Genomic DNA, 71,755 nt, shown 5'->3' on the forward strand with positions numbered 1-71,755 from the left:
TACCACATATATGTATGTGTTATTTAATTAGTGCCAGTTTACTGCCGAGACCCTAACCTCCATGAAGGTAGGGACTGTGTCTGATTTGTTCACCGTTGTATCCCCAGTTCCCGGCATGTATTAGATAGATATTCAAATACCTGCTGAATAAATGACTAGTCAAAGTAATGTGATATCATGATGATGGTATATATTTGTTTTTATACTATAAGAAGGCCCACTTTTAAATTTTTTTCTTATTAAGATACTCAGGTTATAAATTTAGATTTTGTTATTTTGAGAAATCACTAATATTTATCTACAAAGACATACGATTGAACATGTTCTCTGTATTATCAAAGCCGATGTGCCACGGTTTGCCAGTGCATGGGACTGAGAGTTTCAGATAAATGGGGACCAATAAGGGCAACATGTTTACAGGGGCCCCTTGTCTTGGAGACACTTTTAAATTTTGCCTGGGGATGAAGTAGCATGAACTGTTTCTTGGTGTTACCAGGCATGGAGTTCTAGGGTATTTGCACAGTCGGTATGCTGCCCCTCCCATCTGTAAAGATGACCAGCAGAAGTGGCAGAGCGGAGTGACTGAAGTCCGAGGTCGGTGGGGACATCAGGAATTAAGACCATGAAGAATGCAGGTCACTCCCAGACAGATGTGAGTGTCTGGACCTCATGGTGTGCTCCTTGAGCGAGCCTGAGCTTCCTGAAGAACTGAGCCCCAAACTTCATGCAATCACCCTGTGCTTCTTCAACAGAAACCTGGTGACAGGGAACCTCTTTAACAGCCTTAAAACAGCTAAAAGATAACCTCTCCTTCTAGGAATAAGGCGTGTTTGGTTGTGCAGGCGTCAGCTAGAGTGGAAGGAGCCGTTTCATACATAGCCTTGAAAACAAGACCGGCATTGTCCGAAGTTTGCTGTTTCTGCTGCCAGCCCCTTCTTCCCCTCTGCCCTCAAAAGATTTTTAAAGTGGTCAGGGCCATGATGTTGCCCAGTCTTGTTACCAACTTTCCTTTTTCTTGATCTTTTGTTTCAATGTCTGCTTTCTTTCCCCTATGTGTGCTCTCTGAAGCGGGATTGTGGGGTCAAGCTATAATTAGTTTATATATGATGTTTAATTCTCTGTGGCTCTTCTGGCATTAGATTCAAATGGGCTTTGATGTCTGGCTGGAGCTTTGATCCCAGACCCTCAAATGGTGGTCATCACCCCAACTCAAAGGATTGTCCTTTATTTTTTCCCCTCCTATTCGGAGACAGCTTTTCCCAATTACATCATTTGTGTTTGTTTGGCCATAAAAGCTGCAAGGCATCATTTTGTTGCTTTGCTCTATGGCAAAACGTGCAATTGACTGCAATAGAATGTTCACTGCTGGATAAGGCATCTGAAGAATGATACTCGGACTTGGTTGGGGATGCTGTTGGGAGCTGTTCGGCCCAAAGGCAAACAGTCAGGCTGTATGATCCGAAGGTTCCTTTCCTGGGTCTGCCCAGGACATATCCTTAAGCATAAGCTACACCACTGTGATACATTCAGTCAAGACCCTTTTTCATGCTGACAACTTTATCTTACTCTCCAGATCAGTGGGGGAGAGGGCAGATCCACCCCATCCTTAGTGCTACCCCATCTGAGTGTGGATTGGCAGTTTTTCTGAGAAGACAGAGGTGGGGCAAAGGGAGGGGTGACCCAAAGAATTAACGAGGGCTGAGCCATACCAGAAAGGAGATACCAAAGTAGCTTTAAGGAAGAAGCACAGCAACTGCTTTGAAAAGAAACAGCAGGAAAAATCAAAACAGTAGAGAAAAGTGAGACCCTGTTGGCAACAGAAAGGAGCAGTGAGCAGTGAGTGGGTGATTATTTTCCTCTGCCTTCCAATACCTGCAACCCAAACAAAGACCCAGAGGAAAGAAAAGCCAGAGAACTAGGCTGGAGAGGACAAAATTTGGCTGTTGGGTTAAGAAGAGAACAGGGGCAACCCAACCAGTCACACTTAATCTGACGACATTGGGAGTTTTCCTGGAAAAACAATTAGAGCATTGAGCTCCTTGCTTCTACTTCATTTGACAGCCTGAGTTTGTTTTAATTGGCGTGTGAATGAACAGCATTATTTATTAATGTGTAATGGATACTGTGGAAAGCATAACCTTTTTTCCTATTTGTGGCCATTTTATTGGCAGAGCCATTTGAATACATTAATTTTAATATTTAAACTTGTTGGGAACACTTTTTCATGGAGATGTACAAGCTGTTATGGCAAATGGTTTGCTTTGGACTAATGAGCCAACTCAAAAGTGGCATTTGGTGAGGAGAGGGGTGGGAAGGTGGGCAGTTTTGGAGAAATAGCAACTTGTCTGCTTTAACAAGATTTATTAGTAGTGTGCAAAAACATGTTTCAGCTTCCCCCCCACCCCCCGCAACTATATAAATATAGTTGTCCATGTGTGATATAACACAGGCCACAATAATAGACTCCACCCAGCCATAAGGAATCTGACTCAGATCTAGAAAGCAAGAAGCTTGCCTAGAAATGAATAGATTGAGACAGTGAATGACAGAGGACATGGCTGAGTGGCATTTGGCCAACAGGACCAGTCATTATTTTCTAGTGCCTCACTAAAATTTGGGAGAAAAATTTAGTTCCTGTATTATCAAGTACAGTGCTTGGCATACAGCATAGAGCATAGGTGACCTGAATAAAATGGATTTTGTTTTCAAAGCTGATGAACACCTGAACATAATTCCATTTTTAGTTCTAACATACGATCTTGTTAATTATGATCACAGTTGTAATTATAGTTCCTCTTATGCCTGTGAGGGGCAGCCATAGGGAGGTGGTTGAGGAATGGCAAGGGAACTCTTGTTTTTTGGTAAATGTCAACTTGATTCTATTTATCTCAGGGATTAAAAGGGTACTACTAAGTTAGTTAGAAGTACATGAATAAAAAGACAATGTCCAGCCTGGCTGGTGTGGCTCAGTTGGTTGAGAGTGGTCCCATGCACCAAGAGGTTGCTGGTTCAATTTCCACTGAGGGCACATGCCCAGGTTGCAGGTTCAATCCCCAGTAGGGGGTGTGCAGGAGGCAACCGATAGGTATTTCTCTCTCATCAATTTCTCTCTCTCCCCCTTACCTTTCTCTCTCTCTCAAATCAATAAAAACATATTTTTCTTTAAAAAACCCTACATTTTCTTGAGTCTCTCTCTAGTAATCATCAGTTGAATGCTTGCAAGGCATTGTCCTGAGAACAGTAATATGAAAAGAGTATTAAGACAGTCCCTGCCTCCAGGGAACTTTTGTAATGCAATTGGAGAGAAGAGATACACGTAAACACCTATGTACAAAAGGATATGTGTACACACGTAGGTAAATAACCATACAAATTGCATTTGGTAAGAATCAGACATTCATGCTGTTAGTTAACTGAAGTTCAGAGGAGGGATGTGAACTGACCTTGGAGGGAAAGTTTAGCCCACACAGAGGGGAGAAATGGAGAATTTTCAGCAGGGGTAAACAGCTGGGCAAAGGGGAAGAATCTGAGATAACGATAGGGGATGCACTCCTTAACACACTTTGCCTGAGCTTCAGCAAATTGTGACGTGCTGGATTCCATTTCTGAGGCTCTTGGATGTCCTGTTTTTTTTTTTTTTTTTTATATATATATATTTCACTGATTTTTTACAGAGAGGAAGGGAGAGAGATAGTTAGAAACATCGATGAGAGAGAAACATCGATCAGCTGCCTCCTGCACATCTCCTACTGGGGAGGTGCCCGCAACCCCAGGTACATGCCCTTGACGGGAATCGAACCTGGGACCTTTCAGTCCGCAAGCCAACGCTCTATCCACTGAGCCAAACCGGCTTCGGCTGTTTTTAAAAATAGATATGGTACTTTCCACAGACAAGTGGCATTTCCAGACCCCTATCCTACTGAAATTTCCTGCGACCCTGTCTCAGGCAGAGATGACCATACCGCAAATGCTACTGGCCGGGGAGAATTTATAGTCCCTCTGGAGGGGAAAAAAAAGAAAAAGCTAGAACTCATATAATCCTTACTATGTGCCTGCCATGTTGTAAACGCACCCCACACCCCCAATGCACATTATACTATACTATATTTTATTATACTTCTTCCAACAGGCAGATTCTGTTAGTAGCTCATTTAACCGTTAGGGAAACAGAGGCACAAAGAGGTGAAGTAACTTGCCCGCCCACCTGGTTATTGGCAGGAAACAGGATTCAAATTTCGACAGTCTGGTTTCATAGTCAGAGCTCCCCTGAGCGCAGACTAAATAACAATAAAAAACTCACACCCTCAACCAGAGCGCGCAGGCGCGCGCGCAGACACCCGGAGCTTGTAAAAGAACTGATGGCACCGCTCGCTAGACAGCGGTGTCCTCCCGCCTAATGCTAAACGCCGTCCACAGGAAAACCCACACGGCCACGAAACGCAGAGCTGAACAGTTTGAGAACACGGCCCTGTGCTTGGTAGTGCTTGCCTCCACGGAGTGGAGGACAAAACCAACCCCCCGGAGAGTGACACTGAACGCACCCGGGACCTCGCCCGGGGAGGCGAAGGAGACCTGACGCGGCCGGGGAGGAGGCCGGGGCGTGCGGGGAAGGGGTTAAGATGGTGCACACGCAGCGACTCGGTGGAGTTTCGCAAACTTCTCCGGGGAGCCCAACCGCGGCGTCCCTCCGCGGACCCCGCTGCGAGGCCGGCGGGAACAGGAGGCTGGGCTCGGGGCGCTCGCCCCCGGCTTTGTAGGTGGGGAAGAGCCAATAAGGAGCGAGCGAAAACTGGGTGCAATCAACTCGAGAAGGGGGCGAAGAGACCCGCGGGGAGAGCGGGGGAGGAGAGAGGGCGGGGCGGGAGGAGGGCGGGGGCGGAGCGGGGAGGAGGCCGGCGCGGAGCGCGCGGCGCCCCTGACAGACGAGGGGGACGCCGGGGGGAGCGGGCCTCGGAGCCGAGGGGCCGGCGCGGGGAGGCGGGCGCCAGGCGGGGGTTCGCCCGGCCGCCGCGCGTGACGTAGCGCCGGGCAGGGCGTTATCAGCTGCGGGGCCGGGGCGGGCGACGCGCGGCGCAGCGGACGGCGCCGCTGGGGCCGGGACGGCTGCAGCCCGCGGGCCACGAGCGCTCCCGGCCGCCGCCCCCGCCGCTGTGTCCCGCCGCCCGGGCGGCATGAGCCCGCGCCCGCAGGTCTGAGCGCCCCGCTCCTCCGCCCGGACGTCCCGGCCGAGGTGACGGGTGCTCGCGGCGGGGCTGGGGGCCATGAAGCCGAGTCCGGCCGGAGTGGCGAGGGAGCTGGAGCCGCCGGCGCCGGCCCGGGGCGAGCAGCGCGCGGCGGAGCCCGAGGGGCGCTGGCGGGAGAAGGGCGAGGCGGACACGGAGCGGCAGCGCACCCGCGAGCGGCAGGAGGCCACGCTGGCCGGGCTGGCGGAGCTGGAGTACCTGCGCCAGCGCCAGGAGCTGCTGGTCCGGGGCGCCCTGCGCGGCCCTGGGGGTGCGGGCGCCGCGCCCCGAGCCGGGGAGCAGCCCGGGGAGGCGGCGCAACGCAGCCGCCTGGAGGAGAAGTTCTTGGAGGAGAACATTTTGCTGCTGCGGAAGCAATTGGTAGGTCGTGCCCGGCGGTGGGGGCACGGCTGTCGGGCGAGCGGGCGGGAGTCGGGCAGGTGACCTGGGGTGGCGCGGGAGTGCCTGTGGCTGGGGAAATTCTCGCGGTCCCCGGGACCCCCGCCCTCCTTGACCCCCGTGCCTGCCTGCGCCCGGCTTGGTGCCAGGTGAGGGGCTGGCGACCCCGCGCGATCTGCGGGGAAGGGGTGGCCCCTCTCCCTTCGGGGCTCTTGGAGTGGCCTGGATGTAACCTTTCCTCTCTCTGGTTAGACGAGTGAATGCACGCTCCCTCCCGGAAGGTTTGCAAAGCCCTCCTTTAAAATGCCATCTCCCCTGGAGGCCTTCTTAGCTTCAGGTCCTCCCACCGAGAGCGGACAAAAGCCGAGGAGGGGGCCTGTGGCGTGGCTGACTGTCCGAGGCTGAATTTTACGATTACACGGAAGCGCACGTAGGAGCCCGGCCCCTCCCAGGCTCTCCTCAGCATGCCAGCTTTTGCTGGGGCTGCTGCTTGATTTCAAATAGAAGCCCTTTGTACCAGGCAGCTAAAGCAGGCGCAACGGGTGGAAATTTGGCTGGGAAAAGTGCCCCTCCTCTTACATTTTATACGTACTGCGGGCCGTGACTGGTGGTGGAGGTGGGAGAAGAGAGAACCTGCTCTCAGGGAGCATTTATGTTACTGGAGTCGTGCCAGCGCCTCCGTCATTCTATGTCATCTTCATTAATGGGGAAGAAAAAGAACTTTGGCGCTTAATGTATCGGTGAACAGCTTTTGACCCCGCCTCGGAATGATGGCGGCAGCTTTGTTTCAGAGACCTCAAAAATGTAGTTTTGAAAGCAGCAGCAGGAAAAAAAAAATCCTTATCTGACCATGTGATACGATCTGAAACTAGACACATGCCAGATAATGTCCCCTCTGCAGAGAGGAACGCGGCGATGCTGTGTGGTTGTCTTGTATTATCTCTTTTCAGATAATTTCTCTCTTTCTTGAGCCTCAAAGTGCTCTTACTCCTTAGGTTCATTTTTTTTTTTTTTTTTTCCTGAAGAAACTCATCCTAGCAGACTAGCATATGGTTTATACCAACGCTTTTTAAGTCAAAGGACACACAGAAGAGTAGCAATTCATGAATCTATTTTGTAAGGACGTGTGCACATCATGGTTCGGGTAACACCTCTCTTTTGGCATTTTACTGTGTTTCGCTGGGATTAGACCAGATATTTGGGTGTCACATTGATTTGAGCCAGTGCTTGCCAGCGATGCCTGGTCGCCGACATGTCACGCATTGTCTTGTACAATAGCACCTTTTTGTCTTTATGAATCTCGGGATTGTGAGGGGCACATTCCCGTGGTCCCCGGAGGGGAGCAAGGCCGCAGCGTGTTGGGAGAATTCCAGTCCAGTCAGTGTTTGTGGCACTATTTTCATTTGTAGACTTGGCATTTGTGATTTGAACCAGATGCCTTTTGAGTGTGTTTTTTCACCCCCTTTTCCAGCATAGGAAGCGCTAGGTGGCGGTGTGAGTTAGCGCTACGGATGTGTCACCTTTGGAAACCCGAGTTGAGTTCAAATCTGGTGGACCTTCTTCCCTCGAGGGTTTTGAATTCTGCCAGCTCACATTTTACTTGGCACTGGCTATTCGTATTAGTTTCTCACTTTCAAAGGCCCTCAGACTGATTAAACTCCACAAAGCAACTAATAGAAAACAAAGCTCTGCAGGACACTTGGCCAGAAAGTCTCACCTAAGCAAGATAGGCAATCTGTTACCCTCCGACTTCAAATTAAAGCATCGACTGTGAGGTAGTTTTGTAAAATATGGGCACCACGCAGAAGATTTTATAAAACCTCAGTGCATTTTTTTCATTCTTCCCTAACTTGGTATATAGTAGTTGAAAGTAAGTAAGCAAGTATTGTTTTTATGAAGAAACTTCGTATCACCATCCAATGTGAGAACGTGGAATTAGACATAGGACTTGAAGTTTTCCTTTCTTTCAGGTCATCCAATAAAGTTTAGTTTTGGAAGATTTAGTGAACTCTCTCAATGGTCATTGGAAGGCTTAGAGCAGCAGCCTTTGGTTCTTTGTCACCAGAATGTGTTCATTTTCCCTTTCTCCATTTCTTCCTAACCAGAATTGTTTGAGGAGAAGAGATGCTGGTTTGTTGAATCAGTTGCAAGAACTTGACAAGCAGATAAGTGACCTGAGACTCGATGTAGAAAAGACATCTGAAGAGCACCTGGAGACAGACAGCCGGCCCAGCTCAGGTGAGTGTGTGAGCACAACCACAGCATCTTCACGCAGGAGTTCTACCTGGGCCCCGAGCTTACCATTCCCAGCCCTACAAATGGCAATGGAGTGTGTTTCCAGTGCAGAGAGAATAAAAAGGTCGTCTGTCTGCCTGCCATTCAGTCGTAGGAGAGGGAACTAAAACCAGACTACAACATTTTTAATAATGAGATTGATCTGACTGGAGTCCCCTGAGTTTAAAAAGAAAAGGTTCTATTCAAATTTCTGGAAGAGCGGTCCTCCTTTGAAATTTGAGAAAGTCAGAACTGGGCTAGAAAATTAGTCACACTTCAACTTCCTGAGACCACTTTGAAAGTTTTTTTTTTTTCTTTTAAACCATTTGGCTCCTTAAATAGATTTGTTTTCTCTTCAAGTTACTCTTTCTGAAACGCTCATGATAATGTTGGGGCTGTGATAGATCTAAGTCTCTTTCCTTGCACATCTTTAAAGGTTGGGTCAAGGGGGATCAGTTTGACTTGTGAGAGTAACTTTGAAATGTATCCATCGTTAGGAGCTCTTTGGTTTTTCTAGGGATTGCTTGAAATAAAACCATAAAATCAGGACACTAAGTCCAACGAGCCAAAATTGCCCCCTCCCCCCCAAGTCTCCCAATCTTACCTTTTCTCGAAGATTATCCTTTTTTCCTTTTAAGCACAAATGTGTATTATTGCATGACCTGATCCTAATTCCAAATGGTGTCTTTCTTTGTAGGGTTTTATGAGCTGAGTGATGGGGCTTCAGGATCCCTTTCCAATTCCTCTAACTCGGTCTTCAGTGAGTGTTTATCCAGTTGTCATTCCAGCACCTGCTTTTGCAGCCCCTTGGAGGCAACCTTGACTATCTCAGATAGTTGCCCCAAATCTGCAGGTAAGCCTTTTTAGAATTAATACACATTTTTTTTTAATTGGAAGGGGTCAAAGATTCCTTAAAGGTTACGTAGCTTCAGCCCCCTTTTACTGATGAAAAACAAAGACACGGAGAATTCCATCAGCTTGCTGCCTTTAGTGCCCATAGTTGCATCTAGAACCAAGAAGACCTCTATTCTGGTCCTCTTTGGGTGCCACTTGGCTTTATATTCAGCTCATCTTTGGAAATCCTGTCCCGATAGAAGTTTGGAGCTCTGTTTCTGAGCCTTTGCTTAACAGGCTTTGTTAGGCTTTAACTTGTTTTTTTCTTTTGAAAACCACTTTGGATCTGTTTTCTTCTTTCTTTAATAATTCAAAACTAAAGCTTACATTAAGTTAAATATATCTGTCAGCCTGGCCACGGGCTGCTTGGCACTTAGGGAGCAGTGGCCCTTCCCTGTTCTCCAGAATGCTTTGTCTGAGGGCAGCTCTCCTTTTAGCAGGCGGGTGGGATGAGATCCCCTTAGGCCACGTGCCATTGCTTCTCATTTTGGGCTGTCCTTGCAGTTACCTCCGCAGAGACTCATGCTATTGTTGGTACTGGAAGAGTTTCTGCATTCCTGCTATGCATCACTGTACTGAAGAGCCTGTATACTTTTACCTCCTTTGGCTCCTCCCAGTAGTTCTGCAGGATGCAGGTGTTGTTAGCTCCATTTTATGTATCAGAAAATGAGGCCTAGTGAGGTTAGATTAGGTAAGTTGTTTAAGGCTAAATAGCTAGTGAGTGGCAAAGGCAGGATGCATGCTCTGGACTAACGGCCAGGTGCATGTTTTTCCATCACATCACACCAAGGGAATTCAGAAGTTGTGTTCAGCGTTTTCATTGAAAAGGGGAGAAATCTGGAGTTAGATGCAATTTGTCAGAGGCTCCTCATCTGCTGAATGGCAGAGCTGTTGCTGAAACTCAGGACTCCTTCCTTAGTTCTGCTTTGTTTTGATTCCTCAAAAGAGCAGAGGAAATGCAGAGAGTAGAGGAGCTGTAGGTGCTGGCACAAGTTGCTGCACTCTTGGTTTGTTTGTGTTCTCCACCTGGTCTAAGGCTGAATCTTCAGCCCAGGCAATGCAAACATAACACCAACAACTGAAGCTGCTAATTGGCTGGTGTCTCTGTATTTGTACAGGGTGCGTTCAGCAGCAGTCATTTGGGGAAGCAACAGATCAGTGCTATCTAGAGTGTCTGGGCCTCAAGTTCATTGGTAATTGCTTCCCTTCACTCTGCAGATCTGGTTTCAGAGGAGAACTTTAAAACCCATTAAAGGCACTTTGGTATAGGTTTTCCTCAAAGACAGACCCTCTCCCAAATGCTACATCTTCACATAATTGAGACAGTTGGGCTGGGTCTCGGGGGCTGGGATGTCTGTCTTGTTCCTTAACTCTTAAGTAGTGAAAAGGGAGAAATGGTAAAGTGTAGATGAATGTGGCTTTAAGCAAGGCAGATACAGAGACACCAGCCAATTAGCAGCTTCAGTTGTTGATGTTATGTTTGCATTGCCTGGGCTGAAGATTCAGCCTTAGGGTAGCAGAGGAGGAGGGATGAGCAAGGATATGAGCAAGAGATGGTTCTCTTTACAATAAGCTACTTGTTGGGAGTGGAAATGGAGGGAGGGAGTGGACATGGCATTTTTATAATAATAATTTCTTTAAAAATTAACCATATTATTTCTGAATCTAGACTATATTTTTCCAGAAACTGCTAATTATCATTAAGGTTAATGGAGTTTTCCCTTAAAATTAACAGAGAATCTGGCACATAGTAGCTTTTCAACATTGAATGAATAAGTATAATGGAGGAAAAATTATATAATGATAAAAACTTTGATTTTTTTTTCTCTAATTGAAAGTCATTTAAGGGGACTTGAAAGTTATAATATTCACCGAGATGAGAGAGCAAAATCGTTTAATTAAGCAAGAAAGCTTGATTTAATTGTATTTTGACATCTATATTTTTATGATGTGAACATTTATTCGTTAATTCCACTACTCAATCTATTAAAGTGTTTTAAAAAATACTGTTTTTTATGTTAGTGTCTGGTTATTATTTAAATTTGATTAGTCTGTACTGAAATTTGATTAATTTCCCTGACCTTTCAATTGACAGTAATATTTGAACATATATCATTAAGAATTAGGTCTAAAAAATACAAAATGAGAAGAAAGTCCATAGAAAGTATAATTTATCTGAAGTATTTTAAAAAGAAACCAGGAATAGAATACAGAGGGGAAAGTAGTCTAGAGAAAAAATGACTCAAAAACACTTATTTTTGCAGTTATAATACAGTGTACATATTTATTGAAAATTTAGAGAATAGAAAACAAAGGAGAAAGTTAACAAACACCACTTGTTTTCTGACCACACTAAGATGCTACAAATTATCAGCTGGGTGTGCTTCATTTCAGACTTTTTTTGCATCTATTCAATCTTAATAAAGTTATAATCATAGTTTGGTAGTATATCATGATTCTCACTAAACTTTAAAGTGTTTCCCCGTATTACTTGATAATTTGAAAGCATTTTTGGCCTTGGCCAGATAGCTCATTTGGTTAGAGCAGTGGTCGGCAAACCGTGGCTCATGAGCCACATGCGGCTCTTTGGCCCCTCGAGTGCGGCTCTTCCATAAAATACCACGTGCGGGTGCGCACATACAGTGCGATTGAAACTTCGTGGCCCATGTACAGAAGTTGGTTTTCGAAAAGGAGATAGGCGAAACAAGTATACAAGACGAGTGTGGATGGGAGAGTTGGAAGGGGTCGACCTCAGCGAATGTACCTCAGTCAGATTGAGGACGTTTTTAGCAAAGGCCAGCTTAGGAGTACCCTAATTAAGTTAATAACAATGTACCTACCTATATAGTTTAAGTTTAAAAAATTTGGCTCTCAAAAGAAATTTCAATCGTTGTACTGTTGATATTTGGTTCTGTTGACTAATGAGTTTGCCGACCACTGGGTTAGAACATCGTCCCAATTTGCCAAAGGTTGTGGATCTCTAGTCAGAGCACATACAAGAATCAACCAATGAATGCATAATAAATAAGTAGAACAACAAATCGATTCTCTCTCTCTTTCACCCTCTCCCTTCCTCTCTCTAATATCTATCTATCTATCTATCTATCTATCTATCTGTCTATGTCTATCTATCTGAATAGATAGATATAGATAGATATAGGTAGATAAAGCATTTTTAATGGCTATTTTTCCTTCAGAGGCTACATCATATATTAAAATTTTCTTTGTTAAATATTTTCCCCCTCCTCCAGTAGTCTGCACTGTATGTAAACTAGTAGAGTAGCTCATGGAGTATTTGTTGATTCTTGGCGTTCTCTCTCTACCCATGAATTTGTCTTCCTGGGAGTTGGCCAGGGTCAAGATGGTGCTGGCCAGTTCATCTCTTCAGAGTGTATCTTTAAATGTCTTTCAGATCTCATAGGATGGTTGGACTATACAGAAGGCCGCTGTGAAGACCAGGCCTCAGAGGCAGTTTGCTGTTTCCCCTCCACATCACAATTTAATCCCCTTGGTGTCATTGCAGATGTGAATCCCAAGTACCAGTGTGATCTGGTGTCTAAAAACGGGAATGATGTCTATCGCTATCCCAGCCCACTTCATGCTGTGGCCGTGCAGAGCCCAATGTTCCTCCTCTGCCTGACAGGCAGCCCGCTGAGGGAAGAGGAGAGGCTGGGCAACCCCACCAATGACATTTGTGTCGGATCTGAGCTGGACGCTGTCAAGACGGAGGCGTCCTTACCGTCTCCAAGCAGGGTGTGGCCTGCTCCCCAACACTCATCCAGCAAGAAAATGGATGGCTACATTCTGAGCTTGGTCCAGAAAAAAACACACCCTGTAAGGACCAACAAGCCAAGAACCAGTGTGAACGCGGACCCCACGAAGGGGCTTCTGAGGAATGGGAGCGTTTGTGTCCGAGTGACTGGGGGCGTCTCCCAGGGCAATCCTGGGAACCTTAAGAATTACAAACAGGCGCCTCTGCCCACCAGCGGAGTTCCCTCTTTGGACCCTGGGACATTCTCCCCACCGAAGCAATGGTCAAAAGAATCGAAGGCAGAGCAACTGGAAAGCAAGAGGGTGCCCTTGCCAGAGGGCTGCTCGCCCGGTGCCGCCCCTGAACTTCAAAGCAAGCATCCCCCCAAAAATGCCAAGCTAGCCTCCCAGGAGCACACCCGGGGCCCCGCCACTGTGACCGGGGAGGCCCCCAAAGAAAGCAGCCACATCCCAGCGGCCTCTCCAAAAGAGAGCCCCGGGAGAGGCCTCGCCCCGCGGCAAGAGAGCAGAGTTGTCCCGCCACTGAAAAAGCCGGCGCAGAAAACCAGCCTGCAGGCGGCCCCTCCGGCCGCGACCCCGCCCGCCCCGCCTGCACCCCCACCCTCAGCCTTCCCCGTGGAAGAGCGGCCTGCCCTGGATTTCAAAAGCGAGGGCTCTTCTTCTCAAAGCCTGGAAGAGGGGCCCCTGGTGAAGGCGCACTTCGTCCCTGCGCAGCAGCCGGGCGTCAGGGCGCACCGGGGCGCCCGGACCGCAGCTGCCCCCAGGGGCTCCGCCCTGAAGCACAGGGCGCAGGCCCTCCACGGCCCCGACGGCGCCTTGCCCACCGTGAGGGAGAAAACCCGGGCAGCCGGCAAGAAGTGTCGGTTCCCCGACGACCTGGATACAAATAAGAAACTCAGGAAGGTCTCCGCCAAAGGGCGGAGGAGTGGGGGCGGCCATGCCGAGGCGGGTCTTCCCAGCCGGCCGCTGGGGGCTGCACACCGGCCCGGGAGCCGGGCGCACGGCCACGGGCGCGAGGCGGTGGTGGCCAAGCCCAGGCACAAGCGCACCGACTCGAGGCGGTGGAGGTCGGCCGCCGAGATCTCCTACGAAGAAGCGCTGCGGCGCGCGCGGCGGGGCCGGCGGGAGGGCGCGGGGCTGTGCGCGGCCGCCGTGGCGCTGCCCTACGCCAGCCCCTACGCCTACGTGGCCAGCGACTCCGAGTACTCGGCCGAGTGCGAGTCCCTCTTCCACTCCACCGTGGTGGACACCAGCGAGGACGAGCAGAGCAACTACACCACCAACTGCTTCGGGGACAGCGAGTCCAGCGTGAGCGAGGGCGAGTTCGCGGGCGAGAGCACCAGCACCAGCGACTCGGAGGAGAGCGGGGGCCTCATCTGGTCCCAGTTCGTGCAGACGCTCCCCATTCAGGCGGTCACGGCCCCAGACCTGCACAGCAACCCCACCAAGACCTTTGTCAAAATTAAGGCCTCCCATAACCTCAAGAAGAAAATCCTCCGCTTCCGGTCCGGCTCTTTGAAGCTGATGACGACCGTGTGAGTGGATCTTGTCGCGGGGGGAAGGAAAGGTGGCGTCTTAGTAGTGTTGTTGTGTAATAATTTCATGGAATGTTTTCCCCTCTGTGAAGATGAAACCGAAGTAAATTAATGTCTCTGCTTCATTATGTATGGACACTAGTGCCTTTAATGGAAGGTGAAGAATGTCTTGCTGGTTAGAAGTGAATATTGAGGTTTTCAGTGGTGGTGAATAATGCATACGTTTTGTGGTATCAGCTGATTTCGCTTTTAAATATCCTGAGCACCTGTGATGGTTTCATTGGGATGAGACCCTTTGATCTGAAGGTCAGGTAGATGGAATTCTAGGACATACATTAGCTTCTTGGTTCTTTAGGGCAGTGTCTCCAGGAGGGCTTTCCTGTCGAGGGGCATCACATAATTGTGTGAAGTAGGTATGAGGGAGCGTGTTTGTTGTCTGTAATTTCTTATACAGTCTACATTTCTCAGACAGCCATACATCCCCATTCTATCGTCTCAGAACTGTGTGGTTTACTGGACTCAGAACTTGAAGACCAGACCCTAAATCCAGAGAGCTAGTGACTTGGATGGAGAGGCTGGTAATACCCTTGAAGGGATTCACTAAACTTGTGCTACACTTGGTGCCTAGGCCCTTGTTAGGGTAAGCATTTTTAGGGCTGTTTATCCAACATTTTGATGCCTTTTTCCTCCCTAATTTGCAGCAAATCCAGCCATTCCTCCCTTGGAGGACTTGCCTTTGGGATAAAGTTTTGGTCCGTGGGTACAGAGAAATTCACTCCTAATGAAATAACCTTGGGCGTGACTCCAAGCCCACAATTGCTCACTGAGCACTGTGCCACTTCCGCCTTGGCCCACATGTGTTAGTGCAATCCAGTCCAGATTGGACCACTGACCCTGTCTGGAAGGAAGGGCTTTTTTTTTAAAAAAGAAGAATTGTTTTTGGTAAACAGTATTGTGTAAAATTGCTTTTTTTTATACCGATACAAGCATGTTTTGTGCATGAGTAGGATTTGTTTTGGTATTCCTGTTGATGTTAAATTACTGTGTGATATAAACAGTATGTGTTTTTATATATCATTGTGTAAATTTAATATAACATTATATGCTGTAATAAATGATTTGTTTTACTGCTGTTAAGTTTGTTATTTGGGCATAAAACCAGATGTTTACACCTATAACTCTTGTACTGATTATTGTGGGATTTATATTGGGCCCAGTCTAGCATTAGAATATTATTTGCAATAATTAAGGCAGGTTTTAGTACTTTTTTTTCAAATGGATGGTAATAAGGAGGGAAAGCAAACCACTTCTTTAAAAACAGTTAAGGTACTTCTTTAAGATTTAAGGTAAATTTGATAGATGTGGTTTAAGGAAAATATTTCTTAGAATACCCTCCAACTTTTTACTATAAAATATTTATAACATGGAAACATTGAAAGGATAGTACAATAAACACTTGTATAGAGACCACCTAAATTCAATAATTGCTAACATTATGCTGTTCTTGCTTTAACTCTCTATATGTATTTATTAGGTTTAGCCATACTGCTGGTTTTGAAGGTCAAAGAGATTTTGGCCATCTTTCCTCACCACACAGCTGTACTATTTTATAGTAAATTTCAGGCATCATGATATTTCATTTCTAAAAACTCAAGCATTTATTTCCTAAGAATGAAAGATTCTTTTATAAAACTACAATATGATCACACAAACACAAGAAAAATTGTCAGTAATTCCTAATACCAAATACTGTTTTTGTTTCAAGAATTTTTTTTAAATCTTCACCCAAGGATATGTTTTTTTATTGATTTTGAGAGAGAGAGAGAGAGAGAGAAACATCGATCAGTTGCCTCCAATACGCCCCCAGATTGGGGATTGCTCACCCAGACCAGAGATCAAGCCTGCTAGGTGTGTGCCTGCACCAGGAATCAAACCTGCAATCTTTTTGGTGTACAGGAGGATGAACAAACCAACTGATCCACCTGGCTGGGCTTGAGAATTTTTAATAGCCCCTTCTCCCTTTTCCCCAATGAGGATTCAGTCAATGTTATTCATTATATTTGGTTGTAGATATCTAGTCTTTTATTCTAGAACTAGAGGCCCGGAGCACTAGATTCGTGCACTGGTGGGGGGCATGGCCTGTGGGGATCAGCTGCTGCGGGAGCAACCACTCATCCCGGTCAGCTGAGTGGGTGTGGACCTGGCCACTGACGGCTACTCCCGCTGTGGGAGCAGCTGCTCATCCTGGTCAGCTAAGCCGCACTCCCACTGTGGGAGCGCACTGACCACCAGGGGGCAGCTTTTTCGTTGAGCGTTCCCCCCCCCACCCCCCGCCCCGTCATGGGTCGTTCTGGTTGTTCCGCCCTTAGGTCGCTGGGCTTTTATTATATAGGATAGTCTTTTTAAAAAATGACATTGGGTTTTAAACTCGGGACACTTACCTTGTAGAAGGTCTCACATTCTGGATTTGGTTGTTTCTTTATGTTGTCTTAACATCTAGTCCTTCTGTGTCCTGTAAATTGTGTAAAGCTTGATTGGATTCAGTTTAACCATTCTTAGCAAGAAGATTTTACTAATGATCTTGTGCACTTATGTTGCTTTACATCAAAGAACATAATATCAGGTTGCCCTACTATTACTGAATTTAAGAGTGGTCCCTGCCCTGATGGGTGTGGTTCAGTTGGTTGGAGCGTCATCCTGTGCACCAAAGGGTTGAGGTTCAGTTCCAGTTGGGGCACATACCCAGGTTATGGGTTCAATCCCCGGTCAATGCCCTTATAAGATGTTTCTCTTCCCACCCTCCAAAATCAATTTTTAAAAGAGGGAAAAAGACCTTTAAAAGAATAAGGGTGATCCTTCGGCTAAATTGGTAAGTAGAGATTTCTTCACTATAACGTTTGGTTTTCTTCCTCTTTGCAAATGTTTGGTATTTGTGGGTGATTATTTGGTGCTGTGTGGATACCCTATTTTTCGCAAAGGGATTTAGATTATATTGCTGATCTTGCCTGAATCAGTTATTGCCTTACGAATGCAAAATGGTAGTTTTTCTAAGTATCTTTCCTACTTTTATTAACTGACATTCTACAAAAAAGAGAGCTTTTCTTGTTATATTCCTTTTCTTTTGAATATCACTATGGACTCATGGATTTTTGTTCATTTGATGTCTTATAATCACCTATTGCCGGGGTCCAACCCCAGCAGGTCCAGGGGTTCCCAAAGGCGTAGATGGAGTCGGCGAAGAAGGAAGGACACGGAGACAGTGTTCAGTTGATCAGCAGCCTAGCCAGGATCTCCAGCCAGGATCTCCAGCCAAGTTCTGGTCTGGATCTCCAGAGAGGTTCTGCTGCTTATTGTCTTGTTACATCCGTATTTATACCAGTTGATTCAATCCTATCAATCTCTATTACAAAGGTTAGGGCGTTTCTTATCTCCATTCCAGGGAGTAAAGATTATGTAGCTTAAGCATGATTGTTCGTAGTTAAAGTGATTAATTACCCGCCTGGCATTTAGTTGAGGGGTTTTATTCCCTCCCTAACTTCAGGGGAAAATCCCTACCTGGGGAAACAACCTTTCTCGGAGAGGTGACCTTGGTTAAAACACACAGCGCTAAGGGGAGCAGACATATTAAGAACAGTATGCTATATACGCCAGGTCCCTTGAAACATATGCTGTGCAGATGTTTCTATCCTGCAGCGACTGTGTCAAGCAGCAAGGATGGACCAACATGTCTGAAATTTGGCAGTAGGAGGACAAATTTTGTTAAAAGTAATCTGTAGATCAGCTCAATCTCATATTTCATATATTTATGATGATGTGTACTCAATTAAGATGAAATTTTCAAATGCAAATTTAAATACAATACAAATTTCTTAACTACCCATTTTTTAATTCTTCCCTGGAAAATTTCTTTTCCTATACTTTATAGAATCTCTTATCTCCAAGAAGGCTTTTACCTGTAGAACACCGCAAATTAGTTCCTTATTGCTTATAAAGGTAAGCCTTTTTTTTCCCCAACAAGACATCCTTTTTTCAATTAGGCATCTTTTTACCAAGATATCTCAGACAACTCAGTTCTTCAAAATATTGTAGAGTTGTGTTTTTTTAGTATTTATATGTTTCATATGCAGTCAGTCATTCTGCTTCAACTAGAATTTCTTTGATTACCTGATTAAATCTAAGCCAAGTGCAAGTGAGGCATGATCTCACCATCTTTTCTAGTTCTGTGATCCAATCTCTTTGGGGGCAGGCTATAAAGTTTATTGTGTAAGGCAACTGTGACCTGCAGTCAGTTCTTGAATCATTTCCAAGTTGTTTCCAAAGAGCATTATTCTCAGAAGGGGAAGCTTTCTGAAAACCAGCTTCTGAATAATTACATTTTAGGTGACAGAATGCCAAATGAAGAGAAGCGTGAAAAACAGGATTTTTTTCAAAGAATGCAGGGTTTGTCCTTTTCTGTCTATTGCTTGACTTCCCGGTAGCTAACAGTTGTGCTGCACTTGGAAATTTGGGTTTTGTCCATTATTTTCAATGACAAATAGCTGCTATTATTCTTACAAACAAAAGAGCTCTTTAAAATATTTCCCTTTATTTAAATAAACTAGTTTAAATAAATTACAAATGCTCATTGTCAAAAAGAAAAAATATATCCGAACAATGCACAGGTGTTTAAACTCCTTTTGCTTCATCCTCCTTAAATTCTACTCTTCAATAAGTTTGGTGTATATATTTCCATACTCTGTTATATGCACATAAAAATATATGGCCTTTGCATTTTTTCCTTCAAAATGAAGACTCAATCTACATATATTCTGTAACTTACTTTCTTCATTCCATGGACCTTTATAGTGGGTATAATTCCCAATTCTCTTTAATGGGGTTCCAAGTCTTTCCTCCTTGAGAAAAAAGGTACTGAATTTTATGGGCTACTTACTTGCCTTGCTTACAAAAATTCTAGCATTTAACAATAAAAGTGTTACCCAAGTGCTATACATTTGCACATATATTGCCTTTCCAGTTTTCTTACGTGTTTTGTTACTTTCTTTGTATTAAGAGTCCACTTTAAGTGGGATATTATTGTCAGAATCCTGTGAGGCTTGCCTAAGGATTTTGCCATACCAGAAGCTACTTATTTGTTTCTGCCAGGTGCCTCAAGGGGATCTCCAGGTTGGACCACCTTTTAAGTTAATTTATCTACTTTAGGTTTATCTGACTACAGAGGTAGTAGAAATTCAAATCCTAAACCCACACGAGGATAGGCTTTGGTTACATGTTTTCAGAGGAGATCATTTCCAAGGCAGAAGAGCTTCCTTATTTTCATCCTGGGCCAGCAAGTGAATTTTTTTTCCTGGACTAACCTTCCACTGAGGGTGTAGCCCTTCAGTGCTCTCGGCAATGTGGGAGTCTCAGTACAGATCCTACCCTGTGAAGGCCAAGTCCTTGTCCCCTGAGTGCCTGTTGACGGCAAAGCGCCTAGCTTAAGGAAGGAACCAGCAACCTCTCCTCCTACTCTCCAAGGGTGGGGCAAACTTGGAATCCTTTCTTTCCAGTGGAGTCAATGTACACTTAAGAGAACGTTTGCTAATAGTTTATCCACCATTACTAACTATTTTACAGGGAGATGATTTATCTAGTTCACCATATGACTGGAAACAGACACCATACAGCTACCCATCGCCTTTGCCAGTAAACTGGATTCTCCTTTCCCCCTTGTATTTTTGGTACAATTTTATTGAGGTGCAATAAAATGCAGATATTTAAACTGTACAATTTGATCTGTTTTGACATGTATACAACTGTGTAACAACCACAATCAAGATAACAAACATTTTCATCATTATTGAAAGTTTTCTTGAGACTCTTTGTAATCCATCTCTCCCTCGACTCCATTTCCCCCGTCCATCATGGATCTGCTTTCTGTCGCTACAGATTATTTTGTATTTTCTATTATTCTGTTTAAATGGAATTAAACAGTGTGTGCTGTTTTTGCTTGAATTTTTTATTCTCCATATTGATGTTTAGGTTTGTCCATGTTGTTTAATGTCTCAAACGTTCATCTCTTTATTGCTGAGTAATATTCCTTTGTATAGATATATAACAATTTGTTTATCCTATTCACTTGTTGATGGCCATTTGGGTTATTTCCAGCTTGGGGCTATTACAAATAAAACTGTGAAGAACCTTCACGCACAGGTCTTTGTTTCTCTTGGGTAAATACTGAGGAGTGGAATGCCTTGGTCCGATGGTAGGTGTATGTTTAACTTTCTTTAGAAATTGTAAAAATATATCCCAAACTGGTTGTGCCATTTTACATTCCTGCCAGCAATGTATGAGAGTCTCAGTTGCTCCATATCCTTGCTACCATTTGGCATACTCACACTTCTTAACTTTAGCCTATCTAAAATTACTAGAGTAATGATGTTGAACATCTTTGCATGTGCTTATTGGCCATCTGTGTTTCATTTTTGGTGAAGTGTGTGTTCAAATAGTTTGTACTTCAAAAAATTGGGTTTTGGGGCTTCTTATAAATGAATTGTGAGAGTTTCTTTCGTACATTCCATGGAAGAGTCCTTTGATATATACTGTGAATATTTTCTCTCTGTGGCCTGCCTTTTCACTGTCTTTTTAAAAAATATATATTTTTTGATTGATTTCAGAGAGGAAGGGGGAGAAAGAGAGATTTAGAAGCATCAGTGATGAGAGAGAATCATTGATTGGCTGCCTGACCAGATTCAAACTGTGACTTCCTAGTTCAGAGGTTAACACAGAACTCCTGAGCACACTGGCCGGGTCCTTTTCACTTAAAGGTACCTTCTGAAGAACAAAAGTTTTAATTTTGATCAGGTCCAATTTTCTATTTTTTCTTTTATGATTTGTAATTTTTTTTAAAAATATATTTTATTGAGTTTTTACAGAGAGGAAAGGAGAGAGATAGAGAGTTAGAAACATCGATGAGAGAGAAACATCGACCAGCTGCCTCCTGCACACTCCCCGCTGGGGATGTGCCCGCAACCCAGGTACATGCCCTTGACCGGAATCGAACCTGGGACCTTTCAGTCCGCAGGCCGACGCTCTATCCACTGAGCCAAACCGGTTTCAGCTATGATTTGTAATTTTGATGTCCCATCTAGGAAACTTTATCTTATACTTTCTCCTAGATTTTACCTTTTATTTTCTTCTAGAAGTTTTATGGTTTTAGGTTTACATATAGATCAATGACCTATTTTGAGTTAATTTTGGGGTACAATGTGAAGTAGGGATAGATATTCAATTTTTCCAAACAGATATTTAATTTGCCTAGAACTATTTGTTGAAATGACTTTCCCTTCTGAATTGGCAGCTTTGTAAAGACAGACAAAACAGTTAACATAATACATATGCCTATTTTTTTCACCAATGTCAAATGCTTTGCAGTGGTTCTCAACCTTCCTAATGCCGCGACCTTTTAATACAGTTCCTCATGTTGTGGTGACCCCCAACCATAAAATTATTTTCGTTGCTACTTCATAACTGTAATTTTGCTACTGTTATGAATCTTAATGTAAATATCTGATATGCAGAATGTATTTTCATTGTTCGCGACCCACAGGTTGAGAACCACTGCTTTATAGTAAGTATTGACATCAGGCAGGGCAAGTCCTCCAACTTTGCTTTTCTCTTCTTAATTGCTTTGATTATTTGAGATCCTTTGCATTATCATATACATTTTTATAATCAGGTTGTCAATGTCTACAAAAACAACAACAGCAGCAACAAAACCCTGTTGAAATTTGTATTGGTATCATATGGGTATAGTTCACCATAGAGATATTGTTATCTTAAAAATAATGTCTTTCAGTCCATGAGTATATTATATCTTTCTACTTATTTAAGTCTTCGTTAACTTTCTTCAGCAATATTTTATAGTTTTTAGTGTAGAAGTCTTGGTCTCCTTTTGTTAGATTCATTCCTAAATATTTTATGATTTTGGTGATACTGTAAACAGAAATTTTGAAATTTTCATTTTCTAATTATTTGCTAGGAATATGTAAGAATACAATTAATATTGTATATTAATCTTGAACCCTGCACCTTGCTAAATTCATTTATTAGTTATAATAATTGTTTTGTAGAATCCCAATCTTAGGCTTGTTGATATTGTCCTAAAGGTCTGGAAACCTTTGTCCATTTTTTTCTTTCAATTGTTTCTTTCTGTTCTTCAGTTTGGATAATTTCTATTGCTCTATCTTCATTTTCCCTTATGTTCTGCTATTGAGCCTATCCAGTGAATTTATTAATAGACAAGGCCTACAGATTTATTTCTTAGATACACGCACTGTGCAACCCCAGTGGCCCATGATCTTGGTGTGCTAATCTGGAACTTGAAGATCCCAAAAGTGCAGGCTTCCGTGGGCCCAGATTTTCTTCAGTTGCTTCAGGTCTTCAGGGAACTTGTTGCCCAAACCACTGGCCACAACCTGGCTGTATTTTCCATCCTTTATGTCCTTCTGTCTGTTCAAGAACTGAGCTGGGATTCTGCATAATGGTGATCGCGTGTTCCACCTCATCCTCTGTGAGCTCTCCTACCCTCCTGGTGCAGTCGATGTCTGTTTTTCTCAACACCTCTGAGCATATCTTTGCCGCATACCCTTACCTGCGGTGAAGGCAAAGGCTATTTCCACCATCCATGGATATTGGTGTTGAGTACTGGCAAAATGTGCTGGAACTTCTCAGGGGCCACTAGAGTCAGGGCAACAGGGTGGGGAGTAGGTCTCCTGTGGAAGAGCATCCAGTGAATTAAAAAATTCAGAGTCTGTATTTTTAATTTCTAAACTTTCCAATTTGATTTTTTTTTTGGTAGTTTCTATTTCTCTGCTGAGAATTTCTATCTTTTCATTCATTTCCAATGTCTTTGTCCTTTACCTCAAGGATCATAATTATAATTTTAAAAGTCTTTGGTAGTTTCAACATTTAGGTCCTCTTGAGGTTGGCATCTATTGTTTTCCTCTTGAGAATTGGTCCTATTTTCTTGTTTCTTTGGTTGTCGAGTAATTTCAGATGGTATCCTGAACATTGTCACAGTAATGTTGTATAGGTTCCAAGTCCTTTCAGAATCCTCAGGAGAATGCTGTGTTGGCTTTAGCAGGCAGTCATCCCAATTAGGCTCTGTGACCCCAAGTTCTTCTGTGTTGGTTTGTGTCTGTACCTTGCATGCTTGGTTCAGATGGTAGATTGAACCAAGAGTTCATACCCCAAATCAGGGGACCCCTGTCTCTATTTCCTTTTCCTCTCATTTGGGATTTCTCCTACTCTCTCCATCCCATAGGGTCAATATTTCCTGGATCCTCTGGCTAGAAAGACATATTCATATTGAAATTTTAACTGCCTGTAGCAAACACTGCTCGGAAACTGGGGCCTGCCCTCAGGATAAAACTGAGTAAGAAAAGAGAAAAAAAGGAAACTCCCACCCCCTCACCCCAATCCACCAGCTATTTTTGCTTTCACAGTCTTTAGGTAGTTTATTTTCCCCATATTTTTGTCAGAGTTTTTAATTGTAATCAGTAGGAAGGATAGGCTATAATGGGCTCATACTGTTATGGCAGAACCCAAATCCACAGACTCATTTCTTTTTAACATTTATTTTGAAGAGAATTCAAAGACCTAGCAGAGTCCTGCAGGAGAGCCAGTCATGTGCTTCCCCAAAACTCCCCACCCTGCTCTGAAAAACACAGGCTTTCTGTGTTCTGGTTTCAAAATCTCATGCAACAGTAAGAGTCCTTATAAGCAAAGAAATCCTTTATCAATGTTGAAGAGGGTGTGTTTAAAATTGGCACGATTTTATTTTACTTCCTTCTAGGCGCAAACCTTTAATTTGGAGGGTAGAGGGGAGCTATATAATTATTTCTATATGCTTCTTTCTTTTGGGGCAAAGAAAAAAAATAACATTCACTACACATATGTATATTGCTTGAAAGGTGGCCTAAAAGTGCCTTTTGTTTCCTTGGGAGTCATTTAGTTTAGTTTTCAGACTTGTCACTTTTAATTATTTACCTGATGATCATATCTCTGATTATAATATAAATATAGTATATAATTACACTTTTGAAAATGGGTATTTACTTCTTGGCCCACAATGGTTTTTTGGAGCTGCTACAACCTATCTGTTAAACATAAGGAGTAGCAGCATGGAGCCCAGAGCTGACTCAGAGAATTATTCTAATTTGAGGACCGTTGCCCAGGTAAATAACAGCTGCTATGGAATCATTACCGCTGAAGTGGCCAATGAATAATTTACCTTTATTCATCAGTTCAACTATAATAGATGAATATTTCAGGATTACTAACATATGAAAAAAAATGTCAAATATCACTAGTTCAGCTAGTTGTTATATTTTAAAGGAAACGCTATGAACCGATAGGAGAAGGTAGAGTGGCAGTCCCAAGATTTTCCTTGGGAGATTGTGATTAATGATGGGTAACATCAAAATGATGAGAATGTGAATTTGGTTTTGGTAAACAACCTTAACATCTATTTATCCAAATCTTATGCAAAATGTGTTCAGCCTTTGCACTGGCAAATAGGGAATCTTGCAAGATCAACTTTTTCCCATGAGAGTTTCTTTCTGAATTTATTTTCCTTACTTAAGAGGAGGCTATTTCCACATTTCTGGCTTTCTAGTGGGTTCTGGCATTTCATTCTGAACATCGTATGTAGCCAGCACCAGAAAATTGCATGGGTCTATTTTTAAATCGAAGGGGAGCTTTTTTAAAAAAATTGAAAATAATCTTTTATTATTACAAACACAGTATATGTGTATTATAGAAAGTAAAAAAAACAAATAAGCAAAAAATAAGAATGTAAAAACACTATTTTTATTATCCAGAGGTGATTCCTGCAGCCCTTCACTGTGTTTGGTTCCGGACCTCCTTCAGTTATGCATGTGAGTATTTTTGTTCCTAGAATGGGATCACACCTTACTTAATGTTTTGTCACTTGATTTTTAAAGTCAAGGATCTCTGCCTTTCCATGTATTTTCTCCTTATCTAATACCCAATCCACATTCACAGTTCCCCAACTGTTTAGAGGAACTTAAAAATCATTTTTATTTTTACATTAAATTCAAAATCAATCCTTGACAATGAAGGATGACATTCTAAATATTTGCCTGCATTGATTTGATTCAGAGAATTCATGGGAGGTCTTTGGCAGGCCTCATGGTCGGTATTGATAATCATGTGGCCATTCTGTCAAATAGATTAATTGATCTTATCACCTGTAGAGTTCCCAAAATCAAAGATAAGCTTGTACTCTGGGGAATTCAGGGGCTGAAATGACAGCTCTTCTGTCAAGAAGTTCATCATCAGGTTGAAAAAGTATATAATGTGAGGAATGTAATAGTACTTACAGTTGTAGCCTTTTACTTCCTTGTGTATTAGGTTATGTAATGTGTGAATGAGGGTTACCCTGAGAGCAAGTTAGAAACTTTGGAAAGGGCCAACCTTAATTGCCAAACATTGAGTATGTATCCCATAAGTACATTTTTTAAGTTTTGTCCCCTAAATGACATCTCATGTCAGCAAAGACTTATACTTATTCCCAAAGAGCCAAAACTAGTCCAAAAAAGGAACATTCCTTCTCTGGAATCTCATCAGTTGATATTTGGAAAAAAGGATTTAGGAGACTGAAAATATGGCCCATTGCCTAAGACCACATATTTTATTCTTAAGAAACAAATCTCTGGAAGAGTAGCACTATAACATTTAGATAAATATGCCTAATTTTCTTTTTGTCCTCATGCCTAAGTTTTGAAAACCTACACATTAAAAAAAATTTAACAGCCCTAACTGGTTTGGCTCAGTGGATAGAGCATCAGCCTGCGGACTCAAGGGTCCCAGGTTCGATTCTGGTCAAGGGCATGTACCTTGGTTGAGGGCACATCCCCAGTGGGGAGTGTGCAGGAGGCAGCTGATCGATGTTTCTCTCTCATCGATGTTTCTAGCTCTCTATCCCTTCTTCCTTCCTCTCTGTAAAAAATCAATAAAATATATATTAAAAAAAATTTAACAAATAGAGAAAAAAGGCAAATTACCATTATTTTACATTTCTAATCCAACAATTATTAGCATTTTGATGTTATTCCTTCAAGTATTTTTCTACACATATGCCATAGTTGCTATCATATACATATATATACAGATGTATGTATACACACGTAGTAGTGTATACTTACATATAAGTACATACCATAAATATATAAGTACATATGTACATTTACATATAAATATTGCATGTACTTATATATACACATAAGTATATATAAGTATATAGTACATGCACTCTATGTACCTAAGCCTATGTATTTGTCAATAGTCAAGTATTTTTCTCAATTACTATAGTCTTTCTAATCACCATTTTGTAATGGTTACATAATATTTCCTTGTGGTATTCAATCATTTATTTAGCCCTTCCTCTCATGATGGAAATTTATTTTGTTTCTATTCAGGACCCAGCATCTCCTGGCTACCCACCAACTGCGCGGAGATGCTCTGTAGGGGGTTCTTCCGTCCCTTTCCCACCCGTTCTCAGGGCTCATCTCCAGGATTCACATTTTAGAATGTTCCCTCCAGGAGGCTGATCTCAGGGGTCAAGCTTCATGTTGGCTCTCTTGTTCTGCTCTACCCTGATGCACTTGACATTTTGAACCAGACCTTCTTGTAAGTCTGCCTTGCCAGGAAGTTGGGCTTAAGTTCTCCATTCTTCTCAGCCTCTTCCCAACCCTGTCTGCATCTTCCCATCTAGCCTGGGGTTTATAAATCTCAGCGTGGGCCAGAGTGCTAGGCCCCAGCTCACCATGGGATGAAAGTCCCAGTGGCAGGGAAAGGTCACTGAATCTTCAGTTCCAGTCCATTATACATGACTCTGGGCTCAGCATTTTTCTTTTTCCATAAAATTTCCCCTCATACTTCAGATTATTTTCTTAGGATAGAATCCCAGAAATGAAATTACTGAAGTAAAGATGATGAATATTTTAAAAGCTGTTAATATTTATTGTCAACTGAATATAGCTAATATTTAGTAACCATTTCTGAGACATTATCTCACTTAATTTTCACAACAATCCTATCCATATCCCTATTACAGAGAAGGAAATGGAGGCATCAAGGGGTATGTGTAACACAATAATGCATTATTTTGAGCTGGCATCGTTGCAGCATCATAGTCTATGATTTAAAAGATAACAGTAGGCTTTGCTCATGTGTTTACCTATTTGGGGGGGAGAATGGGGGTGTATAGTAACAGGAAAGGTTGGTTAAATATTTTATTTCTTTTAAATAGCAGTTGTGATTTTTTTTCTTTGAGCATTACTTGCACAGAGATTTTCAGACTTATGAACACAAAAGCAGTTTTAAACCAAAAAATAACACGAGGGCTCATTGTTGACTTCTCAGCGCCTAGATGCCTAACACTGTGCGAGGAGCTGTGTGGATGCTGAGCTAGGACTGGGCCCCATGGGAGGAGAGGAGGGGGACTCTGCCTGTTTGGTTCACTGCTGTGTTTCTAGAGTCAGAACAGTGCTTGGCGCACAGTGGTGCTCAGGAAATATTTGTAGAATAAATGAAAATATGGTCACTGTTTTTGCCAGTTAGGATTAGGGTCATCAGTGAGTGACGGAAACCCCCAAAGAACAATGGCTTAAACTGGATGGAAGTTTAATTCTTACGTAAGATACATTTAGAGAAAAGCAGTCCAGCTGTTAGGGAAGATTTGTAGTATCATCAGGGCCCAGTTTACCTGTGTCTTACTGTTCTGTATTCCTTGACATGTGGCATTTGCTTCAGGGTCCCAGCTGACTTCTTGAGCTCCAGCTGTCCATCAACATTTCCAAGAAAAAGGAGAAAAGGAGAGCAGGCTCCCTCTTTAAAGGCACTTCCTGTGAGTCGCACTGAGCCCTTTGGCTTATGCCACCTTGGCAGCATCTCAGTCACATTGCCAATTTCAGTGGCAAGGAGGCTAGGAAATAGTTATGGGTGGCTATGTTCCCCAGGTAAAATCGGGAGCTCTATTACTAAGGAATAAGCAAAGAATGTGTTTGGGGGACAGCTAGCAGGACCCCTCGGTAGTGAACTTAAATCTTCTTAGGAGTGAAGCTCTACACATCTTACAATTTAAATAACCACATAAACTTTGTATATTATTGAAAACAAACAAGTCATATAGATGATACGCAGCAAAGAGAGACCAACTGAAAGAATATGGCTAAGCACGGTGTCAGAGTTGAGGGGTGGGCCTGGATACATGGAGGTGAGTCCAAGGGCAGCAGATGTTTTATATTAGGTAGAGGTGGCAGAAATACAAAAAATTCATGATGGTTAGGAATAAAATCCTATACACTTTTGATCATCAAGTAAAGGCCATAGTAATAGTTTTAAAAAATCCTATCTAATAAAAGAGAAACATGGTAATTAGCCGTACCTCCTCTACCCTTCCCCATTGGCTAATCAGGGCAATATGCAAATTAACTGCCAGCCAAGATGGCGGCCGGCAGCCAGGCAGCTTGAAGCGAACATGAGGCTTGCTTGCTTCATTGATGGAGGAAGCTAACATTCCCCACCTGCCACTGCCAGCCTCTGAGCTTGCAGTTTGAAACATTGTTACAAATATAGAAGCTAAACAAAACCCCAGAACCTGCTTTCAGCCAGCCGGGATCTCAGAGCTGGAGTTGAAACAGTGTTTCGATTATAGAACCCAAACAAACCAGATACCTGCTTTCAGCAGCCGAGGTCTCAGAGCTGGAGCCAAGCCTGAGAGCTAAAGCTGGCCCAGAATAAAAAAAAAAAGAAAAAAAAGGAGCGGTTGGGAGCTTCCGTCACCTGCCAGCCTGAAAACAGCCCTTAGCCCCTCACCCAGACTGGCCAGGCACCCCAGTGGGGACCCCCACCCTGAAGGGGGTGCGGGCAGCCTAAAAACAGCCATCAGCCCCTCACCCAGACTGGCCAGGCACCCCAGTGGGGACCCCCACCCTGAAGGGGTGCGGGCAGCCTAAAAACAGCCATCAGCCCCTCACCCAGGCTGGCCAGGCACCCAAGCGGGACCCCCACCCTGATCCAGGACACCCTTCAGGGCAAACCAGCTGGCCCCCGCCCATGCACCAGGCCTCTACCCTATATAGTAAAAGGGTAATATGCCTCCCAGCACCGGGATCAGCGGAGCTGCGAGGTCTCCCGGCACCGGGATCAGTGTGACAGGGGGCAGCACCCAAACCCCCTGATCACCCTGCGGCTCTGTGTGTGACAGGGAGCGGGGCCACAACCTCCCTATCCGCCCTGCTCTGTTCCTGACAGGGGAAGGCGCCCCAACCCCCTGATCCGCCCTGCTCTGTGTGTGACAGGGGGCGGTGCCCCAACTCCCCTATTGGCCCTACTCTGTGAGTGACAGGGGGGAGCTCCTCAACACCCTGATCGGCCCTGCTTTGTGTGTGACAAGGGGGAGCTCCCCAACCCCCGATGGGCCCTGCTCTGTGAGTGACTGGGGGTACTCCCCAACCCCCTGATAGGCCCTGCTCTGTGAGTGACAGGGGGGAGCTCCCCAACCCCCTGATCTACCCTGCTCTGTGCGTGACAGGGTACGGAGCCCCAACCCCCCTGATGGGCCCTGCTCTGTGAGTGACAGGGGTGAGTGCCCCAACCCCGATTGGCCCTGCTCTGTGCGTGACAGGGGTGATGCCGCAACCTCCCCATCGACCCTGCCTTGAGTGTGACAGGGGGCAGCGCCCCAACTCCCCAATCGGCCCTGCTCTGAGCCTGACCAGTGGCTGCACCTAGGGATTGGGCCTGCCCTCTGCCACCCGGGAGCAGGCCTAAGACAGCAGGTCATTATCTCCCAAGGGGTCCCAGACTGCAAGAGGGCACAGGCCGGGCTGAGGGACTCCCCCCCCTCCCCCCCCCCCGAGTGCACAAATTTTTGTGCACCGGGCCTCTAGTATATATATAAAAAGATACTTTTACTTCCTTTAACAACTCTTTAAATCCTTATTACTTGGACTTCCCCCTTGAAGCCTCCTGCGGTTCTTCTGTGTTTAATCGGTGGTTCTCCAAGGCCTCAATTTTCTTTACAAGGCTCTTCTGTTCCTTTGCAGGGCACAGAGCACTCCAGGAACCCTTGTGGCCTGGAGATTTCCCCCAGTCAGGGAACTGGAATGCCCTGTTCACAATGGCTGTCTCATAAGTCCCCAGCGTAGAACAGGAGCAAAAAATTGAGGCTGAATTTCTTTCTCTTATTATTTAAAAAGTTACACATATATACACATTCATCAAATAATTAGAAATCAAGGGGAGAGGTGGTAAGAAAAAGTAACCTGTAATTCCATTCTCCAGAAATGACCTCAGTAAATATTATTATTTTTTAAAGTATTGTAATCTTTTACTAGTGGCCTTCAAAATAATCAGATCTTTTCATTGAATAATTTTACTTCCAGAAATCTATTCTGAGGAAACAATGTAATATTTCTGTGGTAATTATACATAACATTTACTCTTTTTTTGTGATCTTAAAATTTTTTAAAAATTATTCTATTACTGTTGACATGCAATATTATATTAGTTTCAGGTGTACAACATAGTGATTAGTTATTTATATGACATATAACAAAACACAAATAAGTGAACAAAGAAAACAGAAACAAACTCAGACACAGAGAACAAACTGATGGTGGCCAGATGGGAGGGGGGTTAGAGGAATGGGTGAAAAAGGTGAAGGGATTAAGAAGTACGAATTTCGAGTTATAAAACAGTCATGAGGATGTAAAGTACAGCCTAGGGAACACAGTCAATAATATTGTAATAACTATGAATGGTGCCAGGTGGGTACTGGACTTATTGGAGTGATCACAGTTAATATTTTAATGTAAGCCCTTACAGACTTTTTAATCCCTTTTAAAACTATATCCACATAAACATTTATTTAAAAACACTGTTCAAGCAATGTCTTATAATCTGCATTTTCAATTTAATGATCTAGTGACAATTTTTTTTTTTTTGGTCAGTAAATATAACCACACCATCATTTCAAATGGCCGCATAACATTTTAGGAGGAGGATATGGAAGGACCAATTTTCAGGGACATGAAATATGTCTGTTCATAATGCTTCTTTTTACCAGGGATTTGGGGGAACTGCTAACTCACAGGAGCTAAGTGGGAGCAGAAGGCTTGAGAGGAGGCCATCAGAAAAGGTTAGTTACACAGTCGCCTGAGGCTGAGAGAATCTAATACCTGGACAACTGGCTGCTAAGGAAGGAGACTGTCTGGGAGGAGGCTGTCTGGGGAGGTGGCCATCAGTGGAGTCAGTATTGCTCATAGCCTGGGGCTCCCCAGGAAGCGGCCCAGAGCCCAGGTGAGGCCTCTTCGGAGGCAGATGGCTCTGGAGAAGTCACCTCAGGCCAGCTGGTGCTCTGTAAGCGGCCCTCATCCGCCACATTTTGACCTTTCCCCCGTTGGTGTTGGAGAGAAAGAGCTCTGTGAATTTGGGTGTAATTTTATTATTTCTTTAGCTGCTACCCCATTCCCCAGTTAGCTCACTCCCACCCCCCATTCCCCAGTTGCTCACATTCTGCTACCAATATCTGATGTACATTGAAAGCAATTACTTCATGAGTTAGGTATGTGCGGTGCTTAAGTCTTTCCACGCAGGAGCCTTTAGAAATAAAACTCAGATTAGGTAACAGCTAGGGCAGGATAACCAAGGGCATTTTTTAACAGTGACATAATGACTTCTCTCAGTTATTCCCTATTGTTTAAAGGGCACCATTATCTCTCTGTGAAACCACATCTGGCATGGACTCTGAAGTGAAATTAGTGAAATACAGGTCCTTACCTCTGAATGGTAAGAGCCCACCTGCCTCCGTCTAATGGGCTCTGCACCATAGGGCCCTGCATGGATGCTGGGCGCTTGCAGGCTGCCTGATGTTGGGAATAAAGGGTACATGCCTTATAATGTGAGAACTACATCTGATATAGATTCTGCTCCACGAGAATAAACTTGTTCTTTCTTGAGGATAAATGACCTAGGGATCACTGGCTTTGAAGTGTTATAAATTTTTATGACATTATGAAAGGAACGGGAGCTACAGTAAGCCACTTAGTATTATATTTCCATTTTCTGGATAATGGATTAGAAGTAATTTCCCAACAAATGTGAGTAGACTACAGAGGGAAGACTAGAAATAAAATAAGATACAAAATATTTACAACAAAACTGCCCAAGAAAGTCAAATTAGATCTCCCCTGCTGTGACCAATTATTAAAATACAAGGTCAATGGTTGGAATGGTAATGGTAGATGGGGAATTATATAAAAATAAAACCTGATTCAGTTCTTAGAGGACTCTAAAATGGGAATTTGGAAAAGGCAAAGGTAGCTAGAATAATGGAGACTCAGATTAGATATCAAACAGTAAACTGGGGAAATAAATGAAGATAAAACCAGAGGAATTCAGAGAGCATTAATAATGAGAAGTGTGAAACTGGGTTGGGTCAGAGGGAGGGGATGGAGAAAAGGAAGAAAAAACGAACAAACAAATGAAAGGTAGGGAGGAGGAAAATAATTGCAGATATGGTGTTGAAATGAAAATATTTCAAAATGCTATGAAATGGTTTTCAGCTAGAAGAGCAGGGCTTTGAGTAGGATTCACTACTTCTGCATATTAAGAAGCATCTTTTTTACCCTCTTTGATAAGGGAAAAATGAACAGATAAAAGATCCCTCCTGTTTCTAGGGGACAGTCTATTTGAGATACGTTACCTGGAAACTACTCTTCCAGTTAATAATCACAGAGTTAAAGTAAATAGCTCTTTAAAGGAAAACGGAATTCAGAGACTAGAGGCATCTTGTGATTTGACAGTCAAAGCCATTGGCCATTGGGCTACTTGTCCACAGGGCTGGTGCCAGAGAAACAAAATACCCAAGAAACAGGAGGAAACAGAGCTGGAGAACCGTAAAACACTTTGTTGCAGGTCACGCTGTTCAATGCCGGCCCAGCAAATTCCATCCTAGTGTAGGTATTGCTAAGGAATTCATTGACTCCGGAGCAAGTGGTGGACTGATTGGCAGGAGTCAAGTGACCAGGATGTGTTAGGGCTGCACGTTTAGATATAGTTGATATTTTTCTCAACCTCTGAGTCCACATCTGTGAAGTGATGGCGTTGGAATCCATGGCTGTGACCCTAGCAAAGGCTGAGGAGGAGGCTAGGGCTGTGCGGTTGGGGTGGGTTGATTGTAATCTAGATAATAATGGGTCAGTCAGCTAGGGAGGGCTAGCAAGGAGTAGCAAATCCGCAAGAGTTCAAGAAGTTTAAGTGGTGGTGGGTCAAAGGTGAAAGGGGGGATATTTAGGACACAGTCTCCAGGCCGGGTCAAATGGCCAATGCTTTAGTATTTTGCTGTTAAGACCTTGCTGCCTTGCCCTGTGCCTGAGCTTTGTTAGTCTTAAGGCAGCACAGTTTGGGAGCAGCTGCTAAAGAAAGACGGCCAGTTTGTGAGAAAAAGTTGGTAAGTATCAGAAAACAGTGGCGTAAAAGAAGAGAACTTATTCTGAGATGGGGTGCCTTGGGACCTTGGGAACAGACTAGAAGCAAAGACTGGAAGCCTGTTGGGACTTCACATCTCTAGTCTTTGTTCCTCTCTGTCTCTGCTGGGTCTGTTAGGCATAACTTTATCCCAGTCAGCACTGTCAGCGCACAGCTGGGATGCAGCCTCCAGGCCTGGACTCTGTGTCCTGAGGGGGCGCATGAAGACTGTTCAAAGGAGAGCCATTAGAATGATTGAAGCCTGAGAGGATGTGCCAAAGGACTGGGATAATTCATCAAGAACAGGTCTGGCCCTGGATGGTGTGCTCAGTGGTTAGAACGCCATCCTAAGCACTGAGGAGTCTTGGGTTCAATTCCCCGTCAAGGGCATGCATCTGGGTTGCAGGTTCCATTCCCGACTCTAGTCGGGGCATATACAGGAGGCAACCAATTGATGTGTCTCTCTCACATCCATGTTTCTCTCCCCCCGCCTCTCTCTGCCTCCCACTCCCTCCCTTCCATTCTCTAAAAAAAGAAAAAGTCTGCTATTGAGCATAACACAGTCTTAAGTTTATGATGGATTATAAGTATAAGAAGGTGACCAACTATTCTTTGTCTTCACTAAGGATAAACCAAGAGGGAACAGACTTGAATCCCAGCAAAAGGGAGTCAGGCTGGATGAGAGGCAGGGGGTGATGGCAGTGGAGACTGCAGTGTCTTGAGGCTTCCAGGAGGAAGCTGAGACCTCTCCTGTAGCTGCTGACAAATAGGTGATTCTTTTCTTTCTGGGATGGTGTTTGTTCTGTCTTGAGGTCGTGAGGTAGGGTGATTACCTGGAAAGGCACGTCAGCCCTTAATTTGGGGAACAGATATTTGTCTGGGTCACAGAAACTCTTAGGTGTTTTTTTTTCTTTTCTTTTTTCTTTTTTTCTGGAGAATCAGGGTCTTCTGTGGCTCTGTTATTTTCTCGGGCTTACAACAACAATATTGTGCCATGAAATAGCTTTCCACCTTCTGTTCATTAGTCTCAGGTTTCAGCGTCCAGCTTACCACGTGCATTTATGTTAGGTTTGGAACATGTTGCTGGTTATTTAGAAAATGAGGAAATAATATGATTAAGCAATGTGATGTCCAAGCTGCTTTTTGCTTGCAAAGCATCCAGTGGCCATTTCATGTCTTTTCAATCACATGCTTTGACTTTTGAAACAAAAAGAACTAACATATTCCCTCCAATTGTAAAAGAAAAATACTTAATCTTTCCTCCTCTTAATTGCTTTCGACTCAACATTTAGCAGGTTCATGTGACTAGTAATGAAAGCTGCTCTGCTCATAGCATTGAGGGAGCGTAACATTTTGTAATGAAAACCTCAAAAGCAAGTCTAAGTGGTGGCTGTCTTATGTATTAAATGAAGACCTTCAGGTGATATCAGGAAGTCAAGCAAAACTCTGGTGCATCCATCGCTCAATTGCCTGTCCCTCTGTAGGGCTGGGGGCGGGGAGGGGGTGCAGTTGTCCCTGACCAGCTGGAAGTAGTTTCGGTGGTGATCAGGACTCTTCTAATATAATGAAGCTGACGCAGAAAACAAGGCCTCCGAATTACAGTTAACAATGTCTGTATCTGATCATCACACACACGATTTGTATGTGCCCCACATTTTGACATGAATAGGCTGTTTCACTTCCAGATGGATGTCAGTGTAAGTCATCCAATGTCACCTTCTCCCACGCACTCCCTACGCCCCACTGTTATAGTCCCTGATGGTAGAAACTTCAGATCTGCCTCAGGTTATTATCACCCCCACTGCTAGTGTGGCTTTGCTTTATTTTTCAGTGTTAGATTTGGGTGACATGACAAAGAATTGGGTTCACAGGTGTGCTAGCCATGCACAGCCCCCATCACTCAGGTGAGAGGTAACTTGGGAGAGAGGGTGCTGCCCAAACCCACTGGCTGTGAAAGGGTCAGCGGCCAGTGGACCCGGGAGGGTTAAAGGCAGCCTGGGCTGCTGCCGCCGGCGTGTGTGGTCCAGGAGAAGAGATGGTGCAGCGGGAACGGAGGGCGGAGAAGCGGCTTCTCCTTGAGGTGGGGCAGCAGGGAGAGGCCAAGGGCGCTGCGAGGCCTGCAGGAGCGGAATCCAGACATTCTTTTCCTGGATGAACAACTGATACGGGTGTTGGAGACTTGGCTGCTGCTGGAGCAATGTCCGACCCCACAGGCCTTCACCCCAAGTCTCCCGGAAGTCCGTTCAGAGATGTTGGCGCTCTCATTAGACCGGGTGTTTCATCCTAATTCCAGCTGGTCCCCCACAGCATCAGTCTGGAAACCATTAGGTTTTTCTTATTTTTCTTACGATACCATTCTTGACTCCAGTACAATGTTGTTTTAGCAAATAGCCCAAGGCACAGACTGAGTGCCAGGCGTCCGTGCTTATCCAGCCCGGCGGCCCTTGGGTGCGAGGCGAGCCTGGGAGTTATTTATCTCATTTTCTGTGATCACGCGTGGGCTTTGCTTTCAGTTAGACGGGCTTCCCAAAGCTAAGGGTGAAGGTGCTTTTAAAGCAACACCTGTCTTCTGTAAAGCAACCAGATTTGGCTTATGAATCTTGATGTCACGGGTTCATATTCAGTGAGGGAAAAGCATACAGGTTCACCGAAACAAAGCTCGCTCACCACCTAACACTTCAGCATTGATTCCCCTAACTGCTGAAAAGTGGAACACTCTCAGAGGATTAATCTACTTTGTAGAGATTTTTCTTTTCCGACACATGGAACTGTACATTTTTGTGGTGTTTCTCTCAGCAGGGAAAATGGGGCAGCTGCCGCGTAGCTGTTGAAGCGACAGCCCCTGTCCTGAGTCACCTGGCAAGAGTAGACAGCGCCCAAGTCCCACCATTGGCCAGCTCCGGGGGCGTGGAGCCCTGCAGACACAGAGTAGGATAGGAATGGGGGTTGGTGAGCGAAAGATGATGAGCAAAATCTTGAAGTAGATATGCTTACCTTTCATCTCTTCCTAACATCTGTTTTGAGATTTGCTAAAGATAGAGGCCCCACTCTGAGAGTGGAAACAGTGGTGGAGAGAGACATCTTGTTAAAGAGGTCTTGGGGTGATGGGGTCAGATGGCTTCAGGAGCTAGAGATTTGTTCCTGAAGGAAGGGGCATGTATTTGGGCCCACGTGTGGGTGAGTGAGGAGTGCGCCATCCAGCCCCGGGGCAAAGCAAAACGAACTAACCAGGATGGAGAGAGTCCTCCATGAATCGACTGACCCCGGCTGCCTGACCTCAGGGGCCAAGTCTTAGCACAGGGTGGCCTCATGTTCCAAGTAGCTGACAGCATGTGCTCCCGACTTGGAGCTGGGGAGAGAGGGTTTGCCAGAGAAGAGCCTGGGAAAATCTCCACCCCAGACGTCGGAATGAGCGGAAGAAAGTCTTGCTACCCTGCATAGTGACAGCTCGAAATCACGAGGGAGACTCCTGTCTGGGAGTCATGACCTTTCCTGTCACATCTGCACATTCTGGCCGACTGTTGGAGAGGAGATTTGTGTGACAGGCGCACCTTTCAGCACGTCTCAATCACACCACTTAGATAGCTGAAGGGAAGAGGCAGGAGAGACAAGAGAGCTGGCCCCTGCTTCCTAAACACCCTCAACCAGTCAGGACCAGGTTACAGAGGTCACCAGTCAAGTGGCAACATCCTGACGATAAGCTAGACGGCCTCTCCCCTAATCCCCTCTGAGTGTGGCTGGCGTTTGCATTGGTGACTAAAGAAGGGATGTTTATCTCACCTGGGCCATCAGCCACACACACACATCCTGGCCCCCGGTCCAGCCCCCTTGGCAATGACACCCGCCTGCACTTAGAATCCCAGCATCCACAGTGAGGAACTCTTGACTTTTAATTATGCGGGAAACCACTTTCTCTCTCTCCCCTTTTAAAAATGATAAATGACTTTGGAGAAGCAGACACAACCACGTCTTTTCAGGATTGTTTAGGAGATCTGGAGGTAGAAATATGATGGATTGGGTTTGAATTCGCTTAGCTCTGACTAAGATAAATTGTCACTGAAATTATAAGGTTGCGTATTTTCACCATCAAGCCCATTTCATTTTTGAAACTGGCTATTCTCTATAGGCTTTTTGTCAGCAACAGGAAAGGAATGGGATAATAATGATCAGATCAGAGGAATACCATTATAAGCACTAAGGCAGTCCATCTGCTTGGCTGCAATATTTGGTTAGGCGGCTGGTCTCCTTGCTTCCTGGCTCGTCGCTTGCCCCACAGCAGGAAGGGTGAGAAAACGCTTGGTCCCTGGGGCCACCATTATAATGAAACATCAACATATTGGTCATAGCAAGCCCCGCGGTGTTCCAACAATAAATTGAAAGTGACCTCTGTTCATATCACTAAAAAAATACATTTCAATTCATTTTTATAGTATCCAGGTGAAAACAATGGATTTGTTCTGGGCAAAATTTTCTGTAATTATTTACATGCATAGGCCACCTCTGAAATCATACTTAATAAACTGGCAACTTTGGCTGCCTCTATAAAGGGGAACTGGATGATTGGGGAAGATTTAATAAATGAAAAACTACCCATTACAATATTACCTGTTATAATGAAAGCTTTTAAAATTCCTTTTACATATTTTCCTTTATTGAGAAGTGGACACCATGCTGGCTGATTTGCCTTTTGTGGGTGATGGACTCATAGTATACATTCATCTGCCCTGTCTTGTGTTGAAGACAGATATAAAGACACAGCTCAGACATCGCAAAGGATAACAGAAAGCACAGTCTATCAGAATAATTATTCCACCACATCTCCCTGGAAGGTGTATGACTGTACTTGGCGAGAGAATGCTAATTGTATTAATTTAATCATGAATTTAAGAGCAACCATCTTTCATTATTTATCTATACATGTGCTAACCGTGTTGAGTGGGACATTTAGAAGTGCTGATAAGCAAAAGCCACCCATGATCCAACTACTCAAAGATCATTGTTCTTCTCCTTTCAAAATATATTAGCATGTATCTGTGTAGGCCCTTTTCTATGTTTATCTGTTTCTGTATATGACTGAGCCTGTGGGCATGTGCGATAGTGCCGACTAAATTCCCACAAAGGGTCAGGAAAATAACATAAGTGTGTGAAATCAGCTGGATATAGGTAGAGAATGATGAGGGTTATGCTAAATTGAAGAGTTTATACTTCACCTAAAGATACTTAAAGTTTAATAAATAATGTGTGGCCAAAATATAACAATCTGTAGGCTGGGTTTACCAGTCTATTTCACTGGAGGTAACTAGGTTATTATTTTCCTCTGTATCCTTTCAGATGCATTGTGTGTGTGTGTGTGTGTGTGTGTGTGTGTTATGTGCACAAACACAGGAATCCATCTTCCCTCCTCTTTTTTTTGTTAAGCAAGTGATAGCATGTCAGTTGCAATTTTCACCGTACACACAGTCGAACCTTTTGGCGGACAGTTCGTTGCCCTGTCTGCATTATCATCTGTTACCTCTCTTCTGATTAGTTTCTAGGTTCTTCTGGGTCATCTTCCCAAGATCAAGACAAAAGTGGAGGCGTTCTTCCCTACTACAGTCTATCTGTACGTCTCTTTTAGTGAAAAAAATCTCTTCACTTTAAACCTTCTGCAATTCCTTGCCCTCTTCTCTTCACTTGAAATTGTACACCGTGTCAAGTTCCTTTGCCTTGTTAGTATTTTCATCACCTATCAGTTGTGATTACCTTCAGATTCTATTAGCATTCTGTTATGCATGCTGCAAGAATCACAAGGGATGTTAATAGGACGAAGCCTGAGCACGACCCTTGGGTCACCCTATTAGACTCAACCACCGCCCCCAGATTGAATACTGTATCATCCATCATTGTAAATTCTAAATGTTCTTGCCAACAGCTTTTAGCTTTAAGGAGCTGCTTTCAATATCTACCATCTGCTACCAACCCCCATCTAACCATGTAACAAATTTAATGAAGGATCTCGCTCAACTAATAAGATTATTAGGCACGATTTTGTTGACAGTGCACACATTGGCAGCTTTCCTTGAGAGCTTTTTAAAAAATTGCTTGGCTGCAGATAATTTGTGTAAAGTAGCACTTTCTTCCCAAGTGCTTAGAATGAAAAAAAAAGTGAAGTGAAAAGCACTGAGTTCTAATCTTGCTTTGACTGATATACAATCTTGGTAGGCATTTAACCACGGAGCCTTGATTTCCTCACGGACAAGACAGCGTTAGTAATAGCCATTGCAGTTATGTCACAGGGCTATTGTGATAAAGTTTACTAAACAAGTGCAAAAGCAACCTTATTAAATGCCCTATGCACCATCGATCCTTTTCTACTTTAAGGCTGCTCAACAATCCATTGAGAAAATAGGGCAGCAGTGGTATTGCTATTTAAAAATTGCCATTTCCTCACAAACCTCTCTCCTGTCCTCCAACCTCTCCCCTAATACACCATTGACTCTGACTTTTCAGATGCTCTAGGTAAGTTTCTTGAGTGTCTTCTATGCCTCCAAAATCTCACTTTCAGTCCTTCTTTCACTGCTGCATTGAAAACAGTCGGTTCAGCTCTTCATCCCGGGCACTTTCCCACCTATGACCTGAGTTTTCTCTCATCTCTTTCCTGGCTTTGCCCCATCTTTCTAGGGCATAATTTCTCTCCTCCATTGGTTTCTTCTCCTACAAATGTGCTCCTGTTTCTTTTTCTAAAATCCTTCCCTCACTGCAACGAGTCCCTCAAGGCTACTACTCATCCCATCTTCCTCCTTCTCACCACTACATACCTGTCCCTTCCGATTCACTTCCCATCATTCTAACCTTAGCTTCTGAGCACCCCATTCCCCCCATACTACGCTGCTGAATCTGATGCCTTGAAGGGTGCAGTCTAATAACCAAATTTGCTGATTTTTACTCAGTTCTCATCTTTCTTGAATTTCTTTCATCATTTAACACTGTTGGTAACAAAGAGTAATCCTGTTTCCATTCACACTTTCCCATTAAAGCCTGGTTTCTCTTTTTACCTGCTCTTTAAATGTAGGTGTTTTTCAGTTTCATTCCCAAACCTTGGTGATCTTATCAAGTTGCACATCTTCTGTGGATAATCCCCAAATACCCTGGTCATATTCTAACTGCAGTTTCAAATTCCAGACCTGCATTCCCAAGGCTGTCAGGGCTTCTCCACAGGAGGGCCATGATGAAGCCATTCAAACTCAACATCTTAAAGCTGAGCTTATCATCTCCTCAAAGGTAGTCTGTACACTTGATTTCCCTACTTCTGTTCAGATGGTTTTTCCTATAAGTGGACAATTACTTTTCAAGCTGCAAAATAAATTGGGCCCCAGACCTCTAAGTTGTTGAGGAATTAGGTGGAAGGCAAATCAGGAAAAATATTAAGAGTGGTAGTAATCTGAGTGAAATTAACATGAATCACAAGAGAAAACCAGGCAGAACAGGAAATTAGCATAGAGTCAGAAGACCAGGGCTACTCAATATGCCAGTGTTTGAATTTCTAATTTTTTTTTAAAAAAATATATTTTATTGATTTTTTTTACAGAGAGGAAGGAGGAGGGATAGAGAGTTAGAAACATCGATGAGAGAGAAACATCGATCAGCTGCCTTCTGCACACCCACTACTGGGGATGTGCCTGCAACCAAGGTACATGCCCTTTACCGGAATCAAACCTGGGACCCTTGAGTCCGCAGGCCAAACCGGTTACGGCATCTAATTTTTTTTTTTAATCAAAGCTCCTCCTGACTGGCAGATGCAAAGCCTGGGCCCTTACCACAGTAACTTATTATTTAAAAATTGCCGTGTGATAAAAATCTCTCTTTAGACTATCTAATTCCCTATGCTCAGATTTTAAATTTACACGTTCTTTATTCTTTCTCTCAGTATGAAAAATTTCAAATATACAGGGAAGTATAGATAAGATAACAGATTCTTCATTACCATTAATCACTTTGCCATTTTGTCAAGTTTGCTTCGGCTATTTGTAAAACATCTTATCTTGAAACAATTTTAGACTTTAAAAAAATTGCAAAAATAATAGTCGGCATACATCCTTCACCTAGCTTCCTCAAACATTAACACTTTCCATTACCATAGTACGATGATCAAAACCAGGGATTCCCATTGATACAGTATTCTTAACTAAGCTACAGGTCTTATTCAGATGTCACCAATTTTCCCCACTAATGTCTGCTTTCTGAATCAAGACCCTACATTGCATCGAGGACAGTTCCTCAGACTTCCTTTGTCTTTGGTAATTGGATGCTTTATGAAAAATGTTGGCCAGTTACTTTTGTGGAATGTCTCTCGCAATTTGGATTTACCTGGTGTCTTCTTATGTTTAAATCCATCTTATGCATTTTTAGCAAAAATACCACAGAAGTGACTTTGTGCCCTTTTCAATGCCTCATATCGGGAAGTTCCACGATATGTTTCATTACTGGTGATGTTCACTTTGATCACTTGGCTAAGGAGATGTTTTCCAGGTGTCTCCACTGTGAAGTTGATCTTTCCCCCTTTGTAATTAGTAACTTTTTAAAAAAATACATATTTTATTGATTTTTTGCAGAGAGGAATGGAGAGGGATAGAGAGTTAGAAACATTGATGAGAGAGAAACATCAACCAGCTGCCTCCTGCACACCCCGTACTGGTGCCCACAACCAAGGTACATGCCCTTGACTGGAATCGAACCTGGGACCCTTCAGTCAAGGTACATGCCCTTGACTGGAATCGAACCTGGGACCCTTCAGGCCAACGCTCTATCCACTGAGCCGAACCAGTTAGGGCAGTAATTAGTAACTTTTAATAAGTATCTTGGGCAGGAATATAGACCATGCAAATGTCTTGTTTTTCATCATATCTTTACTTGCTAATTTTAGCATCCATTGGCGTTTTTCTGCCTGCAACAATTACTACTTTAGTGTTTGCAAATGTTGATTTTTAAAATAGTTTCATCATGCCTTCTCTTCTATTTACCTTTTCAGTTAATTCTTTATATCAATATGGACACACGAAATTTGCTTTATTCTGTAAACTATAATCCATTACTGTCATTATTTTGTCACCCAAAATGTCCTAGGTTTGGCCACTGGTAGCTCCTTTAAGATGACTTTTACATCCTTTCCCACATACACATCTTTTTTGGGTACTTCCTTATTTCCTGGTACCGTAAGGTGTTCTAGGCTCATCTTGAAATGTCCTTCCTTACTCCATCCCTAGATAAGTTTTTATTTTTATTTATTTATTTATTTTTGGTTCATAATTTTTATTGAGTTTGATTTCAGGAAATTTGGATCTTGAGATCTTTTTTTGAGTTTTTAAAAATAAACAGAACATCATGGAAATCCCCTGTGCCCTGTGGATACTTACTTATTCAAATGTCCTTGTTTCCCTCATCAGATACTTCTTCTCTCCTGATATTGAACATAACCCTGTAAAGATTCCCATCATTACTTTATACGCTGACTACATATATGTGTACCCATAAATAATATAATTTTCTTGCATATTCTAGAACACCGGATAAATGAAATAAAAAATTATAAATATATGTAAATAGACTTTTGATGAACCAAATTGATGTTGGTTCATGTGGATGGAAAGCTTAGTTATTTATTTTGACGGCTGTATAATATCCCATTGTGAGATTATACTACATTTATTTGTTTTTATTACCTGATAGACATTTTGATTGTACCTAGTTTTTGCTATTATAAGCATATTCTTGTAAACTATCTGCTTGAATTACTTTTAGAGTTTCATTGGATTATATACTTAGAAGAATAATTTCTAGGCCTTATAGTATAATATCTTCAACTTCCTTAGATTTTGCCTCCCAAATGTTTTTATTTATTCTAGTATCAGCCATGTGTGTTCCTATGTCTGTACACCTTCACCAACCTTCAGCATTGTCAGTCATGAAATGGTGTTGGTGTTTTCACCTCCATTTTCCTGATTATTAGTGGAGCTGAGCATGTTTTTAATGCTTACTGGCTAGTTTTCTTCTAGAAACTGTTTTCAATCTTCTGCCCATTTTTCCTGTTGAATTGTTGTTCTCTTATTGATTTGCAGTTTTGGTATTTTGCTGGTTATCTATGATGCAAGAGTCTTCTCTCAGTCACTGGCTTGTTTTTTTAACATTGCTTCAAGTGTCTTTTCATCCTTCTAATTTCAATTCAGTCGTCCAAGTGGGTTTTCTAATTGGACATATTAACGAAGTGGCCTTTGGTGTGCTACTCATTAATCAATTTCTTTCAGCTATATTTGTTCACCAGGAGTTTGAAACAACTGGGTGAGTTAAAAATGAATTTTTAGACTCAAAGCTTAGCTACCCACTCAGAGATGTTAAAAAAAAAAAAAAAAGAAATAAAAAAGCAACTTTGATCCTTTCACAAGTGAGGTGTAGCCTTCATCTGTTTCTTTGTAATAGAATCTGAGTCTGGGAAGGGGACTCTTTGATATCTGTAATATCCAATTTAAAATTCAGTGCATTTGAGAAATGAAGAACTAGAAGGAACCACAGGGACCATCTGGTTCAGCTTCCTCATTTTACAGGAAATGGAGGCTCAGAGAGATGAAATAAAATATTCTTGCTTGAGATCTAGTTTCTTTCCCTCCAAAGAGTCTAGTTTTTAGAAGGATGGATTTAGCCCTTTATTCTCCCAAAGGAATGGGATTCTCACAATTTGATTTGGGCACACATAAAATCCTGGAAGTTGCCTCATCATTTGAGGCATTACAAACCCCTCACCCTATTTACTATCCCTCCTGGAACTGAATATAAGTCCTGGTCAAATGCTTTGGACACATAGCAATTCATATTCCCTTGAACCTAACAGGTATTATAAATCCGTGTGCAGAATGAGTGGGAGCCTTCCATTTTCTCTTTGTTTCTTTCTTTCTCCTCCTCCCCCTCCAACTTCTCCTCCTCCTCCTCCTCCTCCTCCTCTTAAGATTTATTTCCTTTCTCTAGTGAAAGAATATAGAATATTCTTTCTTGGATTTAGGAAAATTTTGTTAGAAATAACTCTTTCCAAATGGTTAGATAAAACCCTTGAGCAAGACTAAAATGACTCAGTATTTCCCCCCACTTATTTTTCCTGTGCAGGGGTCTGCATCTAAATGGCCTAAAAGTTTATTTTGGTTAAATCAATTTTCTTTTCTAAATAAAGTGCTAAACGAGGGGTTATATTTCTAGTTAGAGTTCTCTCTCTCTCTCTCTCTCTCTCTCTCTCTCTCTCTCTCTCTCTCTCTCTCAATGTTTATGAATCTAGGATAAGACACATTAAAAGGGCCCTGAGAAAAAGCAGAGCAAGCAACTGAATGTAAAAGTCCTTTGGGACCCCTAGTAATGACCATCGATCTTAACAGGCCAGTGTTGTTAAATGACCCCTGGATTTCTCCTAAGCTACTTTTTGTAGCAATTGTCAGATTTTTCTGGGTCTTTTCTTTAGAAAACATCTCTCCACAAACAGCCCAGCATGCTGGAAACTACCTGGTTAACCCTTGGAGGACAGTAGCCATGTTGTCTTTAGCAGTGCTGCCTAATGATGACAATGGTGGTGATGATGGCGATGAAAATAAAATAATTATGCTTACTACATGCCAGGCATTGTTCTAAATATTCCATGTGTGTTCATAACTCATTTAACCCTCACGAGCCTAAGAAGCAAGTTACTATTATTACCTCCATTTTCTAGATAGAGGAATTGAGAGGTTAAGTAATTGATCCAGAGTCACGCTGTTTATCAGTCAGGGTCCAAACAGAGCATGTATGACACACAAAAATCGTTAACTTGGGAGGGTTTATTTACAAAATAGGCTAATTACAAATGTGGGTTTAGGGGAAGCATTGATGGAACTGGGAGCAGGCAAGCTGTTACTACCCCTTGGTCTGAATGAAGCAGATGGAGCAGTCGGCAAGACTCAGAGGAGAGGGAGGTGCGTGAAGCCAATTGCATCTTGCAGGAAGAAGTGACCTGTGGCTGAGGGCACTGTTAGTCCATGGCAGCCTTGCAGAGGAGGAGCCAAGCAAGGGAAAAAACACCCCAATTGCTCTCTCCCTCTGGGCTGCTGCCAGGAGACTTCAGTGGTAGCCTAAGGCAGAACTTTACATTTATTGAAGCCTGTTGATGTCATCCATACAGTCCAGCACCAGGGCTGAGAACAGGGGCCATCTGCCATGGACTGGATAGTAAGTAGCAGAGCTGGGATTTGAACCCAGTCAGTTTAACTCCAAACTCTGTATTTCTATCTACTGTGCCATATAGTGCCTGTAGACTGAGGAGGCAATATAGCACACAGCGACTAGCACATAATTGGAATGTATGAGATAACTCATCTGAGAATTAGTGACTGGTTCAGTAAGTCACTGGACAGGTTCACATACTACTAATATCTGTCATTAATGTTTCAATCTCTCCGTCCCTCTCCCTTCCTCTCTGAAATAAATTAAAAAAAAAATAAATAAACTCACTACATGAGAAAATAATAGCTAAGGTGTTAGACTTGAAGATCTTTCCTCTCAATTACAGTATCATGTTAATTTCATTCTTTATTTATTGATGCAGAACGGATTCCAAAGCTGTTTGGCTCACCTTCCTATTATCTTTTTTTTTTTAAGTTGAGCAAAAATCTACTGATTTCCCTCCAGTGCCATATTCTTTCTTTCTATAGTTGTATTCTCTTGTTGATTATTTCAGAATAATTGGATTACAGTTGATCTATAGTAGTTGAAAGTTGCTAAGGGTTAATTTGCTCCCTTTTTGTTTCCAAGTTGTGGCGAGATCACCTAAATGAAGCTGAATGCAGGATCAAGTTTTATAAGCAATTACCAACTACTTCAAAAATTACCCATTCCTGGGATAAAATGTTTTGAGAGTAATGTTGCTTGGCACTTAGTTGCTGTTTTAATTAGTGGGAAAATCCTGGGCCCGGAGTGTTCATTCTGGAGTAGGAACACTGGCGTCAGGAATCCTTGGTTCTGTATGAAAAGTGACTGAGGTGGAGATGGAGAGTGAGCTCCATCCAGGGAAAGTGGCCTGAAGGCAGATCTCACATCAGAGGCTCATCAAGGAGGTGGCCCAAAGGGCGTGCACAGCCTTAAGGACAAAGGTTGGGGGGAGGGGGTGGGAGAAGAGAGCGAGGAGGAGCACACGGAGTACCGTTTTAGTCAGATATGTATGCCTTTGATTTTCTCTTTTAATCTTTGGGAGTTGAAAAATTGCCAACGGGAATAAGAATTATGGTTCAAATAAGACTATTCAAGTTGCAGTTGATTCTGAAGTTTCAAAACCAGAGCAGTGGGAGAAAATCAGCCACCACACTCCAACCTCTTTAACCTGTGCACACTATCAGAATTTGTCCAGCTGCTCCAGAGGGCAGGTTTTAAATTCTGTTTAAATAAAGGAACTCATGTCCGGCCAGTGTGGCTCAGTGGTTGAGGGTCACCCTATGAATCAGGAGGTCACAGTTCGATTCCAGGTCAGGGCACATGCTCCGGTTGCAGGTTCTACCCTGCTGGAGTCTGCCAATCAATGATTCTCTCTCATCATTGATGTTTCTATCTCTCTCTCCCTTCCTCTTTTAAATAAATTTAAAATGTAAAAAAATAATAATAAAGGAACTCACTCCATGAAAATATAATAGCTAAAGTATTAGACTTGACGATCTTTCCTCTCAGTTACAGAAACACAAAGCATGGTGTGGAAGCATGATCCATTCTCCTTTTTTGGGAGGTGTATGTGTGCAAACTACATTAATTTGCCGAAGAATGTGGAGAACAGTTTCAGCATCAGAGACCGTGAGAACTGGTGTGTTGCGTGGGTGGCGCCCTGTCCACAAGACCTGGCGAGGGGATGCGGGCTCTGTGGAGTGCGGCAGGCTGCCCTGCCAGAGATTACAGCTCTGTGTTCCCACCCCTTCCGCTTCCTACAGGAAGAGGATGTTGCCAGCCGCTTCACAGGCAGGTAAAGACAGAAAACAATTTTGAAGCACATTTTTCTTCCTCTTTCAAAGCATCATTTGCATGGCTTCCCTCTGTTGTGTGTGTGAATGTGCAGCTGTCATGGTCTGGAGAGAGGACGGTGGATGCTGGGGCTGGCCGGCACTCAGCCTTCCTGGGGTCGGCTTGCTCACTTGGACGTGGCTGTTTCTGGGACCTGAAAGACCTGATCAGGAAGAGGCTAACAGCGGGGGCTCTGGCCTTTTGAGGAGGAAGTCTGGAGGGGGAAGGTGGGTGGCCACGCCTGGGAGAACTACCACGAGGAATTCTCTTTGGCATCCTTGGTGGCAACTAGAGCTCAGGCCTCACCTTGCTTTCCACCCAGCGTTCTGGATAGCTTTGCTGGTGCAGGGAGCGCTTCCCCTTCCTCTGGCCTCTGTCTTCCTGATTGACAGCCTGCGTTTCCACTTCCTCACACCTGTGAGAACTGTCTACGAGGGCTCCTTACCCGTCTCACCTGGAGGAGTTGGTTTCCCGTGAAAGGAGCAGAGTAAGAAAATGAAAAAAGCCCAAATCCAAAGGGTCCTGGCTGATTTGGCAGGAATCCTCTTTCTTGACCTTAAACATGGGGAATGGACAGCCCAGCCCTGAAGAGCTGCTGCCACCTTAGCCCCTGGGGCTCCTATGGGAACTAGAGACATCGCCCAGCAGCTCTGTAGTTGGGAAATGTTTTGTCAACGGTACCCCACCAGCAGCCCTCTGCTTCGGTCTGTGCCTTGTGATGGAGCCCTGCTGGGTTGGACTTGCTCTCCAGACAACTGAAAGGCCCGGGCAATTCCAGGGCAGGACACAGAGCGAAGGCGTGTTGGTCCTGGGATAGATCAGAAGTCCTGCTATTTACAGCCACATGGATGTTTCAGCCTCACTCCAGGAATTACTGGTGAGTGTTATTTGCACCCCAAACTGTATTGGTTGCTCGTGGTTTATAGAGCATATAATCCCACGCCCATAAAAGGTTCTCTATTTGTAAAACTGTTAGTGAAAAACATAAAAGATAGTTAGACATTTTATCCTGTGCCAAGCGATTTGAATACCTGTGTGCAATTCACTGGATGAGTTAATTTCTAATATATTGTTTTAACCTGAGCATCTATAGGACGGGTGCTGTCTTTGCAAACATTTGTTTGAATTTGGATTCAAAAGCTGCCAGGTTTCTCTTGGAAAGGCTTGTGCTGGCCCTGAATTTCTTCCGCCAGCATTTGTGGGGAGCATTGGTGTTGCCTGGTGCCGATTCCCGAGACTGCCATTGCGGAGAGCATATTCCTACTTGAGCGAGTGGCCTAAGCGCGCGGCGTTAAGCAGGTGTGGTGGGGACACACAGATTGAACTAGAGCTCTGCTTTATGCTTTGGAGCTGAGCAGCAGAATCGGAACAGGACTCGGAGAGGCTCCCACACCTTCAGCACTACTGCCCTTTTCTATGAGAGGGTGACAGATCCAAGAGAAAGTTCGAGCGTTAGGACTTAGGGGCAACGGCATTGGGCTGAACTATACATTTCCACACTGGGCTGGCGAAAACGAAATCACCAGGCATGCTCTGAACAAATGAGAGAAAATCACTTGTCCTGTCACTTAGAAGGGAGTGGGCCTGAGCCCCATGGCTCCTTCTTTTGTTTCCTTAAGTTGAGACGGCGAGTTGTTATCTTTTTTGAGGTGACTCCGAGGCTCTGTTTCTGGGCTTTTAGATAGAAGCTCTTCTAAATCAGGTCACTCACCCTAGACTTGGGCATTGGGCACTCTTTCTTTTGTAAAGTGGAGATCTCATGAGAGACTGTAGGAGAGACTGTGGGAAGTCAGAGTGGGTCTGGTGAATGCCTAACCTGTACTAGTCCCAATTCAGTGGGCATGTACTGGTCCTCTATGTGCCAGGCACTTCCATGTGTCTGTACATCAATACTGCCCTTGCCCTCACGGGACTTACAACTTTTTGCTCCCTCCTTACAACTTTTTTCAGAGACAGAAGCCAGATGATATCAGGACCCTATTACACTCAAAGTACTTATTGGATATCTGCCTTGTACCTAACTCTACGATAACAATCTTCAGGAACTTTATTAGAAGTTATCCTAGCCTTCTGGAGACTTGAACTTGAGACAAGAAAGGATCAGAAAACAATATGGGAGTAAATGTTATTGAATGCTCTAGTCATCAGGTGTCCAAAGGCCACTCTGCCTGGAGATTTTGTCCCTAAGGAAGGCAATGTCATACTTTGTGAAGGAAAAAACAAATCTCCTTAACCTTCCCTTCCTCGATTTGATCCTTAGTTGCAGTCACTTTGGTGGCTTTCTTTGTAGTTGGTAATTGGTTAGTAATTGGTTCTGAATACTTTCCATTTATTTGTTAATTCATTTATTCTTGTTCTACAACTATCCGGTGCCTCCCACGTGTGAGGTATGGTGGTAGGCATGGGAAAGGGAGCAGAGAACCAGACAATGTTTCCCTGGCTCATGGAGCTTACATTCATGCAGGAGAGACAGCTTTTAAACACATAATTACATATTGAGTTAATTGTATGTGCTAAATGGAGAAGGCAAAATACATGTTATAGAAACATATAACAAAGGACTCGCCCTGGTTTGGAGAATCAGGGAAGGTTTTTAAAGTGAGGATGTTTGAATTGAGCTTTGGAGGATGAGTAGAAATTAATTAGACAAAGGAATAGGGAGGAATATTTGAGTCACAAAGAATAGCACGTGCAAAGGTCTGGGGCCGGCAAGGTCATAAAGGGGCTTGATGGATGTTAGTCCTTCTCACTGCTTTTGCAATGAGAAGCCTTTGGAGGATTGTAAGTATGTACCACAGCAACATGAGCTAATGTGCATTTTGAAGCTATGGGTTGGAGGAAGGAGAGTGTGGAGCCAGTTGTGTCAGTGCAGGGAGGAGATGAAGGTGTCTTAAACAGTGTGGTGGAGATGGAAAAAAGTGAACAGATTCAAGAGGTGCTTAGGAGGTAAAATAGGAGCTGGACATGGATTAAGTCCAAGGGTGAGGGGAAGAAAGGCGTCAAGGAAGCCAGGCTGTGATGGAGATGGACCAGGCTTGGTGGGAGGGAGGGACTGATAAAGTGAGAGTGGGGCATGATGATTTGGAGATGCCTTAATCCTTAATCCTGACATTAATTGCCTGTTGATTGGGCAACATGGCTCTGTTTGCTTAAAGTTTCATCCTTTTTCCCTTCTCAGGCATCCAGAAGAGCATTTTTAGAATCTAGTCCTTCCACATCCAAGAAGTGAGAAGTGAGCTCAGCTCCCCGGAGCTGAACGCTTTCTCAGTTGTACCCATTGACTTATTTCTTAGTTTAGCTTTCACATATTTAAAGCTAGACACCTGTTGACCTGCTACTTTCACATTGTGTCAGCCTGGATGCTAATTTCAGGATTATGTGCGATAAAGAAAGAAAATAATTTTGATTCATTCCCTTTTTGGTGACTGTAGCCCATTCCTTAGACACTGTTTTAGTAACTTCCCAGGGGTATCGAGTGTCATGGTTTACAGGTAGGCATGGTTTGTTTTAGAAACACGATTGCACATCTCTTTAGGTGGTGTTTACAGTGTAAAAGCCCTGGTCAATTACTTAATTAGTGAGTGGCCGGTAAACCCTGCTGGGTCTCACACATTCTCACAGGATCAGAATGAAACTCAAGGTCGCTGACCAACGTGAGGCGTTTAACTGTCAGTTGGTTTGTGTCTAATCAATAACCAGAGCAAACACACACACAATTTGCACACATATAACTGGGTATGGTTGTCAGACATTTATTGAGCATTTAGTGGGAATCATGATAGGTCCTGGGGCTATAAAGTGATGCAAAACGTGACTTCTGCCTCTGACAGGCTCACAGTCTCTTTGGAGACGTGGAACCTGTGCACAGAGAGAGGGCAATGCGGGGAATGTATCTGAGTTTGTAGGAGTCGGTATCACCTGGGTACACCTGAGGTTCAGTTTCTAAGATCCCGGGCCATAGGAGAAGACGTCATGAAAGGAAGGGTTTGTGAGGTCTCTCAAGCAAGTGTGGGGTTTGGGTAGGTTAAGTTTGAGGTGGAAGTGGGAGAAACCATAGAGCTAGGGGCGTGCTCTGGCATTTTGAGGGAGAACGAGGGCATGTGTTTGGGTTCATAAAGGGTGTTATGAAAGAGGGAGCAGGAGAAAAGGTTAGTCTATCTTAAAAAGCAGCGCTACCTAATTACAACAGAATATTACTTGGCCATAAAAAGGAACGAAATCTTACCATTTGCTTATTTCACTGAACATAATAGCCATAGGCGGTAGAATAGTTATGCTCGTGAAATAAGTCAGGCAGAGAAAGACAAATACCATATGGTTTCACTTATATGTGGAATCTAAAGAACAAAATAAACAGAATTGAAACAGAGCCATAGACTCAGAGAGTGGACTGGTGGTTGCCAGAGGGGAGGGGGGTTGGGGACTGGGAGAAAGAGGTGAAAAGATCAAGTAGTACAAATGGGCAGTTACAAAATAGTCACAGGGATGGAAAGTACAGCATAGGGAATAGAGTCAATAATATTGCGATAACTTTGTATGGTGCCGGTTGGGTACTGGAAATATTGGGGGGAACACTATGTAAAGTATATGGTTGTCTAGCCACTATGCTGTACACCTGAAATCAATACAAAATAATATTGAGGGTAGATTGTAATTGAAATTTTAAAAAAGGATTAATCTATCAGTATCGTGTGGTAGGAACTGGAGTGCTGGAGAGGCTAGAGGTGGGGAACTATTTAAGAGACATTTAGCTACAATTTTAGTTGCAAAATTAAAAAAAAATTAAATCTAATGGATAGGGAAACAAGTTGATTGTCATTAAGCAGCTGGGGTGAAGCAAAAGCCAGGCAGCCAAGAATTTATCCCTGTGAAATGAAGTTTTCTTTTTGATTTACTGTTGTGGAAAATAAAGAGGGATTGGATCTGGACTGGGATGGTCTTGCACACCCACAGACCATGTCTGGTTGCGACCAGGGGGTTACTATTAACCAAGAGGCGTTCTTATTTGCTCCGAGGCGAGTTCTTCAGTGAGAGTGTGTGCTGTGCCCACCTCTGTGCCCTCCATACTACAGAGGGTAGTGCCTGGTGAACTTGAGGTGCCTGACAATTGAAGAGAAAAGTGGATAAATGTCAGAGGAAAGGTAAAGGAAGAGAATAAAGAGGCAACCCAAAGAAACAGGAAGTTTTTTGAAGTTTCCTTCCATGGGGGAAACTGGAGAATGAAATGATGAAACATGTTAAGGTTGCAAGTGGCAAGGACAGAGCCAGATCTGGCCACCTTAGTTAAAAAGGGTTTATGATAAGGCTTGAAGGGAGAAGCAGGAAGATAGGAAATGACCTCAGTATAGTTGGTCCTTGACTATCTGCTCACCTGCTCACTTATTCAGTAAAAATTAATAAGCTCTTATTCCAAGGAAACTAAGCAGTGGGGATGTTCGGACTGAGAGAGCAGCATTTGCAAAGGCGTGAAGGCATAAAAGTAGATACTCTAAGTCAGCGGTTCTCAACCTGTGGGTTGTGACCCTTTTGGCGGTCGAATGATCCTTTCACAAGGGTCGCCTAAGACCATACTGCATATCAGATATTTACATTACGATTCATAACAGTAGCAACATTACAGTTATGAAATAGCAATGAAAATAATTTTATGGTTGGGTCGCTACATGAGGAACTATATTTAAAGGGCCAGAAGGTTGAGAACCACTGCCCTAAGTGTTTGGAAATTGCTAGAGCATCTGGTAGCGGACAGAAGTGTAGTATTTGGCTAGAAAATGTTTTCTTTTGTATTTTAAACTTATATTAATTGCCCATGCTATAATTGGAGGATTTCACACAAAAATACCTGTTTTATCTATTACCATGAAAGAAATCATCCCAAACTCAGTGGTGTAGAATGTAACCCTTGTTTTCGCAACTCTCACGGTTCTGGGAATTGACTGGGCTCAACTAGGAGACTGGTCTTTTACATGGTGCAGTCAGAGGGTGGCTGAAATTGGAGTCCTCTGGAAATCTTCTCACCCACATCGCTGGTGGTTGATAGGACTTTAGCTGTCCACCACAAATCCTACAGATAGCTTCCCCAAGTGGTCTGGGCTTCCTCAGAGCATGACTGGTGGGTTCTAAGAACAAGTGTCACAGGGACTGGAAGTGGAAGCTCCAAGTTTCTTAAAGGTTGGGCCTGGAAATGGACCCAGCATCACTTGCACCATATTTGATTGGTCAAACAGTATTATGGGCTGAATTGTTGAAGTTCTAATTCCCAGTACTTCAGAATATAAGATCCTTTGGAGACTTTAAAGAGATTATTAAGTTAAAATGGGGTCATTTGGGTCAGCCTTAATCCAATATGACTGGTATCCTTACACGAAGAGGAGATTAGGACACAGAGATACTAGACATGGGCACCCATAGACGGAGGGGTGACCGTGTGAGGACACAGAAAGAAGGCAGACATCTGAAGGCCAAGGAAAAAGACCTCAAAAGAAACCCAACCTGCCAACACCTTGATCTTAGGCTTCCAGCCTCCATAACTGTGAGAAAATTACTTTTTGTCATTGAAGCCATCCAGTCTGTGTTATAGCAGCCTGAGGGAATTAATGAATACCACTGAAGGGTTTTGGCTCATAGGGTGACATGACAGCTGCTCTCCATCCACTCACCCATCCATCTCTCTCTCTGGTGGCATTGTGAAGGTTGTGTTGAAGGCTAGTGGTCAGAGGCAAGGAGTTCTTTCAATAGTCAGAGGGGTGGCAGGTGATGAAGAAGCATATTGGGAATGGGAGACGCAGACAAAGCAGATGTAATAAGATGTACAATTGGCACTATTTAGTGATTAGATATTTTGGGTGGGGGATTCATCAGAGGGAAACACCAATGAATACCAGATGGGGAATACACCAGATGGGGGTCCTATGGAGGGGGAGATTTGATTGGCAACATTCCAATAGCACCCTTCATTGATAGAAATTTATAATGGCATGAAATAGTGTAAAATGCATATGTCTGTGCTGCAGAAATTAGAGCCCCTTATTTCATACTAGTGACCCAGTGCATGGATTCGTGCACACTGAAAGGAAATTAATTAGAAGGTTGCTGGCAGGGCAGGACTGAGTGAGATGAGGCAGACATGCCCTGGAGCCAACCTCCCGTTGTCCCTCCCTGGCCGGCTGCACCTGGGGTGGCGCTACCTGAAGGGCTTCTGTGGAGTGAGTGGGGTCCCTCTGGCAGGTGGGGACCCTCGGCCTGGGGGTGGGGAATTGGGCCAAAACCTGCTCTCCAACATCCCTTGAGGGGTCCCGGAGTGTGAGAGGGCACTCTGCAAAGTTGCTGTCGTACAGGGTGTGGAACGCAAACACAAGTGTGCAGTAAACCAGATTCAGGGCTGACAGTGCCCCAGCAACAACATAACCCACAGCCAAAGGTGGAATCGTGCGACCCTGTAAGAAATTGGCAGCTCTTGCATTGAATGTCTGCCCCCTGGTGGTCAGTGTGCATCACAGCAACCGGTCTGACGGTTGGACACTTAGCATATTAGCCTTTTATATATATTCTAGAGGCCCGGTGCACAAAAATTTGTGCACTCGGGGGGGAGGAGGGGTCCCTCAGCCCGGCCTGTGCCCTCTCGCAGTCTGGGACCCCTTGGGAGATAACGACCTGCTGGGTGGCAGAGGGCAGGCCCAATCCCTAGGTGCAGCCCTTGGTCGGGCTCAGAGCAGGGCCGATTGGGGAGTTGGGGCGCCACCCCCTGTCATGCACAGAGCAGGGCGGATCGGGAGGTTGCGATGTCACCCTCAGGCACGCTCAGGGTAGGGCCGATTGGGGGGTTGGGGCACCGCCCCCTGTCACACTCAAGGCAGGGTTGATGGGGAGGTTGTGGCGCCACCCCCTGTCACGCACAGAGCAGGGCCAATCAGGGGGCTGAGGAACTCCCCCCTGTCACTCACAGAGTAGGGCCGATGGGGAGGTTATGGCTCTACCCCATCACACACAGAGCAGGGCCCGTGGGGTGGGGGTTGGGGTGCCGCCTTCTATCACCCACAGAGCAGGGCCGATCAGGGGGTTGGGGCGCCGCCACTCTCACACTCAGGGCAGGGCTGATGGGGAGGTTATGGCTCTACTCCATCACACACAGAGCAGGGCCGATCAGGGGGTTGGGGCGCCTTCCCCTGTCACGAACAGAGCAGGGCAGATAGGGAGGTTGTGGCCCCGCCCCCTGTCACACACAGAGCCGCAGGGCCATCAGGGGGTTTGGGCACTGCCCCCTGTCACACTGATCCCGGTGCCGGGAGGCCTCTCGGCTCAGCTGATCCCGGTGCTGGGAGGCATATTACCCTTTTACTATATAGGATAGAGGCCTGGTGCATGGGTGGGAGCCGGCTGGTTTGCCCTGAAGGGTGTCCTGGATCAGGGTGGGGGTCCCCACTGGGGTGCCTGGCCAGCCTGGGTGAGGGGATGATGGCTGTTTGCAGCTGGTCACATACCCTTCAGGGTGGGGGTCCCCACTGGGGTGCCTGGCCAGTCTGGGTGAGGGGCTGAGGGCTGTTTTCAGGCTGGCGAGTGACTGAAGCTCCCAACTGCTCCTTTTTTTCTTTTTTTTAAATTCTGGGCATGCTTTAGCTCTCAGACTTGGCTCCAGCTCTTAGGCCTCCACTGCTGAAAGCAGGTTTCAAACAATGTTGCGATCCTGCTGGCTGAAGCCTGACGGACTAAAGCAGGTTTCTGGGGTTTTGTTTAGCTTCTATATTTGTAACATAGTTGCTTAGAGTTGCAGCTCAGAGGCCTGCAGCGGCAGGCGGGGGACGTTGGAGTCCTCCGTCACTGAAGCAAGCAAGCCTCATGTTCACTTTAAGCTGCCTGGCTGCCAGCGGCCATCTTTGCTGGCAGTTAATTTGCATATCTCCCTGATTAGCCAATGGGAAGGGTAGCAGTCCTACGCTAATTACCATGTTTCTCTTTTATTAGATAGGATAGATTCTCTCTAGGCAAGGTGGCTAAGGCTCTGTGTTGTGGCGGGGAGGGGGAAGGACAGACAGGGGAGGGTTATTGGCAAAGGGCATTCTTTCCTTTCTCAAGGGGAGCCTGAGGACACTCAAACCCCAGCTGGGGTGCAATCAACCTGTGAGAATAGCACTGTGTCCAGCTGGGCTGGGCTGGGCTCTGGCAGCACAGACATGTCCAGACCAGGGACAGGGATGGAACCTCTTTGGCCTCATGGCAGCTACCACCAAGACATCCTCATTCTCCCTGTGCCCTGGCTGATTTTGTTCCAGGGGAGCTTGGTAATGAGTCACCACTATAAAACAGGTAGGCTACTACAACCATACGTGTGGGGCAATATTTGACCAGTGAAAATGGATTAATTTGGAATTTGTGATCATTTGTAATAGGAGCTAAAGTTGACAATTTCTTTAGAAATATCAGGGGATAAAAAGGAAAAAAAAGAACCAAATGAATAGAATGGACAAGGTACCCAGACTAGGTGCCAAGAGGGTGTTTACCTCCTTGAGGCAAGGACGTGTTTTCTAGTGCTTTAGAAAAAGTCATTTGCATAGAAACAAAGCCCTTTGGAGCGGAGGCCAGCCGGGCTCAAGCTGCCCTCTCAGAGTTAATTGTAAGTCATTTTTCTTCTTTAACTAAAGCTGAGTCTCTTCCACTCCACCTTGTCTGCTTTGATGACGCCTGTATTTGACATGAAGAAATTCACATTTCCTTATTCACAAACACCATTTCAGACTCTCTTAATTTAAGCAGGTCCTCTTTTTCAAAATCATGGTAGGGAGGGGAAAAAAAAGATGAAAAGAATTTACAGAAGTTTAAACAACAAATGAATGTTGTTTGATTTGTTCTTCCACTACTCCCACCCCCCTTAATTTCTATTTGCTGCTGGGAGCAGTGCCCTGGGCTTCCACGAATTTGTTCACAGCCAGCCAGAGGGTCCGTCTTCCCAAATTGTATCTTTGGCAAGTTGCAAACCTCCATGTCTTATATGGCAGCTGTCCTGGGAATTTTCCCTCTGAGAAAGATGCACAGAGATTATTTTGATTATGAGAAAAAAAAAAGTCTAGATAGTTTCACTTGAGATCTCAAGCACCCTCACTCATGTCATGCACATCCACAATGCCACTGCTGTTTTCTTTCCCTGACCTTTGGATTCCTGGTCTGGCACTTCATTCGAAGGTTTGAACGTGAACACAATGACTTCTTGAATCACCACTCTGGGTACACACTGCCCTCAAGTTCTCTCTGTGCATTGTTTTCTTCTCATATCTGTTTAAATATTTCAGCTCAGCATGCAATGTGTTTGAAAATGGCTCAGATGTAATTACTAACAGTGTTACCTCTCTGCTGAAGCCTGTAATTCCCTCTTGATTAAGATGGCGATATTGATTTGGCTGAGATTGCATGCAAATACACTGACATCAGGAGACGTGTAGTTTTTCAGTGTGTCTGTGATTTCAGTCTAGTAGTCAGATTTCCCCCACCCATATGGTTTGGCTATAGCATGTATGTGGATTAATACCTGTCTCCTGGGCTCAGATGGAAACTATAGCCCACAGAAGTTCTCATTTGGAGCCTTTGTTTAGTTGTGCCTATCAACCACAGCCATCTCTGTTCTTACATTCATCAGAGTAATTGAAGAGGAATGGGCACTCTGAGTTGGGCTGGCTGTCAAAAGGTCATGGTACTTCAGGAGGAGACAGGTGGAGGAGGGGATTGGGAAAATATTTTAAGGCTATGAAGTGATTTGTTAATTCACCACCACAAAAAAGTCTGTGCTATATTCTGAAGCCAGGCATTGAAGGCTACAGATTCTTCCAAGTAAATGGTCACCAGTTCATATTTATTTGGAACACAATTTATTTAGAAAGTGTATAATTCAAATGCATTGTCTGAATCAAGAGGAATGCCTTTTTGAGTGTGTGTGTAATTATGTTGTGGAATTAATTTGTTCCAAATAAAGGAGGCCAAAGAGATATGACAACTAAATACAATACCTGACACTAGACTGGATCTTATATTAGAGGAGAAAAATGATATGAAGGACATTATGAGGTCAATAGGCACAATTGGGATATGGACAATAGATAACATTATTTCATCCATGTTAAAATGACTGATGTTGATGACGGTAGTGTGGTTACATAAGAGAATATCCTAATTTTGGGAAACATGTCATGTGCACAACTTACTCTTAAATAATTAAAAAACTATATATATAGACACACACATATATATATGCTAGAGGCTCAATGCATGAAATTCGTGCAAGAGTAGGCCTTCGCAGCCCCAGCGGCTGCCTTCATCCCTCCCTCGCAGCAGCAGCAGCAGCAGCAGCAGCAGCAGCAGCTGCCTTGATCAAGCGGCTGCAGCCCCAGCTTCATTTGGAAGGTCGTCCGAAGGACATCTGGAAGGTTGTTTGGCTGTCTGGTCTAATTAGCATATTATGCTTTTATTATTATAGATATGAAAGGGAAAAAGAGAGAACAAATGATAAAATAAATAGATAAAATAGTAGGTGAATTTGGGTAAAGGGAAATGGGTATTCTTTTTTCTATTCTTAGATTTGCAACTTTTCTGTAAGTTTGAAATTATCTCTAAATAAAAAATAAAGAAAGAGGAAGGCATACTTTTAGATGTCTTGATGTCTAACCTGAGGTCTTTTGCCAGGGGTAAGTAAACATTCTGACCTTGCTTCTCTGGTGTCATTGAACAAGTATTAGTGTGCTACTTCTTTCCTTTTCCTCTTTTCTACACAGACCCTTACCAGGGAGAAGATATCAGAGCCTCATTTGTTGATGAGATAGATGTTGAATTATCAGGATGCATGACAAGAGCAGACATACTTTGCTAAAGTCAAAACCTGACAGGGTGAGAGAAACATAAATCATGGATGTGTGTACATGTACCTGTTGACTTAGCTGCCAGGAATATTGTATAAGAACAGAAGCCCTTGCCGAACCGGTTTGGCTCGGTGGATAGAGCGTCGGCCTGCGGACTCAAGGGTCCCAGGTTCGATTCCGGTCAGGGGCATGTACCTTGGTTGCGGGCACATCCCCACTGGGGGGCGTGCAGGAGGCAGCTGATCGATGTTTCTCTCTCATCGATGTTTCTAACTCTCTATCCCTCTCCCTTCTTCTCTGTAGAAAATCAATAAAATATATTTAAAAAAAAAAAAAAAAAAGAACAGAAGCCCTCTAGCTAGTCTCTCTAACTCCTTCCTAGCATTTAGAATTACCTGCATCCAGCATTGGTTTCTCCTCATGATTTCCTTGTGCCATTTTCTTCCTTTACAAACCCAGTTGCAGGCTTCCTAAAGCACTTTCTTAGTTGGAAAAATTGTTTTTGTATTTGGGGTTGAGTTATGTTGTAGGGAAATTATGTTGTTTTCTGTGGGCGTGTTGCTGCCTCTCCTGTAATCTAAATTCTCCAAGGGAAAGGCCTTTGCCTTGTAATAAAAATAAAATGTTTCTTTGGAACTGGTTTGATTATCTATGGCAGTGTAACAAACCACACAAATACTTAGAGGTTTACAACAACTTATCTCTCACGGTTTGTGTGTGAGCTGGGCTGTTCTTGCTTGAGGCCTCTCTTGCAGTTGTAGTCAGACTGTGGAAGAGGGTAGAGTCATCTGAAGGCATGACTGGGTTGGACATACAGGAGAATTTCTTGTCTCACATGTATGACTCCTCATATGAGATAGCTGGAACAGCTAAGGGCTGTTTGGGCATCTCCTTCCTTCCTTCCTTTCTTCCTTCCTTCCTTCCTTCCTTCCTTCCTTCCTTCCTTCCTTCCTTCCTTCCTTCTTTCCTTCCTTTCTCTCTCTCTCTCTCTCTCTCTCTCTCTCTCTCTCTCTCTCTCCCTTTCTTTCTTTCTTTCTTTCTTTCTTTCTTTCTTTCTTTCTTTCTTTCTTTCTTTCTTTCTTTCTTTCTTCTCTCTCTCTCTCTCTCTCTCTCTCTCTCTCTCTCTCTCTCCCTTTCTTTCTTCCTTCCTTCCTCTCTCTCTCTCTCTCTCTCTCTCTCTCTCTCTCTCTCTCTCTCTCTCTCTCTCTCTCTTTCTTTCTCCCTTTCTCTCTCATGGGGCCTTTCACATGGCTAGCTGGGGCTTCCTCAAAGCTTGGATACCTTCTTACCTGGTGGCTGGCTTCTCCCAGAGCAAGCAATCCAAAGAGATCAAGACGGAAGCTGCACAGTTTCTGATGATGATGTCTTAGACATCATGCAGCCTCACTGCAGCCACACCCTAACCTATCAAAAGATTAAAGAGGAGGGAGCCACATAGGGGAGTGAACACCAGGAGGCAAGGCTGGAGGGTGTGTTTGGAGACAAGCTACCACAGGTGCCTAGTGTTGATTATGTTAGAGCCGCACTTAGCATTCAATAAATTCTAATTAAATGAAAACCTAGAAACTTGAGATAAATTGTTTTCTGAAAATGCCATTTGACCTTTAATTTCCTTTGCTGATGGGGTGGGCCCAGGGAGTGAGCCATGAAAAATGAGGCTTTGGCATAGCTGCAATCTAATCTCTGAAGAGCAAATAACCTCGAAGAAATTCACTTATGGGTGTAATTATATCCTACTGACAACTGGATATTTTATTCCAAGATTCTATTATCCTTAGTTATCTAACCAATATTTTCCTATTTATCCTCATTTTCTTCCTCTGAGTAGGGAGGCCGCTGAACGGATGCCAAAGCTCCTATTACACATGCTGTTGTTAAACATGATAGAGCTACTTCAATGCCATTGTATATCCTTCCTAATTCATAACATCAGAAGTTTGGTGTTGGTTACAGTGACAGCCCATCTTCTCACACGAGACCTAGACCTCAAGGTTTGTTTCTGAATATGGGGAGGGGGGCAACCATTGTATCCCTGCCTGACTCAATCAGGGATGCTTTTGTTCAACTCTCCTTTGGCCTAAACTGTAAAATCGATCCATTCACTTCCCACACAATAACAACTTCTGAGAGCCTTCAAATAGGAAACACATGCTGCTTTAAGATTTTGTTAATTCAGTTTAAGGTGATTTCTCATTCACTCTAGTTAAGGGTAGGCCGCATGCCTCCCAGGGACATAGAGCAGAGGAGGAGGTCAGAAGCACATACCCAGACGCAGAACTGGGCTGCCCGCAGGAAGGTCGTGCCGACGATATAGATGTGAAATGCCACAGGGATTCTGCGTGGGAAGAAACTACTCAGACTGGAGCGGCGTTTGTTGACTTCTGAAAAGGGTTTCGATAAATAAATTTCAGAGTTAAAAACAGTCTCAACACGGAATCCAACACAATTGGGAAAGGCAGGGAGCTTTCTTTCCGTTTTCCAAACGTGCTTAGGCGCCGAGGGGAGACCAAGTGGGCTCACCCCCTCCGTGCCCTCTCAACAGAAACCAGACGCCCGGAGGAGCCTCTGTGTAGCCCAGAAAGGCAGCCTCGCGTCCTCTCAATTTGTGCCAATATGTGGACCATCAATAGGTGTGGCGCGTTCTCCGCTGTAGGTTTGCAGGTCCCCTGCTGGGTGGGGAGGCCTGGCAGAGGAACAATCCCAGCTCACATTCGGAAACAAATGTTCAAACGTGCACGTAGGGGCCTTGAACGGTTGGTGTTAGCTCTGGATCCTGCGGACCTTCCTAGCAGGGAAGCGGTTAAGGTGTCACAGCACTTTCTAGGCCAGAAGGATCTCACCGTCCCTTCCCCTGTCTGGGGTGGGCTTCTGGCTGAGTTCCGGGCATTTGGAGGGGAGTTGGAGGTGAGTGTGGTTCTGGTGGTTCAGTTTTTAGGAAATAAAACAACGCTTCCCTTTAACCTTTCATGTGATTCAGGTCAGCGTCTCCTTGGCACTCTGCCTTTTCTGTGCAGCCCGTTTGCTGTGAGTGTAGCCACTCGGCCCCGGTTTTGTGCTGCTTCTGTGGCCAGCAGCCTGGGTTCTGAGTGGGAAGCCTGGGGATTCAGAGCTCAAACTCCGACTCTGGTATTGGCTGATGCCAGAGAAGTTCAAAACCTGGCTCAAAGCCTGACTCCTCAGATAATTGCTTCTCCTCCCTTATCTGTAAATGAGGCAGGGGAAGAGGCCTCCTTTAACACTGGGTGGACGGCAAAATTGCAGGGGCTTAAGGGAGGACTTACAACTGGTGATTGGATGGTCTGGAGCCACACTTTGGAATTATCACCTGATCCCAAATGGCATGCATTATACTCTCCGGAGGGAAGTTGAAAAGCAAGAATCAAAGAAATTAAGGATAAAGGAATGTACAATAAACCCCCTCACAAACCAGGGATTTGATTAATCTCAGTGGAGTCATGAATCTGAGGGGAGTTTCATTTTGCGTGTACTCTGTGAAGCACGGTGCCCCTCTGTAGAAACAGAAATCCCATCATAGATTGGGTGGCGCCTTTCCCCCTCTGATCAGATGTTATAATATGTTCCGGCTGTGCAATTTGTAACTAAGAAAAAACACATTTTTACATAGCGCCCACAATAAAGTCCACGCTAGGTCATCAGGTAGCTTTTGAAGTCTGTAAAAACTCAATGTAAGAAAGATAATTATGTGTTTTTTTAAAAAAATTTTATTGTTAAGAAAACACAGATTTTGTTTAAGCAACAGAGATAAACAGGTTTACCTATAAAAACAGAATCGGAGATGGACAATCCATACTCAGTGAAAATGAAGCCAATACGCAGAGGAGCTCTGTAAAAGCAGAAAGGCTGTGGCAGGTTCCAGTCATCAGTGGGCATGAGGACCTTCCTGGGGGTTTGTTATGAGATGGATGTTCCCAGAGGTTCTGATTCAGCAAACCCATCTCGAGGGCAAAGAACCAGAGTTTTTTTTTTTTTTTTTTTTTGATTTTTTTTTTAATTAAATCTTTATTGTTCAGATTATTACATTTGTTCCTCTTTTTTCCCCCCATAACTCCCCTCCTCCCAGTTCCCGCCCCACCCTCCGCCCTCACTCCCCACCCACTGTCCTCATCCATAGGTGCACGATTTTTGTCCAGTCTCTTCCTGCATCTCCCACACCCCTTTCCCCCCCCAAGAATAGTCAGTCCATTCCCTTTCTATGTCCCTGATTCTATTATAATCACCAGTTCATTCTGTTCATCAGATTATTTATTCACTTGATTCTTAGATTCACTTGTTGATAGATGCATATTTGTTGTTCATAATTTGTATCTTTACCTTTTTCTTCCTCTTCCTCTTCTTAAAGGATACCTTTCAGCATTTCATATAATCCTGGTTTGATGGTGATGAACTCCTTTAGCTTTTCCTTATCTGTGAAGCTCTTTTTATTTTATTTTATTTTATTTTATTTTTTTAAAAATATATTTTATTGATTTTTTACAGAGAGGAAGGGAGAGAGATAGAGAGTTAGAAACATCGATAAGAGAGAAACATCGATCAGCTGCCTCCTGCACATCTCCTACTGGGGATATGCCCGCAACCCAGGTACATGCCCTTGACCGGAATCGAACCTGGGACCTTTCAGTCCGCAGGCCGACGCTCTATCCACTGAGCCAAACCGGTTTCGGCATCTGTGAAGCTCTTTATCTGACCTTCAATTCTGAATGATAGCTTTGCTGGATAAAGTAATCTTGGTTGTAGGTTCTTGGTATTCATCACTTTGAATATTTCTTGCCACTCCCTTCTGGCCTGCAAAGTTTCTGTTGAGAAATCAGCTGACAGTCGTATGGGTATTCCCTTGTAGGTAACTGAGTTTCTTTCTCTTGCTGTTTTTAAGATTCTCTCTTTATCTTTTGCTCTTGGCATTTTAATTATGATGTGTCTTGGTGTGGTCCTCTTTGGATTCCTTTTGTTTGGGGTTCTCCGTGCTTCTTGGACCTGTAAGTCCATTTCTTTCACCAGGTGGGGGAAGTTTTCTGTCATTATTTCTTCAAATAGGTTTTCAATATCTTGCTCTCTCTCATCTTCTGGCACCCCTATAATTCTGATGTTGGTACGCTTGAAGCTGTCCCAGAGGCTCCTTACACTATCCTCGCATTTTTGGATTCTTTTTTCATTTTGCTTTTCCGGTTGGGTGTTTTTTGCTTCCTCGCATTTCAAATCATTGACTTGACTCTTGTGCTCCTCTGGTCTGCTGTCGGGAGTCTGTATAATATTCGTTATTTCAGTCCGTGTATGCTTAATTTCTAGTTGGTTCCCCAATATAACATCGAGGGTCTCATTAGTTTTCTTGTAGATCTCATTAAGTTTATCGGCAGCTTCTAAACAGTTCTTGAGAGACCTTAAAAGTGTGGTTCTGAACTCTATATCTTCCATTGACAATTTTGTCCTGTTTCTTTGTCTCCGCATTTTGTTATGCTTCCTTGGTGCACCCCCTAGTGGTCTTTGTGCGCAGTCTTATAGTTAAACCTTGATTGTTGTAGCTAATACCAGGGAGGGTTTGACCTCCAGGCCAAGTGGCTATGAGAATCAGCTGTGTCTGCAGTGAGAGAACTTCTGTCCTCTAGGGAGGTGCTAATCTGGCGTTTGCCTGAGGCTATCCGGCAAATGCCTCTGTGCAGGGCTTGGGCGGGGCGGGGCGGGTTGCACAGGATCAACAGGGTGGGCCGGAGAGAGCAGTTATGGCGGCTCTCAGTCCTGTCCCCAGGGGCTCTGCCTCTCTGAGTCCCAGCACCGGCTGCAAACCTCGGAGAGAAAGCTGCACTCGCTCTGACCGAAGCCAGACAGTCCCGCTTCTCCCGTTTGAGTCTGGGTCCCTAAAGACTCGCCCGGATCTGGAGCTCAGAGTCTGCGACTCCCTCCCGATTGAAAACGCCAACCGCGCCCTCTGCCGCCAGCCCGCTCCGCGCACTCCGCACCTCAGAATTTGACTTCAGCACTGCGCCTCCTCTGAGTGTCCGCATGCGTTTCTCTTTCCTCTTAGTTCTAGGACTTCCACTCAGCCAGCGTTCCTGTGGCTCTGGGTGATGTCCGTTCCGTTTTTTAGTTTCACTTTTGAAGTAGTTGTTCAAGGCAGCAAACTCCGGCGTTAACCTATGTCACCATCTTGGTTCTCCCTCATTGATGTTTCTATCTCTCTCCAGAGTTTTTAATAAGTGAATACCCCAGGCAATTCTTTTTTTAAAAAAATATATTTTATTGATTTTTACAGAGAGGAAGGGAGAGGGATAGAGAGTTAAAAACATCAATGAGAGAGAAACATCAACCAGCTGCCTCCTGCCCACCCCCTACTGTAGATGTGCCCACAACCAAGGTACATGCCCTTGACCAGAATTGAACCTGGGACCTTTCAGTCCGCAGGCCAACGCTCTATCCACTGAGCCAAACTGTTTAAGGCCCCCAGGCAATTCTGATACTCTGAGGTCCACACTGAGAAATGGGCTAGAATTCTAAAGTGGATTTTGATCTGTGCATAAAGCCAAAACAGCTATGTAGAACCCAGGTAGTTTAAACTATCCTCAGGATCCATTCCTGAAATCCTCTTCTTGTCCTCACTGAGTTAAGTATTCTGTTCATTAGGGAATCTACTTGACTGTGAGTTCCAAGAACCTGGACAACCGTGGCTTACACTAAGAAGGATTTTTACTTTTTGGGAGGGGAGCGGGTAAAGAAGTCTTGAGGTAGGCAGTCCAGGTGTGGTGGGCCCTCAAAGGATATGTCTGTGTCCAAACCCTTGGAACCGTGAATATTGCTTTATTTGGAAAAAGGGTCTTTGCAGGTGTAATTGAGTTAACTATCTTGAGATCATGCTGGATTAGCCTGGTCGGCCCTAAATCCAATGACAGTGTCCTTCTAAGAGTGAAGCAGAGGATGATTATGTTCGATGGGACAGGGGGTCCCAAGGTCTAGGTCAGTGGTCGGCAAACTGCGGCTCGCAAGCCACATGCAGCTCTTTGGCCCCTTGAGTGTGGCTCTTCCACAAAATATCACGTGTGGGCGCGCACGTACAGGGCGATTGAAACTTCATGGCCCATGAGCAGAAGTTGGTTTTCGGCCTGGGCAAGTCTATTTTGAAGAAGTGGTGTTAGAAGAAGTGGGGGGTGTCGGTTGGTGGGGCGATGGGAGACATGGCGCAGACGGGCCGCGGGATCTGCAGCGCGAGGGAGGTGCGTGAGATTCATGCACGAGTTGAGTGAGCCAGTCAGTCAGCAGTCTCATTGTGCAGTGGTTAGTGCTAGTCACATCCGCAAATCGCACACGGGTGACAAAAGTGCCTACTCAAAGCATAAAATTACCTGTATTTTTCCAACCAGCTACAAATCCTACAGGTATTTTTGTCATCAATTTAAGAATTGTAATTATTTTGTGATGGCTTTATTATTATAAAATGAAACATTTTTTTAGGTATGTTGAGATGGTTTGGACATATAGAGAGGATGAACGAAAGGAGATAGACGAAACAAGTATACAAGATGAGTGTGGATGGGAGAGTTGGAAGGGGTCGACCTCAGCGAACGTACCTCAATCAGATTGAGGATGTTTTTAGCAAAGGCCAGCTTAGGAGTACCCTAATTAAGTTAATAACAATGTACCTACCTATATAGTTTAAGTTTAAAAAATTTGGCTCTCAAAAGAAATTTCAGTCGTTGTACTGTTGATATTTAGCTCTGTTGACTTAATGAGTTTGCCGACCACTGGTCTAGGTCATTCTTACTGAATGTTATTTCTTGCTGAATGTTAAAATGTAGCATAGTATTTTGTAGACGCAGCTATAAACAGCATGAGCTGAAAGGAACTCAACTGGATGAAAGTAGCCAACTGCCCTTGCCCCCTAAATCAACATGTAATTAATCAAATAGTGCATATAAGCAGTGGATAAGCCTCCCTTCCAGAAGGCAGAGCTTTGGATCTGAATAAAAAATACCTTATGACAAACATGTCTCATTCTTAAATAGAGCACTTGAAGCTGGAAACCCCTCGAGTTCAGTAACAATTAGATGGAAGAGGAGGCAGCAATGTGACTACAGAGCAGAGATTGGAGTGATGTGGCCAAAAGACCAGGAGCAACCACCAGAAGTGGGAAGAGGCAGAGAATGAATTCTCCCCTAAAGACCCTGGAAAGTGGCCCTACTTGGTTTCTCACTTCTAGCCTCCAGAGCTGTGAAAGGATACATCTCTGCTGTTTTAAGCCACCGAATGTATGACAATTTGTTACAGCAGCCTACGGAAACTAATACATCAGTGTTGGTGTAGAGAGGCTCTACCAGGCACACGTTTCCTTCTTTCTGCTAAACCATTCTTAGCTTGTTGTCTCATGGTCATGAGATGGCTATTCCATCTCCTGCATGATGTCTGTGTTCCAGGCCAGAGGAATAAGAAAGAGCAAAGGGAAAGACTCAGGGAGTGCATCTGCCTCTATTTTAAGGAGGTTTTCGGAATCCCCCACCTAGCAAGTTTCTATTATCTCTCGTTGGCCAGAACTGGGTCAAATAGCCACCCTACAAGGGAAGCTTAGGAAAGTGCCTTTAAAAAAAATCAGATAAATTGCCACATCCAACAAAATTGGGGTTTTATTGGTAAAGGGGAGGATGGATGATGGATGGATATTGTGTAGGTAACCTCTGCCAAGGCAACAAACCCTAGTGTCCTGGTAAAGTGGCTCTTCTTTCAAACCGGCGGAGCAAGAAACTAAGATGGTCTGGTCTGAGTTACTTGAAAACAATAAGTGAGGACTAGGAAGTCCGTCTTGACCAATCCTTGGTGATTAATACATTCATATCTTAAAGGGGTCAACCTAAAGTAAAGGAGCTTCTGTGACCTATTGATCTTATTTTGTTCTTAAAGGAAGTTTGCTTTTGGCCCCCAAATGGCAAGTCTCTTGCCTGTGACCCACATGTTTTGCAAACTTGGAGCCCTAGAGTTCTTAATGAAAACGTCTTGTTAAAGACACAATTTTAAGAGGTAGTCAATGACTGATACTTTCTCTTATTATCCCAAGCGTGCTAATATGCTAATAAGTAGTGTTTGCAAGGAATTGACTGGTGTTTAGTCAGCAGTTCTTTGTTTTAAACTAATTGCCAATAATGACTAGCAGCTTCGATGATGTAGTGGGAAGAATCCTTCAATCCCTAATGTTACAGACCATTTCTAAGTGGCTTTATGAGTTTTTAGGAGTTCCATGTTTTAATAGGAATACTGCATGATTTTAAAGGAAAATGCAGCAATAGTGGGGTGGGTCTTTTTTGAGGGGGGGTTGTTTCTTTTTTTGGAGGGGGAATTTCAGAAAAATAGGAAAGACATAAAAATTATATAGTTAGTGTCTTTCAAGTTTCAAAATTTAAACTTTAGTTAAAACTCACATAGTTCACAGCTATCAGCCTTTGTTGTAAGCAAATATCTGTGTGTAGTTTGGGAGCTTTTGCTTTGGAGCGGTTTTTGGAACTCTGTTTACATTAACAAGGACAGAGTGTTGCATTGACAGGGTCCCATTCTTTCCTATGAACATAGTCCTTGCTGTCCATGAGGCTCTTGATGCCTGCCTTTTAGGTGAAGATACTGACTTTGCTGGTTTTTGAGCAGGACAGGTGATATTTCTCTAGTCCTGGTGAATGAGGGGGCCCATGATGTTACAGCCCTTCATTTCTCCTTTAAGAGAGGATGACTTCAGGGTGCTGAGTGCCAATGAAATTATTGAGAGACCTTTTCATGGCAGCTCAGCACAGGTCTTTGTCTTTACACAATCTGGAAATGTGCTCTTTCTTTGCTAAGAGGAGCAAATACAAAAGGCAGGCCATTGTCATTTAAGGAGCCAAGGTCAAAGTAGTATTTGGCATAAACACTGGCAGGAACATTAATATTAAACTGAAGTAGCTTCAAAAATTATCTTTCCATCTCATTCATGTCCTCAACTTGATGCCCTTGAGGATCTGGGAGTAAGTAGTTTATGGTTCATGCAGCCTCATTGTCCTAAACCTTGGAGCCCAGAAGAATGGCTCCCAGAACAATCTTTTCCAGTTAAAGGGACAAATGTCGATCTCGGCATAAGTTACTGGTAAAAGCTTGTGTTTTTTAGAATTAAAGTTTGGCTTTTCTGGCCAGCCTTTAGTTCCCCAAAGGGGCCACTGCGGTGGTACAAGCTCTGATCCATTGTCACTGGACTGTGAGAGAAGCTGCCTTGTCAGCACCCTGCTACAAGAAATGGCTGCTGGTGGCCCATTACAGTCTCCTTTTCTGGTTTGACTGCCACATTATTCTTGCAGAACATATTTATATTAAACAGGATTCCTTGAGCCAAGCTTTTACATTTAATGGTTCTTAATGGGGAGACATTTGACAATGTTTGGAGACATTTTTGGTTGTCACAATTCCCAGTGGGACATGGTGCTACTGGTATCTACAAGGTAGAGGCCAGGGATGCTGCAACCACCCCACAATGCACAGAACAGGCCATGACAAAAGACTATCCAACTCTAGATGTCAGTAGGGCCAAAGTTGAGAGACATAAATAAACAGTAACTTAAAAAATATTTTTATTGATTTCAGAGAGAAAGGGAGAAGGATAGAAATATCAACAATAAGAGAGAGAATCATTGATTGGCTGCCTCCTGCATGCCCCACACTGGGGATAGAGCCTGCAACTGGGACATGTACTCTAACCAGGAATCAAACTGTGAATTCTTGGTTCATAGGTCAATGCTCAACCACTGAGCCACACTGGCCAGGCAACCATAACTTTTAAGGATAAAAATAAAGAAACCTAAAGTTAAAAACCAACAACCCTTTTCCTAATGTCCTTCCAATTCTTCCACAAAACCCAAAGAGGCAAGTGAGACTGCCAAGTTGGCTGCTAGCTATGGATGGAATTATTATTACTCTTATAAATATTACTAGAGGCCTGGTGCAAAAAATTTGTGCACTCGGTGGGGGGGGAGGGTGGTCCCCTCAGCCCAGCCTATGCCCTCTTGCAGTCTGGGACCCCTCAGAGGATGTCCACCTGCTGGCTTAGGCCTACTCCCTGGGGGATCAGGCCCAAGCTGGCAGTCAGACATCCCTCTGGCAGCCTGGCAGCCCTCGGGGGATGTCTACTTATCAGCAGGGAGCAGGCCTAAGCTGCAGTTGGACATCCTTAGTGTGCTGAGGAGGCAGGAGAGGCTCCCACCACCACCGCTGTGCTGGCAGCCATCAGCCTGGCTTGTGGCTGAGCAGAGCTCCTCCTGTGGGAGCACACTGACCACCAGGGGACAGCTCCTGCATTGAGCATCTGCCCCCTGGTGGTCAGTGTGTGTCATAGTGACCAGTCATTCCCAGTCGTTCTGCTGTTAGGGTCAATTTGCATATTACCCTTTTATTATATAGGATAGAGGCCTGGCGCATGGGTGGGTGCCGGCTGGTTTGCCCTGAAGGGTGTCCAGGATCAGGGTGGGAGTCCCGCTGGGGTGCCTGGCCAGCCTGGGTGAGGGGCTGATGGCTGTTTGCAGCTGGTCACACCCCCACTGGGGTGCCTGGCCAGCCTGGGTGAAGGGCTGATGGCTGTTTTCAGGCTGACCACATCCCCTTTAGGGTGGGGGGTCCCCACTAGGGTGCCTGGCCAGCCTGGGTGAGAGGCTGAGGGCCATTTTCAGGCTGGCCAAGCCCCCCCCCAGCGACGGAAGCTCCCAGCCTCTCCTTTTTATCTTTTCTTTTTTTTAATTCTGGGATTATTTACCTTCTATAATTGAAACTTTGTAGCCTTGAGAGGAGCTCAGAGCCGGCCAGGGCGGGCAGGAGGGAAGCTTGGCTTCCTCCATCACCAGGGGCAACCCAAGCCTCCTGCTCGCTCCAGCTCCGTGGACACGGCCCGGCTGAAAGCAAGTATCTGGGGTTTACTTGTCTTCTATAATTGAAACTTTGTTGCTTTGAGTGGAGCTCAGAGCCGGGGCCACGGCAGGCGGGAAGCTTGGCTTCCTTCATCATTGGGGAAACCAAGCCTCCTGCTTGCTCCAGCTCCGTGGCTGCCAGCTGCCATCTTGGTTGGGTTAATTTGCATATGGTCGCTCTGATTGGCTGGTGGGTGTGGCTTAAGGTGTAGCGAAGGTACGGTCAATTTGCATGTTTGTCTTCTATTAGTGTAAATTGCCTGAATGAGGAAGATTCTATTTCTAAGTAAGATGACAGAAGGTAAAGTTTTTAGAAATAAATAGTTATTTTCACAGTGTTATGTTGC

The 71,755-nt window shown here is 44.2% G+C and overlaps 1 protein-coding gene and 1 pseudogene across 2 annotated transcripts; one reads left to right on the forward strand and one right to left on the reverse strand.

Moving 5' to 3' along the window:
- The first annotated feature begins 4,969 nt into the window (after positions 1-4,969).
- On the forward strand, positions 4,970-15,227 carry DACT1 (dishevelled binding antagonist of beta catenin 1). Of its 2 annotated transcripts, none has more exons than XM_036308862.1 (4): positions 4,970-5,603; positions 7,727-7,859; positions 8,593-8,748; positions 12,202-15,227. In XM_036308862.1, the coding sequence occupies exons 1-4, from the start codon at positions 5,262-5,264 to the stop codon at positions 14,097-14,099; spliced, it is 2,529 nt and encodes an 842-aa protein (XP_036164755.1). In that variant the 5' UTR covers positions 4,970-5,261; the 3' UTR covers positions 14,100-15,227. The 2 variants fall into 2 exon arrangements, with proteins under 2 accessions (XP_036164755.1, XP_036164764.1); XM_036308871.1 differs by having other exon boundaries at positions 12,313-15,227.
- Positions 15,228-22,386: 7,159 nt separating this feature from the next.
- Positions 22,387-22,859, reverse strand: LOC118678811 (annotated as a pseudogene).
- Positions 22,860-71,755: the final 48,896 nt, after the last annotated feature.

The sequence above is a fragment of the Myotis myotis genome, unplaced genomic scaffold (assembly GCF_014108235.1).
Source record: "Myotis myotis isolate mMyoMyo1 unplaced genomic scaffold, mMyoMyo1.p scaffold_m19_p_1, whole genome shotgun sequence".
NCBI lineage: Eukaryota > Metazoa > Chordata > Mammalia > Chiroptera > Vespertilionidae > Myotis > Myotis myotis.

Coding starts and splice junctions, on each gene's coding strand:
- DACT1 (XM_036308862.1), top strand. CDS start 5,262: ATGAAGCCGAGTCCGGCCGGAGTGGCGAGGGAGCTGGAGCCGCCGGCG. Junction 5,604..7,726: donor TGCTGCTGCGGAAGCAATTG/GTAGGTCGTGCC, acceptor CTTCCTAACCAG/AATTGTTTGAGGAGAAGAGA. Junction 8,749..12,201: donor TAGTTGCCCCAAATCTGCAG/GTAAGCCTTTTT, acceptor AATGTCTTTCAG/ATCTCATAGGATGGTTGGAC.